Below are 71,383 nucleotides of genomic sequence, written 5' to 3' on the forward strand. Positions count from 1 at the left end.
ACAGAAGTAAAGGTACATGCTTGAAAATAACTTTTAGCCTGGTCTAAAATCGCTTTTGAGCGTGCCCACCATATGCATATGCCCAAACAAATTTGTAACGGGTTGCCAGATAAATCTTAATTCCATCTTTACATTAGTAGTGCATTTCCAAAATGAGATGTTAGCCAGTCCTAACCGAAGGTCACCCTATGAGAGGAAATCAAATTTTCTAAGGTGAAAGAGTAACTGTCATTGCATCCGCCACTTTATTCAGGGGGTATGAGTGCATGCGTAGCTGTGTCTCCAGGCATAGCATACGGTAGTCGCACAAGCGATTATTACACGAGGCGAGCTTGAGCTGAGTAAGTTAGTTCATTGGCCTACAGGGCCACAACTGAGTCAGCACTAAACAAAAATATGGAAAGGTAACTACTCATACTGTGCTGCTGTTGCCATTTTTTGCAACTATGATGACGGTTTTGGTCAATTCCTGCCTTTTTATGCCTTTTTCAATTCCAGTCTTCGTAAAGTCGTAAAATAGGTGATAAATTTGTAGGGTGACTAGCCGGCAGCTAGACTAAGCTTTAACAAAGTCAAGATGCGCAGGGTCTTGAATGCACTGTTTTGAGAACCACATACATTATTAAAATTACTGAGTGGATGCTGATGGGCAAAGATGATCCATCAAAACGTTTGCACAATTTGAACGTTGCAACGAATTTGAATGACTAATGAGATTTAGCGGAGTATGGAGGGGAATATTTTAATCTTTCTGGTTTCGTCTAAGACAGGTAGAGATGCCATATATTCTAATATTTTTTATTCTCTCTCTAGTAAATATTGTAACATTTTGATGCATGTATAGTGTGGCTTGCTGCATTTACCTGGGCATTCACATTCTCTTACTTGAGACATGTTCATACCATTGTATCTGCATATAAATAACTTTATTGACATATTGAGAACACATTTTGTCTTTCTAGGAGGAGCAGCTCGTGTCTCTAGGAGACAGCAAGAACCTGCAGAAGGTGGTACGAGGGATGGTGGGACGCCTGTTCTCAAAGAAAGTCCAGGAGCAGTTCTCCGGCCCTTCTGGGCTACCAAGGAAAGTCAAGGTTCAAGGACGCCATGATGTGTAAGGTGGTCATCGGTAATGCATATTCTTTACTAGCTATTAAATTGATGGTATCTCTATTGGAGCTCAATAGACAAGCACAATCTTTGAAATATGTTGACAATTAAAGGGAAACTGAAACACTTTTTGACAAAAAAAACGAGTTATAGGTGACTTCTGGCGTATCTTTGTCCTGTGAATCTGAATATCGCTTTCGTTTTCCCCGAAGGTGTAACTAGACGCGAGAAAACACGAAAAGCCTCAGAGCAGTCGTGACGTCGTACTAGGATCTTTGGGGTGCCAAGCACGTGTCGCTCGTGTGGGCGGCGCGTGCAATTGCAAGCTTGCCAGTTGTATTTTTACACACTGATGCCAGTTGTGGTGTCAATTTCTGACCTTTTTACAAATACAAGAGTTCACGTGCATAGGTTTGACAGGAGCTGAAGATGAGCGAGAGCAGAAATTCCGAAAACTCCCAGCATGACGTCACGCCCCGGGAAGGAGGGGCTTCAGCTGTACTTTAGAAATTAATTTCTGCAGCCTCCGTGCACAAGATTGAAAAAATGAACTCGATATTCGTGATCCTGGATGCCATATCAAGACGATTTTGGTGTTCTTCCTCAAATGCAGAACAGCTTCAGTTTCTTGTTAAGTCTTGCAATATGCAAAATTTAAGTCGTCAATTCCTGTCGTTATTTTTTTTTTAATTTGACTTGCATTTTTTATTATGAATATCTCCTGTGTTACCATTCTCGGAACCTTCATACTGAAAAGCAGCGTCTTGAAGGAACTGTAAAAAAAGGTTTTTGTTGCTCTTGTCTTGTTATCCTGTTAGTTTCCAGGTTGAAAATCTAATGACGACCATTTAGAGGCCTTGGTCTGTAGAGTGTCAGTTGGGGAAGTTTTGCTCTTTTTTTAACCACTCATCTCTGCACCCCACCCCTTCTCGCCCCCCGCCCCGTCTCGCCCCCCATTTCAGATTAATAGGATGTGGCGTGAAATAGCCATATGCCTCCATAGAATCTGCACCGTAGCGTGGTAGCCAAACCCACAATCTCCACCTCTGTGGTGCTCTCTTTCTGTCACCTTTGAATTGCAGGCTAAGTGAGGGACCTATATTTACACAAAGTAAACGCTCACAAACTGCAGTGTGTGAACAGCACCTTGTGTGTAGCTAATATGCAAGATATTGGCTTCCCCCTATCCCTCAACTAATCTGTGTGATCTGACAATTCTCTTTACAGGTGCCATACAAAGTTGCACTCGTGCAGCGTGGACGCGGTGCAGAAGTGGCTGACGGGCAGGGAGGCGGGCAAGGGCAATAGAGTTAAAAAGACGGACACTCCACTGGTGGTTCCAACCGCCCTTGACGATGAGGGACACTCTGGCTGAGGAGCTAGCTGCTATGGATGCACGAGTCACAATAAAGAATATCACGGTAAAAAAAAATTTGTATGTTCCCTTCTTGTACTACCCACAATATGCATCTGGGCGACAGATGAATGGGACATGTCGTCTCAAAGAGGATACAATAATTGCCATGAGTATACTGTATACATGGAGAAAGTCAATTGTTCACACAGAATTGTTTCTTAAAATTGCACAAATACTAAACCGGCTTTTTTCAGAAGTCCGAAAAACATGTTAAAAACGGTCAGCACCTATAAAAGATATGAAAACCAATAAAATAGTTTAGACTGAGAAATTTAGCATTTCCACATTTAAGTCAATTTGATGTGCTGAGAAGTTAGCTGTTTAAAAATGCAGTAAAATGTCATTCCTGGGCTTTAAAGCCCAGGAATGACATTTTACAGCTAGATTCTGCTGGTTCTATGGTGGGTACACTGAATGACGCATACGCTGGTGCTGATCCGCAATTTCGCAGGCAATGACCTGCAATTACGCTGGCACTGATCTGTTTTTACGCTGGGACTAATCCGCAATTGGACTGGCTCTGACCCGGAAACACGCTGGCACACTGATGGTTTCCTACCGTACCACCGGTTCCATGCCGGGGATCTGTGTCGGGAGCTCGCTGGGAACATCCCGTATTCCCGGCATCCCGGTTTCCCAATAAGTTCCCGGTACCGGCCGGATTCCGGCATTGGGCCCGGCCAATGTCGCCCCTTGGGGCGTTTCCGGTACTGGCCGGTATCGGTATCCCGGCAGGCCAATACCGCCCCATCCCCAACCCGGCGTGTTGTGCTACTTGGGAATGCCTTTTTTTATTTTGTTTAAAGTACTGCACATAGTTTTAAAGCATCTTTGTAATAGAGGATTGCAAAACTTGACTTATTGAAGATTTGACAAGGGTGGAAAGTTGGGCCAATGTGCGATCCATAGTATTTAAAAAGCGCAACGAGACGCGGACAAGGAAGATGACAGAGACATAGCGCTATCTCACAGATCACACAGATCTGAAGAAGTTGTTTGTTTGTGTATGTGCAGACACTTCAATCATCATTTATTGTATTATTTTCTCGGAACTGAAAGAAAGCAAAACTACTTTGATTTTGCAGTAATATGACTACCACACAGATGCAGCTACATTCTACTATACATTCCTCCAAAATCTTAACTGCAACGCGCAAGTGCATTGCAATTAATCCTCTACGTCGGCCTTTAGGACGATCGCCTTCTGCCGGGAGGAAATCCCGTTCCCAGTTTCCTTCTCTCTGTTCCCACTCACACCCTTGTCTGGTCCTCTTCCCGCTGGAGTGGGTCTCTGAGCTACTCCCTGCAGAAAGGAGGGAGTCTCCCTCTTTTTCAAAAGGAAAGGAGGAACTGGGGGAGAGTTTCCTCCTTTCTGGCTGCTCGTCGGCCAGTCACCTCTGGAGTGGCCGTCTCGTTTCTACCGACCTGCAGGGGGCAAAAGTAGTGTTGGGTGAGGTAGAGGGATCAATTGAGAGAACGGAACTTGGTTTCTCGGCTCGCATACGTGAACTGTGTATCGCAGAAAGCTTGAACTTTGTGAGAATATGATGCTAGCAGTGATGATATAATGTGAAAGTTTTTGAGCACATGACTTTACTTGAACCATAAGGTACAAAAGAAAAACAATTTCTCGATGAGCCGACGTCCACATAAGCCTAATATTCATCAAACCTATATATGAGATCGACGGGGGGTTCTATTATTTTGTTAAAATGTGTTTTGTGGACAATTCTTTGGGTACACGATTCATTGACAGATTTCGTCGACACTCTGTATGTGAATTGCATGGTTTGGGGACATTTTGTAGCTATTGTATCACTGGGGCGTGTGTTAACCTACCTGGCGCAGCTGTACACAGGTGGGCCGGGTAGGTTAACACACGCCCCAGTTATACACGCACTGCAAAATATTTCACGTACCGATTGTCTACGAAAACTGTCCATGAAATGCGCCCACGGGAAAGCAATATCAATGTACATTTCCAAAAACGAATGTCATGCAGTCGGCTGCTGTTTTTATAACCTTTTAAGTGATGTGGAATGCAAACTTTCTCAAAGTACATCAGCTATCAGGCTGCGCGTAACATTTGCATGGTTGTGCCCAACATTACAGAATGCGGCACCGCTGCTTTTCATGATATATTCCACGTGTTTTATATAAAGAAAGGAGCTGAATGGGCGTGTCACAAAAAATTGCAGTTGCTTGAAAAATCCGTCTATTTCGTAAAACCGCGCCATAGTGTTTGTTCGTTCGCACTGTTCAAGAAACATTAAGGAGGCATTGTTTGCATTCACAACCTTTTATTCAACATTCTGATTGTTTTGTGGTTAACCCGCATGTTATACAAAGGCCAAACAAAATCGAAACTAAACAACAAACTCGCAAAACCCGGTAAAAAATGGGGCACAACAAATGCAAAGCGAGACTCCAACCACTGCAACCAAACATTAATTCGATCAAATGACCGCTGTTCACTAAAACGTCTTTTGCTCATGTGATATGGACTTGTATGCGCTTACATTTTTTACATGCAGACAAGACGAAGGAATATCGAGCTCGCCTTTGTTGTAGATTCAAAATTTTAAGTGAGACATGTGTCGAAATGTCACGCAAGCTCGGAACGCTGGGAACATCGCCGCTGGGCATGTCAAATCCAAAAGATTCAACTGTCGAGTCAGTCCCCCACACAGATTGAATAAGACATTTCCACTGCCGACCAGGACAGAAACCTCTTAGGCATGCAACACATGAATCCGTGAAAACGTCGGCACTACACCGATAACACCTTCAGAAACTAAACAGGATGAAACGACAAAATGGCTACCACTGCGATGGCTGCATTGTGGGGGGACGTTTAAATAATAAAGCGACTATTTTGACGTACAGAAGTGACGTTGCAGATGTTGAAATAATTTTCGAGATATTTTGACAGTGGATGTCGAAATAGTCACTGCCAAAAAAATGCAGGTTTTTTTTTTTACTGAAAAACTAAACTAAGCATCGCCGAACGCTCATTCTCCGCCCAAATGTAGCGTTTGCAATTCAGACCAGATGCCCAAGTTACGTCACTTTTCTGAAAATTTGAATGGAAAAATGGTAGCCGACCAAGTTCTCAAGTACTTGGAGTTTTATAGTTGCGTTCACATGAATGCGACTTAGTCTCATTGAATCCAGTTGTTGCATTTGATGTGGTCATGTAAAGGGCATAATGCACTAGGAAAGTGCATTGCATTCAAGTTGCTAGATGGAAGTGGATCGAGATGGCAAACGTCACATTGCATTTTGGAACGGGGAGGATCATGGGAAGGCGCTCGCTGCAGGAGCGAATGAACAGCTGAGAGCATGGCAGCAGCCAACCTCTTCAGCGATGGCAGGGAGCGGTCCCATGTGGTCTACTGCAGTTTTCTTGCAAGAAGAAGCCCAAGCTTTTATTGCCACCATAAGGCATTGGAACATAGCCGAGCCACTCGATGAGGGCGGCCCCCATTCAAGCCTTGCGAATTATGACTTGCGTATCCGAGGAAGTCCCTACAGGCTTCGGCTTAAGCGCAAACCAGGCTGAGAGCTCTGAGCACTGCGTGGTACCACAGAGCGAGTAGCTCGTACCCAATTGGTGCCGTTCCTGCCTGTGCCAGAGCCTTTTGGACTTGGGGTACGGTAGTGGTTGGTGATGTTTAGCGAGGCGAAGTGCAGCGACGTCCTCGGAGCGGTTGGAAACAATCTCGCTTGCCAGGAAGTGCGCATGCATGTTGCCTCTAACCCAGAGTGGCCTGGCAATCCAGCTCGGAGCCCGAAGCGCTTGGGTTTTGATGTTTCTCGAGTCTCGTAACTTGGTGCACAGCATCGAAGATAGCGGGCCCAATCTTAAAAGGTTATTCGCACGGGGGAGAAATTGTTCACTTTGTTCCCCGGGATGCACGTCGTGTGGTAACAATTTGAGCGTTTGCAAGGAGCCGCACTTACGTAGACATTTAGAGAAATGGAGGAGCTCTTGCTCTGGGGGCTGCACAGACACTTCCCGCCTTGGCGTGGGATCTCTTTGCGATTGGCAGTATTTTGTTTGCGTGTCTGGCAACTTTACAGGTTTTGCTCAGCGAGATGCCGGCGGTGGCATTGGGATCGCCTAACTTGTGGCTTTCGCTGTTGTGCATGTCGTCCAAGGCACCCGAAGAAGTCTTCAATATTCATCAATGGCGTCCTCAAACTGCTGCTCATACAACTGGTTTTGGATTCCACATCCTTTTTTGTTGCACCCCCCCATTCAAAAAGCACCTTTCTTTTAGCAGGAAGCAGTTCGTCATCCTCTGCGTCTAATAGCGCTGCTGCCATAATAGCATATTGCCGTTTCATGTATGCCTCCATTTTTCTACTCGGCACGCAGCGAGCCCTGTTGTCGAGAGTGTGACCGCTAAGTACGTCTGATAACTCTCGACCTTCTTGGCTCCCCGCTGTTCGTGTGAATGCTTGAGTTGGGGAGGGAGTCCTGCTGGTTCAGCCCATCACTGACGTCATGCACGTCCCTCCCCGATAATCATTTCTCGTGTGGATACCCCCTTACGCTCGTCGAAAGCGTTGAAAGGGCCTCCGAGTGCGAAGCACCTGAAAACATCTTCACGTGATGTGGCTTTGTGCCGGAAATGCAGCTTTGAGATTTTACGCAGTGTGGTGCCACCTTCGCGTAGGATTTGATGCGCGTCCATGTAAACGTTGAGGCGTTGGCTTCATTCAAAGGACGATTGGAGTCTTTCTGCTGAAGTCGCATTAATTTAAAGGGATGCTGAACCGAAATTTGGATTTCACTAAAGAAGCTTGCAGAAGTGTTCAACGCGGCGCCATAAACCACGAAACATCACCCATGTAGCCATATCTTGAGCGGATGGCTGTATTTCTGGAAAATACAGTGAAACCTGTTTAGAACGAACCCACATACAGCGAATTATTGTCGATATTGAACTCATAAAAAATTTAAATAAAAATGCACGCAAAAGGGTACTTTCTATAACAAACAATCTATTGGCTATATCGAGCTCCCCCCCCCCCCCTCCGGGAAGGCTTCCAAAAACGCGCAAACATTCGTCTTCTAGCCTGTTCCTTTCACCAAAAACAGGTAGGAAAGAAAGAAAATTCCAAAGGTTCAAGTAGCGGACAAAATTGAGCGAAGAGAAGCGAATCAGAAGGGGGAGAAAGCTAAACAATACTCTGCACGCACGCACAGCAAAAAAAAAACCAAAAAACTTTTCATCCCAAAATCGTTGCCCACGAAAAGAAGCGTTTCAGAAGGGGAGATAAGCTAAAGACAAACTGCACGTACGCAAAAAAAAACAAAAAAAGAAATCTTTCCAGTACGTTGTTACAAGGCGGAAGCGAAGAGATGAGAAAGAAAAAGAAGTTCTCGCCTTACAATGAATTAACGCATCGTGGAAGTTCATTATAAATAGTTTTTGCTCTGTCTAATTGCTATGTCAAACTGATCGCGGCGTTTCCTGCTGTTCGTTATAAACGGGTTTGACTGTAAAGGAGCGGATGAGGGAGAATGTTGATGTCATGTTATCGCAGAAGGGTAGAGGAGGAGGAGAAATGGCCTCGCTCCCTTTCCTCTCCGCGCCCTCTCCGAGTCAAAGCGAAAAGAGGAGGAAATGGGGATCGTGAGGTCACGCGTCTTTTCGGCCTTGTGCGAGCGCGCTCTTCTTTTACAAAAATACGAGGATCCGTTGGAGATACCACTTTATGAGTGATGTTCTGGAATTTGTAGTGATAGGCTGGCTCCAGAATCGATACGCTGCCTCCAGTCTATCGATTCTGCTTTGCCTTCTGAAATTCGATTTTCGGTTCAGCATCTCTTGAAATTTCGGCTTATGGTGCCAGTTACCGAAAACAAGCGAAAGTGAACCCCATTTTTCGATCGAAATTTTCAGGCAATCGGATAACTTGAATGAGATAATGGTGAGTGCTGAAACTTTGGCATCCGGTTCCAGTGGTGTAGGGAGGGGTGTACGCTAGCAGCCATGCTCTTTAAATGGACCGCAAAAATCCCACCACGATTTTGTGCAGTGTTGCCCTCAGGTGGAACATTTTTTATATAAAATTTGCAAAGATCGAACTTGCCTGAGGAAAAAGTAAAAAAAGAAAAAGGCTTAACTCCACTGAAGACGCAGCGAAGTCACTGGTCGTTTTCATAGAAGCTAAGCTTTTTTCGTTTTTTCCTTTTTCCCCAGGTGAGTTCGATCTTCGCAAATTTTATGGAAAAAATGCACCACCTGGTGCGCAACGCCGCACAAAATCGTAGCGCGATAGGTTAAGAAACAAATTTTTGCGGTCGATTTAAATAGCCTGGCCGCGATTTGAGACACCGGGTAAATAAAAAGTTACTTGAGAAAACGAAATTTCTCTATCTATTGTGCACCGAAGTTTAATGTTATCTAAACAAGAAATGACATATTGGGCGCTTGCTGGTTTCATATCAGTGAAAAACACTTGTCAGCAATAATGAGAATATTGTCTTTCTGGCCGACAAGCTACCTATGCAAGCTAACAAAACCAAAACTTAATTTAGAAATCGTCTTGTGCTGCCTCCAGCGGTCACTTGTAACAAACCAAAGTAACCTAAACTTGCCAGGCCTAGTTGACCGGAAAAATTGCGGGAAAAGTTGCGCGGGTATCGGCCTTGTGAAACTTTCGGGTAAGATGCTGTTTTCGGGGTTTCGAAGAAAACGGCACCTCAAAGTCGGCGACTCTGAGGACGAATTAAGTCGAAGAAAGTCATTGTTGCAGTTTTATCACAAGGCTCCGACGGATGACATTTCGCTCGAGGAGTTCGAACAACTGGCCGTCGAAAGACTCAAAGGTAACCAGTCAATCCTGCTGCTCAATCCACCAGCTCGGCTACTAGGGGGGCGATCGTGATACTACAGTGCGTGATACTTCGCGAGCTTTTCTGCTTCCCCCGGGATCTAAAGAAACAAACAAATAATATACGTGGGAGCCGGTTGGTCGAGATAGTTTGCTCTTGGAGAGAAATTTTGGGTCCCTGTGGTAAATCTATCATCGCCCGTTATCGAACATTGCCGCTTAAAGGGGCCCTGCAATCATATGTAAGCGTCTACCTTTTTTTGCGGTTTCCACGTCTCTTGGGGTTCGGGCAAGCCAGCGGGCACGCAGAGAGTAACTAAATATCAGTGCGTCATATTTTAACCGGACGACGCGAAAACCTCCTCCACCTACGGGGGCTACCCGCGGTGCCGAAAGCGCGCAATATGTGACGACATCGTGACGTTTTAGATCCTGGCCTTTTTACTGGTCATAGCCGCTAAAAAGCTTCTTTTTAGTCGAAATACAAAATATAAGTGGCGCGAGCCGTTTCAATTATTTATGAAAGTAGTTTTTGTTCAGTATTTTAGATGAGAAAAGAAACAAATGCAGTTTATAAAGTATGGAAACATGAAATGACTTGTCGACATGTCCGCCACCAAGCGGTGGGAAAGGTGGCGCATACTAGAAAGGGGTAGTGGTATCAGGCACCGATGAGCGACAAGCGTAGAAAGGTCCTGGATGTACGCGGGGCGCTGCAGTTGAGGATCCGACCGGTTCCGAGTGTTTCGAAGGCCTTCGGCGAGCGGCTTTGGCGGTATGGCAGTGCGAAGTGGCTCCCGTTCTGAACCGATCTTTACCCCGTGTTTGTTGTCGTTTGTGGCCAATGAAGTGTCATGCCGAATTAGTGTTCAATCGCGCAGCAAATGCAATGCGAGTCGCCCTGGCTGCCGGCTTCATACACCCTATCCAGAACATGCTTTATTGGCGCCCTCTCGAGCTGTCGACACGGAGTGTGGCAGCCATGAGCGCTCGCTGAGTTCACTACCCTTCCACTAGTTCACGGCCGCTCAAGCAACCAAGGATGTCATGAAGGAGGTTATTTTTTGCTTGTTTTTGTAATTTTAGTTTGCCTATAACTTTTAAGATAAAGTGAAATTCGAGAAAAGTTTCATTAGGTTACTACAATCAGTGCGCTCAGGTTTGGTGCAAATTAAAAACCAGTAAAAAGGTCCTTGCAGGGCCTCTTTAATCAAAGCTAGCGGAAACCTACGGTAACTATACATTTTGACTCTAACGAGATAAATTTAAGAACAATTATTTAGACTAAATTTAAACGCTTAGAGTAAATATCGTGCATGTTTTCTTGCCTATTTACGAGTACTCTGCAAGCAAATTTAATTACTCCACTTCCCCCCCCCCCCCCCCCCCCCCCCCACCACCGTGATCGGGGGGGGGGGGGGGGGGGGGGGGGGAGACAATGTTTTACCCCCTGAAGCCTTGCGAATACCTCGATTATTGTTTAACTTCACTCAACTCTAATCAGGCTGTGCGGTGGAAGCTACTAAAAGTATACCTTTGGCTAGACATTTACCTGGTTATAAATTATTAAAATAGAACAGAAAACAAAAAAAACAGTAACCTTCTAAAATTTGAAATCCTTTCAATTTGAATTTAAAGTTCAATAAAAAAAAAATTGAATGTCAAAATTCAAATTAAATTTGAATTAAAAAAATTAAAACATTAAAAACACCAAGACAATTTCAACCGGTGTGCTGAAACGCTACCAAGCAGCTCTCTCTCTGGATTAAGATGCATCAGTAATATTGATATTGATATTTATTTGAGCTCTCCTGAGCTCAAGTAAACATCAATATCACTGAAAGAATCTGTTTGATAGAATGTCCAGCGCAGCGCGAGGCGCGTGCTCTTTAATTCCTTTTCCTTTACAAGCTGTACATATATACAACGAGACTACAGCGCTATATAAGAGTCTGTGTCTCACATCTTCCCTTTTCTAACAAGGAAGTCGGGTGGCGTAACGTTTTGGTCGAATAACACATCTTCCACTTGTCGTGTGTGTGTGGCTCGTGTCGGTACATGCAGGAACGAACAGAGGTACATTCGGTGTACTTTTTCGACGATGGGTGGTTTCGGCGGTCGCTTCAGGCATCGGGACTAAGTGTGTCCTGTTGCGGCGAACGGGCGTATCGCCAGTGTCCACCCAGTATGATCTCGGCTCCTCAGCTGACCTGTGGACAGTGCCGAACTTCTCGAGGTCCACTACCCAGACGTCCGTGTCGATGTTCAAGTCGGGAAGATTTCGCACCCCATGGCGGGAATCAAACCATAGTTTCTGCTTCTTCCTGCTTTCTTCTTCGTATGCCCTTAGTTTTTCTTTGTCTGGGGACGAGGAAGCAGGCTGTTTGAAGACGTTGAAAGAGTTGTTCTGATTCTTCTACCCATTAGTAACTCCGCAGGTGAGTAACCGTTCTTGAGGGGGCTGGCCCTGTAGGTAAGCAAAGTCTGGTTTGGGTTTCCCGACTTTTTCAGAGATCCCTTGATTATTTTTACAGCAGCTTCTGCTGGACCGTTACTTTGTGAATAGTAGGGACTTGAAGTGATGTGTGTAAACCCATATTCTTTCGCAAAGACTGCGAACGATGAATCGGGTCTTTGGAAAACGGTGGTCCGTTGTCACTGATGACTACATCCGGTATACCGTGTCTTGCAAAAGAGGGACTTGCAGTGTGTGACGACAGCGTTGTCAGTCAAGCTAGTGAGCTTCACTAACTCGGGAAACCTCGAGTAGTAATCTGTGACAATCAGCCACCACGACCCTCCAACAAAGAAAAGGTCCATGCCGACCTTTTGCCATGGTCTTTCCGGAAACTCCGTGGGCTTCAGTGGCATTTTCCTGTTTCCTTTGTGTTGAAGGCAAGTCCGACATGTCTTCACCAAATTATCAATGTCAGCGTCGATCGTTGGCCACCAGACTGCGTTTCTTGCCCTCGCGTGGCATTTATCTATGCCAAACTGGCCTTCGTGCAGAATGCGAAGAGTTGTCCTGGAACTTTTTCGGGATGAAGATTCTGATGCCATGCATAAGGACGTCTTCGACTTCGGTGACATGGTCTTTATGCGGCCAGAACTCCTTTAGGCAAGGCTGCAGATCACGATGACTTGGCCAGCCTTTTTGTGTGAAAGAGCGGAGTTGACGGCAGGACTCATCTTCTTCTTGTTCCCTTTTTAGCCCTTGCAACGAAGGGGGAGCAACTGGCAGCGTTGAAAACAGCTGGTTTATGTAGTCTTCGATCTCTTTTTCCAGCTCGTTGTCTTCGATCTTCCCTTGCAGCGGAGACCTTGACAAAGCGTCAGCGGCAGTGATGTCTTTGCCTGGAATGTACATGATTTCAAAAGCGTACCGCATTAAGCGCATGCGCATCCTCTGCAGTCGAGGTGTCAGGTCGTCAATCGCTTTCGACCCAAACAGCGAGACAAGAGGTTTATGGTCCGTTTCCAGGCAAAACTTAATTCCGCAGACGTAGTCGTGAAACTTCTCGCAGGCCCAGACGAGAGCAAGGCCTTCCTTTTCGATCTGAGCGTAACGGCGTTCAGTTTCGGTTAGTACTTGGGAAGCATAGGCAATGACAGCGTAGCGACCGTCGTCTTGCTGCTGACGTAGGACAGCGCCCAGGCCATACGAGGAGGCATCCGCCGTGACTTTAGTTGGTATCTTCGGGGAGTACATCGCGAGGACTGGATCTGATGAGAGTAGTCTTTTCCAGTTTGAGAATGCTTTTTCCTGCGCGGTCTCCCAGACGAACTCTTGCTTTGATGACAACATGCTTGACAGTGGTTGTAGCAACTCTGCCATGTTAGGTACAAAACGACCTAAGTAGGTGGCCATGCCCATCAACCGTCGGAGTTCAGTCTTGGAGGTTGGCCTCGGCATCTCAGTGACTGCTTTTATCTTGTTCTCGTCAGGTCGAACGTGGTTGTTCTCGATGATGTGCCCCAAGTACTGTATCTTCGTGACGCCAAACTGGCATTTGTCTCTGTTCAGGGTCACGCCTGCGTCTCGAACTCGCTCGAGAGTAGCGCGGAGTCGTTGTTCGTGCTGTTCCTTTGATGATATCCAGAAAAGGATATCGTCCATGTGGCAAGCAACACCTTCAAGACCCTGGAGAATGTCGCTCATGCGCCGTTGGAAGTGTTCCGGGGCAGAGCAGATACCAAATGGTAGGCGATTGAAGCAAAAGCGACCGAAGGGAGTGATGAAAGTGGTCAGCGCTTTACTCTTCTCGCTTAAAGGAATCTGCCAAAATCCTGACGTGGCATCCATTTTTGAGAACCAGGTGGCTCCTTGCAGCGTCCCAAGGGTGTGTTCCACCGCCGGAATGGGATGCCATTCACGTAGGACGAACTTATTGAGCTCTGTGTAGTCTACACAGATCCTCAGTGCTCCTGACGGTTTGGGTACCACCACCATTGGAGCACACCAAGAGGTGGGTTCTGTTACGGGGTTGATGACGCCGATTTCTTGCATCCGTAGAAGCTCCTCTTTTGTCTTCTCATACAGAGGTAGAGGCACCCGACGAGGAGACGTGAGAGCATGTGGAGTGGCGTCAGGTTGAAGCAGTATGTCACACTCCTGTTGTAACTTGCCAAGACCTTGGAAGACCTCAGGGAAGTCTTTGTCGACGTTCAACACCGAAACAGAGTTGAGGGAGCTGAACAGTCCCAAGCGATTGATGGCTGGCTTGCCAAGAAGAGCGGTGCGGAGTAGCGGAAGGATGTAAACGTCTTCGACGCTTTCTCGGCCGTTCAACTTGAAATGGAGTTTGGCCACACCCGAGATGCAAAGAGCTTTTCCATCAGGTCCCTGAAGACGACGCGTTGTGGGGTTTAGAGGGATATGCTTGAAATGCTGATGGTACTGTCGTTCAGGAATGACAGTCTCGTCTGCCCCCGTGTCGATCTTGAAGATCAGTATTTTCGCTTCTACTTGCGGAGCGACTTCCCAGGTTGACGAGGCAGTTTCACCCACCAAACCAAGGAATCCTGGCTCTTTTTCGATTGTCTGCAGCATTTGCACCGACCGGCAAACAGTCGCATAGTGGCCTTTCTTTCTGCACTTTTGGCACGTGCCACTCTTTGCTGGACAGAGAGCTCGCGCGTGCCGCTCTTTACTGCACCAGCCACATGAGCGGGCTTGATTTTTCTTGCCGCTGCCTTTTGTCGGTTGATGCTGAGTCTTAGACGGTGGCTTGGCGTCGGAGTCGTGTTTAGCAGACTTGTTCTTTCTCACGTGTAGTGCATCCACGGCTGCAGTTTCTTTGGGATGGCCTTGACGGAGTTCTGCCTGTTGCAGCTGAACAGACTCGTTCTGACGCGCAACGGTGAGTGCCTTCAACAGATTGAGGTCGGGGTCTAACTGAAGAGTTTGCGACACCTTGTGATTCTTGAGGCCTACGACTAGCCTGTCTCGGATCAGTTCCTCGCGGAGTTCTCCGAAGTTGCAGGTGTCCGCTAGGGCATGGAGAGCTGTAGCAAAATCTTCGACGGACTCACCGTCCAGCTGGACTCTGGTGTTGAATTTCGCCCGTTCGAAGATGACGTTTCTTCGAGGAATGAAGTAGTTGTCATAGCTCTTGAGCACCACGTCGAAGTTTTTCTGCTCATCGGACGTCAACTTGAATGTGTTGAAAATGTCCTCTGCCTGGGGGCCCATGAGGTACACCAGCGTGTCGACTTGACTCTCCCTTGGATGGTCGCAGAGTCCCGAAGCAGCGCGGTAGCGCAGGAACCGCTTCTTCCATTGAGGCCAGTCTGACGGCGATGAAATCGTGAATGGGTCAGGCGGCGTAATCTGGAACGAAGTCACGTTCGCTGGCATTTGGCTTGGACGTTCCATCCGGTTACGGGGAGTCAGGTCTGTCGGCAGATGAAGAGCATAGGTCCGTAGTGAAGGCCGTAGAGGTTAAAGCCAGGTTAAGGCTTCAGGGCAAGGGCCCTTAGGGTGTGCTGACGTGTCGTTCGGGAGGAGAGCAGTGGTCAGCACATCCCACTTCTGACACCATGTTTGATAAAATGTCCAGCGCGATGCGCGAGGCGCATGCTCTTTAATTCCTTTTCCTTTACAAGCTGTACATATATACAACGAGACTACAGCGCTATATAAGAGTCTGTGTCTCACAGAATTCTTGAGCTTTGAAATGCAACAATTGCACTGGGCGATTGAAGACACCAGGCACTTCAAAAAATATGACACTGGGCACTTGGAACACGATGACAAGGACATCAACAGTCGCTTGTGGTCAAGGGGCAAAGCTGGCCTTGACATGTTGTATTTTTCAATTTTAGGTGGTTCGAGTTTTTTCTGTTCATTTAAGCTACATACTTTTTAAACCAGTCGTGCGTCTACCGTAGTCTTACGACTATGCATGTTTAAAGGGGCCCTGCAATGCATTTTTTACTAATTTTTAATTTGCACCGAACCTGAGCGCACTGAACATAGTAACTTAGTGAAACTTTTCTTTTCTCGAAATTCCCTTTATTTTAAAAGTTATAGGCAAATTAAAATGACAAAAACAAGCAAAAAAATTACCTCCCTTATGACGCCCTTGGTTGCTTGAGAGTGGCCGTGAACTAGAAGAGGGGTAGTGAGCTTATCGAGCGCTCACGGCTGCCGCACTCCGAGTCGACGGCGCGAGAGGGCGCCATTGAAGCATGTTCTGGATAGGCTGTATGCAGCGGGCAGCCAGAGCGGCTCTCATTGCATTTGCCGCGCGATTAAATACCAATTCGGTATGACACTTCATTGGCCACAAACGACAGCAAACACGGGGTAAAGATCAGTTTGGAATGGGAGCTACTTTGCGCTGCCATACCGCGAAACGGCTAAACCGCAAGACAAAGCTTCTCGCCGAATGCCTTCGGAATGCTCGGAGCCGCTCGGATCCTCCTGCCCAAATGACCGCAGCGCCGCCGCGTACATCCGTGACCTTTCCGTGTCGGCGCCTGATCCCACTACTCCTTTCTAGTATGCGCCGCCTTTTCCACCGCTTGGCGGCGGGTATGCCGACGGGTCATTTCTTGTTTTCGTACTTTATGAACTGCATTCGTTTCTTTTTTGATCTAAAATACTGAACAAAAACAACTTTTATATAAAATATGAAACGGTTCGCGCCACTTATATTTTGTATTTCGACTAAAAAGAAGCTTTTAGCGGCTCTGACCAGTAGTAAGCCTAGGACCAAAGACGTCACATTTTGCGCGCTTTCGGTACCGCGGGTCGCCCTCGTCGGTGGAGGAGGTTTCCGCGTCGTCCGGTTAAAATATGACGCACTGATATTTAGTTACTCTCTCCTTGCCCGCTGGATTGCCTGAACCCCAAGAGACGTGGAAACCGCAAAAAAGGTGGACGCTTAAATATGATTGCAGGGCCCCTTTAAAAGCTGGTACTTTACCTGGTGCGCAGTATACGAGGAGAAGTTTTTTTCAAGATTGTGCCCATACAACGAGGCGGGACAAATTTTTGTGAATGACAGATTATGTTAAAGGTGCCCCAAAGAGGTTTTTGAGATCGCCTAGAAATGGCGATAACTCATCCTGCTGGCTCTAAGTATCCTAGAAATCTCTAAATCATGACATTACGCAGCTGATTTCTCTCTTAAAAGGGCAATCAAAGATCGCAACACACCGAGGTCATCTTTGCCAATGGAAGGAGCATGTTCTGAAACCAGGACCACTGTATCCAGTAGCAAGCCAAGGATCCTCGCGCCTCCGTCCGCTGGAACTGCAGAGTGATATCTCAAATGCGCGTGGCTCGTTGCCTATACAGCCCGGACTACGATTCAACCCAGCGAGCACACGCTTGAGAGCTGACGACCAAACACATCACGGCCGCAAAAGACAAAAAAAAAAAGAAAAGAACATTGTGTGTTGTTTTTGAGTCGATTATTGCAGTATTATGTTCCCGCCCCATAACCAATTAACATTTTTCGACTACTCTTATTTGCTTTTATCATCTACAAAAGCATACACATTTTCTAATAACAGCGTTTGCGCAGTCTCAACGCAGTGTTGCATTTTCATTGGTCACATGTCGTCATGGCTGCTGGAACACTGCCCCTCTTATTGCCGGGGATGATCTCGGTGTGTTCAATCTTTGATTGCCTTTTTAGTAGGGAAATCAGCCGTACATCTTATGATTTACGGATTTCTAGAATGATTAGAGCCCGCAGAGTGATTTATCGCCATATTTAGGCGATCTCAGAAACCTAATCAGGGCACCTTTCAGAATGATTCCTGTATGATACAAGCCTATTTTTGTGCACTAATAGAGAGATAGCATTTTTCAAGGTCTGCTGCACAAGAGGATGTGGACTGCTTACGGGGTGCAGTCTGTCTAAGGCAATGGTTCTCGACCAACTGTTGTTTCAGGGACCCTTTCTGAATCGGCAAAAGCGATGGCAGGGGACCGCACCCATCGGGGAAAAGGGCGTACACTAACGATTATGACGACAAAAGGGTGAATAAACGAAACGAAATGCGTGCAAACCAACTTTGAAGCTCTGAAACATAGAGTAATCAGCCCTGCTTGCTTGACACGCACGTAAAACAACCAGTACTGAGTAAAAAAAGAAACTGATTGCTCGACTTGCTCGATGGTTGAGCCAATATTGGCCTCTGTGACTATGCACCGGGTGTATACGATTGCCCGGAAAATGCAGTGTCTTCTTGCCACATGATTGTGCTCCCACCCATACCCCTATGCAGAGAGAGGAGGGTCAGGTGACGCAAGGGAGGTGGTTGATTGGTCAGACGATGCTTGTAGCTTCCACCGCACTGCCAGCGTAGGGTTGAATGGAGTATAATATAGAATATTGATATTATTATTATTATTCTTACTAAAATAATAATATTAATGAAGACTCCAACCTACTATGTCCCCAATACTTCCAATCAGCTATCAGAACCTGCATTTTTTTTCTCGATTCTTGGACGAAAGTGAAAAAATGGCCCCTTTCTCATATGTTGGATTCAGTGTAGCTGATTTCTCTTTCAAATTTTATTTTGTGTTGAATCTGCCTTGGATTTAGTTTTAAGTGCAGGCGTGTTTATCCCGTGTGAATTTTTTTTCTACTTTGTTTTTTGGTGATTTTGCGGGTCCCTGTACCACAAGCCAATATAGGCTTTGATGGGCTTGTCGACACCGCCGTGCACCACGACATTGGCAGTAAAATATTAATATTCGCAGTATTAATATTACTATATTCCACTAACCTGCCTAAGTTCCTGTGCAGCCCCATGTTGCATGTTAAAGGCAAGCTGCCCGTGGCACCGACGCTGGCACTAGTGGTGGCACCCTGTGTGTAGCCTAGTTCTGTGCTCTTTTCCAGCATGACTAGGCAAAGAACAAAAGCTGGGGTCCGCGTGAGCCAACCGGAGCAAAACGTGTGGCAGCTTTCCTCAGCGGGAGTCCACTCTAGCAGTATGTTGCCATGTGCCTTATTCCGGTGCCTCTGATTGGCTCGTGCAGGTCGGAGCGCTTGTCCTTTACCTCACTGGGCACGTCCAGCATTCAAAGTACTAGTTTGACGATAGAACACTGCGACCAACAGCCAGTGGTCAAGGCAAATATGAAGATGTCTGGGAAGATGTCTGGGCCGTTTGATACTCTAACCCAGTGGTTTGTCCGCGGGCCCTTTGGGGTCCGCGAAGCCCTGCCTCATCAGTCAAGCCCGGCAGTAAAAGTTGTCTTTTCTCAGGTCGAGAAGAAATATGTTTCAGTTTTCGGGCGAGTTTTCTCGTGTGTATGCCAATAAGACAGGTCTATTTTAAGCTATACCTTAGTTATATCCATGTGTTCACTAATTATTATAATTAACATATACATTTCCCCTCACCACGAACGGGGTCCTCCATCATCTCCGCCAATCCACAAGGGGTCCGCGAAACATCGATGGTTGAGAACCACTGTTCTAACCCCTTAACCACAAATGCAGTCTGAATCTAGCAACAGCTGATGCCACTATCCGAATACTGCCTGCTCAAGCCAACGAATCATAAAAGCCAGCTTAGTTTTGTTTTAACTTTTTAGTGTGTGAAAAATTGCTTTCTTGTCTGTCGGTAGATGTACCGACGTGTGTTGATTCTGAAGCTTTCAACAACTGTCAGTCGGGTGTCCATCAGGGTTTGCAACACCTTCCTTTTTTACAGTTCTGCGTGCGTTTGAGATCGCTGCAGCCAAGTTCAACAAGTTTTCACAGGAGTACCGCGATTCCGTGGTTGCTGACCTGCGCAGGCAGAAACTACACGCCTACGTTGGCCATGTGAGTTTATACTTTACTCTTTTTTCTTTCCGTTCAATATTTTCTGTTCACCCTTTAGGGTGAACAGGAAGATATTAGACATTTTTTTCTTACAACAGCTTATATTTTTTGCTGACTTTTTGCAGTGCGATTGTTAATAGCCAGAATAAAATGTAATATGATATTAATGGGCCTCTATCGAGCACCACCCATACTAATAGCATTAAAGGGGTCTCAACCTTTTTCGAAATTCTAAGTTATATCTATTTGGAATCCTTGTCATTGTTTATACAGCCCACATCCGTTTGTTCAATCGTCCCGATTCATTTATTAGGGTAAAAAAATATAATTTCGGTTTCCCATGAAGCTTCCATCTCAGTTCCACAAATACGTCACGATAGGTAACCAATGGGGAATTTTTGTTCTCGGCAGAAGATGGCAACACAGACTGGACTTGATGGGCGAAGCCAGAGCGTCGGACATCGCCCTAATGGCGGCGCCAAAATGACGTCACACACGCGCGTCGAAGGATGACGTCTGAAATTATGCTCAGATATTTGTAAGATAATCAACATCATTGAGATCTAGCGTCGTCTGTTACACCGCAGACGGCTTTTTGGTTTCAAGCTACACGCCGACACCGCATGTTTGTGCTACCGTACGTTGTGCTACAGGGGTTAGTTTGAGGGAATTGTTTGCAACTTCAATCGATTGAACCACGTCCCGATACGATCGTCAAATGACAAGCCACGAATATGTTTTTGCTTCGACCAGAAAATTGCTGATCCGCTCGCAGAAAAAGGACGAGAAGGCTGGAAATATAAATGGAATGAATCGCCTTTGCATACTCAAGTTTCTGCTGAGAAACTTGCCACCGTAAAGTTTGTTTTAGGGAAAATACATCATCCTCTAAATATTACACCCGCGAAAATATACGGCCCCAAATGTGCGGAAAAACGGGAGGCTGCGCACGCACGTCGCTCCTTGCTAGTGACTTCGGCGAAGTTCTGGTTTTGAATCCTCTGGGAATATAATTTTTTATTGCTTCACTTCATGTTGAATTATAATTATAATCCACAACGAGGTTCCAGAACTGTGATCCACAAGGAATGCGAGCCGCGGTGGGATGAGCAGCATGGGTATAATGGCTACCAAACGACGGAAGACCCGGCCATGTTTGAAATCGAAACTGTATCCCAGTCACATGATGTAGTGGCGTCCAACTAATACAAGAATGCAAATAAATCGCTAATAAATAAAAATGAATAAATAATTAGTGACCTTTTGTTAATTAAGTATCTAATGAGCACTTTACACTTCTGTCCTTACGTCTGCCGCCATAGACAACGTAATCGCGACCGAATCGTGTCTTTATTTCAAGTTCTGTTTTTTTTTTTCTTTTTTAAATACTGTCACTTTTATATGAAGCACCCGGTATATAGGCGGGGACACTGTGCATGTTGCAGCTGCCAGATAAAGTCCTATCTTCGCCTTAGTTACAAGCAGCTGCATCGGATGGCTCCTCGATGTGCAGCTAAATGGCAGTCTACTGTTGGCCCGGTTTTCATGCTTCGCTACGGGAGACATGCTTGCTTTTAAAGTCGTCTTAGTGCACAATATCCTGTGGAACTTGGCATTTGTACTATGTGTGTTGCTTACGGTGAATTCCACTGGTTGATCCAGAGCAGTACACGTAGCAGAGCGCGTTGAAAACTACAGAATACACAGAAAGAATAAAACACATGAAGGACGAACACAGACGCACACAGTTCTTTGAAAGAACTGTGTGCGTCTGTGTTCGTCCTTCATGTGTCTTATTCTTTCTGTGTATTCTGATCCAGAACACTTTCAAAATCTGCGAGGGAGGCAAAAATTCATTCTGTGGAGACGCACTCGAAATCAAAACAGCGGAAGATGGGCTCGCATTTTCGGAGCGACTTGCCGGAGACAGTCTGTTGTTCAAAATGGCCGCTGCTCGAGCATGACGAGCCGACTGAGTTTTCTGACGACCAGTCGCTACTGTCATTGTTTAGCTCTGAAACAACACACGACAGAGGTCGGGCGCATTTTCAGTACAACGGAGTCCATGTCACAAATAGCAAGAAAGACGTTCGCCGCCGTCTTGTACCTTTCGGCTGCCTGGAGCGGCGGGGCGCACACAGCGATAGCCACTGGTGGAGCTTAGGTTGCTGGTGAGACTTAATGAACACAAAAAGCTAGCAAGCCATCACTTGCACGGTCATTGCCTAGTCTGTTTTTGCTTAATTGCGCGAGACAACGCCGGCAGCTTGCAGTGTAAAAGGTAAACAATCGGTTGTGGCAAAATGAACATGCCTAACGTTGAATCTGTTTCCTTTGGATATTCTGTCATTCCTTTACTTATTCTTCCTCTGAGGATCACAGACGTCAGCGCTTACGATTTGCCACACTCCAGTCCCGCTTTGATCTACGCGAGGTAGAAGCATTTGAGCTGGTCACAATCTCACGTAAACAGTCCGAACAGATCCAACTCGACGATCCAATCAGTTCAGTGACCTCGCTGCGCGTGTGAGTGAATGGAAATGATGTAGCACGGTTTGTAATGACACTTAAAACTTTTTTTAGTTTTGAAACCAATTGTTGCAGGAAATGTTGGAGGCATATAAAATATACTTAAGCCATATTTAACAGATTTATACCCTTTATTGGATGCCTCAGTGATACTTCTACCAGGAAAAGGAGAAAAGACAGAGATTGGGTGCATTACACGCTAATGAATGAATAAGCAGAATGGCACATTTTTGTACTTTCAACACAGACAAACTTTGTGTTGAAGGTCGAAAGATGTTTTGCTGCGTTCGTCCCCGTGTTTATTCTTTCAGTAACACGCAATTCCACCAACGTGCTCACCTTCTAAACTTGACTGCGTGCATGTGGAGACATGGCTTCCACAACATAGCAAGTTGTTTAAAAAGTACATGTGAAATAAACCTCACAGACCCATTTTACACAACTTCCAGGGCAATATTTAAATTAAAGAAAACTTGTTTGACTAAAATACTACACGGGGTAGCAGGGAAAATGCCTCATATCTTCAGAAACACAATTTCAGAAATGAAATATTTTAACAATTTTTTTTGCCTCAGGGCTGCCCAGATAATGTACAATAACCCGCCCTAGTCAATTTTGGCTATATGTTTTTTTTTTGTCCTCCGAAATTCAGGTACCCGAAGACAGTGCCGGTGCCGCCATTTTGCGCAAGGATAACATTTCTCATTTCATCCTGTTGCTGGCCTTCTGCCAAACGTGAGTGGATTCTCATTTCTTGTTTTGCTCGTTGAAGCGAAAAATCTCCCACAAGTCCTTTTAAATAACAAAGGCTGCTGGCCCTTGTGAAAAAGAAAAAAAGAGAACAGTAAACCAGACGACACATTTTTTTAGTTGTCTAATTGCTAATTGTCTAATTCTAGAGGCTAGCTTTTCACTTTAGCCAGGTTAATAAGTGCACCCAAGTGTACCTTCACTTTTAATTGTACCTTCACAAAAAATTCCCATGTGCACTGTCAGGAAACTAGTATGCACAGTCTGCTCAATCGAGGAAAGTGTAAAGCGAGTCAACCTGTAGTTTGATGAAATCTAACTCGTTCCACAGAATCTGCCATTTTTTTCGTAAATCAGGTGTTCGAGGAGACAGATGTGAAAGTTTAGTTTGATCTTTGCAAAAAAGGGATTTGAGTTTTGTGAGTGTCTTTTGAGGCTTCAGGCAACTTTAGCTGCCTTCAGAATGGGAGCGTTAACGTTTCACTTTGTTGTGTTTGCACGTTTCATCAGCCAGGATCTTCGTCGCTGGTTCATCAGCATGGAGATCGATCTGTTTCGCTTTCGACTTCAAAACGAAAGCCAGGCGGGACTCCAGGATTTCTTCAGAGACTCCAAAATGGACTTCAAAGCCGTAAGGGTTTTGGCTTTTCAATGTAGAGTGAATTTTTCTTAACGAAAGCGAAGTTAAGACTTGTGTTGCCGCTGAACTGTGCTTTCACCTGCTAAATTCGGCGGGCCCATGTTCAGCTAAGGTTGGGGGCTGGCGTCCTGCCAACTGTAGTGGGACACCGCAATGAGTTACCTAGCTGGTTCCGCTAGGGGTCACGCGGTCATGTGACCGCATGATGTGTGTCATGCCACACCAGGCCGTGACGTCATGGACCGAAGTTGTGGTGTCGCGCAACGTTACGATGGTCTATGGCAGGGGTGGCCAGGCTGACCCGGCCTAAGAGCCGCAAACGAAACCACGAAACTTCTAAGAGCCGCGCGGGGGGGGGGGGTAGGGCAAATTTAAATTTTGTTCGGAGTCTGACTGTACGTATGAGTGCACAAGGCTGTACGACAGTACGTATGGGGGTACAAGGCTGCCAAACCGCGAGCCGTACTTTATTCTGCCTGAAATCCCTTCTTTTTTTCCTGGGGAAACGCGGAAAGGAGCCGGGGGGGGGGGGGGGGGGGGGGGGGGGGGGGGGTCCACTTATGGGGGATCCGCGAGCCGCACTTGGACCACCAAAGAGCCGCATGCCTCGCGAGCCGCGGTTTGGCCACCCCTGGTCTATGGCATTTTTAGGTTAGTAACGTTGGGCGTCAAGTTGTGGTCTAACACGAGGGCACGTGACACTTTGGCTTCACACCAAGACGCCGCACTGTCACGATGCCCTGTTTTGTAAGTATGATGCTACTGCGTTCGGCATATGGGACGTTCGGAAGGGTGCATCAAAGGAGCAGCTTAATGTTTTTACGAACGTTCTGCACTAAACGACTTCCAACGACTCGGCGTGTTTGCTAAGCTGCGCCTCTTCCTTTGAATGTATGCCACATGCCAAGCGGCTTCTTGAATCAACCTCTTTAGGAAGAGGTGGTGCCCCCTGTCAGGGACTTGTTTCGAGGATTTTCTGGTAGGAAACTCTAGGAAAGAGAAGGTGCCGTTAGAAAGGGGAGGGGAGGAGCGTCTTTATAATATACAAACTTGGGGCCAGGACATAAGCCACAGTGGGCACAAAGGCATTGCTACGAGAGCTCACTCTAGGTCCCCGTAGCCTCCCGAAGCCAACAAGATCTAGCCGATCTATAGTCCATTTCACTTTAAGTCTGCCTGCAGCTGACTTTACGATCCGATGAAGCCAATCAAGCAACGCTAAAAGTGCATTATCACGTTACTCTCTTTTTTTTTTTTTGTGGCCATATTGCTGTTGGTTAAACCATTCACTGTGCGTTTAGAGCCCTGCACGGATAACAGTTTGGTCATTTGAATCCGCAGACTTTATCCGCACCCGAACCACATCCACATGTGCATTCGAGATGCACCTGCAAAAATTGAATCGCATCAAACACGCAATTTGTGTATTCATTTTACATCATAAAACCAAACATAAATGGAGAAAAAAAAGCCTCTGGATGGTACATTGTGTAAGCCATTGGCTTATCTTTGTAGTCTAATCTCATTAATTCAAACTCGAGGGGGCCGAAAATTTGTTTGAATAAAGCAAAGTTTGAATTATCAGGTCTTTCCTCCCATGGAGATGCATAGGATGGAACCTGCATGTTAGTTTGAATTAAAGGGGCACTGACACCCCAAAGGTCGTATTTATTTTTATTGTCTAAAACGATGCAAGTTGTAGTCATAGACACGCAAAAAAAAACGCATCGCAAAAAAAAATTTTCCCGCGCGCGCGCGCGCCTTTTTATTTTTGGCGTTTGATTTTCCCGCCTCTCGCCTCCTCGCTTCTTTTGATCGGTGACGTCAAAAATCAGGAAATTTAGAAGCTTTGTAGGCGACATCTCTATAACATTTAATTACGGCAATCTTAAAACATGTTTTTTAACGCAATTGCGAACGCACTACGGCCCTTCTTTTTGAAATACCAAAAATCGGGAGTTCGTTGTGGTGCCGTCTCCTGGATTTGTATCCTCCAACGGAAAACAGGCGACACCGCTCAAAACCGGTCCGCCGCAACGCCGGCGCGAGCCGGCGCTCGCTCCTATCCTCCTCGCTTTGGGTCGCCATGGCAACAACAGGGAGTGGTGACAGGAAAGTGGACTCTCAGGTCTCCTCAATTTTTGACGTCAAGGCACCGGCGCCGATCGCGCGGGAACTTCGAATTCGGCATTTGGAAATTGTTTTTTTACTTCGCGAATACTGAATTCCCAAATCTCAAATTTTAGGGTAATGTCCCGGCATCGTTTTCAATCGTTTCGGATAATAAAAAAAAATATGATTTTGATGTGTCAGTGCCCCTTTAAGAGAGTTTGAATTACTGAGAGTCGACTCTACAAACAACTGTTAGTAGAGTCAGAACGCGGTGAAAGTCATTTTTATTGTACTCTTGTATCATATTTATATTATAAGCTATCATGCTTCCAGGGGCACTTTGTATCGCTGGAAATATGATTGCAGTTATGAGATTGTCCTGGGAGTATGCAACACTCTGCCCAGAGGATGCACTAAAAAGAAAGGAAATTTTTATTATATATTTTTTTTGCTTTGTAACACTCACTTCAAGTAGATGCATATTTTTTATGCATAAAAATTAACAAAGAACAGGCTAATAGCATTGCATCATTTTATTTAGGTTAAACAATAAAAAAATCAAAGAGGAAAGGCGATCACTCACCGCAGCCGAAGTACTCGTATATGCGTGGTAAGGTGCGAGTAGAAAAGGATCCCAATATTCAATAACGATAACACCCCCTATCAGTTACAATTTTCAACACTAACCTGCAAGTGTGTGCTCCGAACCACATACTTAGCAGCAACTTGCCAACTGTTGAGAAATACAACGCAAGAACACGCGCCATGTTTCACTTGTCGAGGTTGCTGTGTGGGAGCAGAATGTTGTCAACGATGGACGTATTGAGACTGGCTCACCTCTTTTGAATTACAAACCTGCTAATGAGAAGTCTGTGCTGGTGCTCTTGATGCTGGGATGGCATGCACGAATTGCGTTACTTAAGTGAGGTACAGAAACTCGTGTTGGTGCAAGTTCCACCACACCAGAAGATTGAATTCACTCTTCTGGATCCACTTGTATGCGATGTATTCCTTGACTCAATCACTTCCTGTGTCTGCTACCTTGTCATCGGTGTCCTCCAAATCAGATAGGGTGCCCCCGTCCTTCGGATGTTTTCCCTCTTTGAAAGGAATTCTGAAACGGTGATAACCTCGTTACGAGACCTCCATCTTTCACTTTAGGGGCACTGACAGGGCATTTATGCTCACTGAGGTTTTCATTTAGGCACAACCTATAAGAAGCCGACTGCCCAAAACATAATTTGCGGCTCGAAATGTTTTTTCTTTCTGCCCAAAAACGGCTGGTCGAGAACTGGCCAGTTTCAGTCGCACTCACTCTCTTTTCTATGGTCACGTGGCGTTCAAAGTATGTGTAGAAAATGAATTCACAAAGTCGTGGGTCATCTAAAACACACATTCATTATTAAAAATAGAAACAAATATAAACCCCAGTTTTGTCACCTCCAAAAATTTCAAATAGGTTGACTGAAAAAAAAAAGTGTTGCACAGATTACAGGAAGTACATGTATGTACCCTTAGAATACCGTTCATCCGCTCATTCCACACTAAGCGCCCACCCCAATATTTTTAAATATGTGAAAAAATATGCACAGTACATATATATGTAAAATTTATAACCTTGCAATTATCTTCAAAATTTGAGTGCGCGCCTGCTCGGTATTTTATGGTACATGTCATTCTGAATATGGCGGCATACCACAAGCTAGACGACGCGATTTCGGTGTACGACGGACCAACATTGCAACGGACAGGGGGCTCCTACTTCAGAGCTGTTGTTCGTGGTACCGGCCAATCTATCTCCAAGCGCGGAACATCGAGCGAAAGGGATACAAGTGCGAGACAATCGCGCAACAAATGGTGCATGCAACTTCGTCATCTCCTTAACACGCTAAAGAAGCGCAGGAAAAAAGATAATGCGGTCGGGTGTAGCTACTTGATTTCCGTCCACGAGTTTCCGTGCTTGTGTTTCATTTTTGAGCAGTTAAGAATATTAATTGGGTAGTCTAACACCACATTAAATCGCCTAAAAAAAAATTGGAGGGTGTTGATGTTTTTTTAGCATTCTTTGGCGGCCGCGATCATCTTCTGGGTGTCATTGTGTACGGAATGCCTGTCTGACTTGTCAAGCAGACGTATGCTTTTTAGTTTCGAGTGTAGAAGCACAGCAACCTTGTGCACACTGCGCAGTTCCCGTCTTTCTTGGAGGAAACGTGAGCACATATCTTCAAGCACCTACCACACGACTCACCAAATAGAGGGTTGGACGGCACAACGACCTCACGGCATCACTCGCCATCATGAGGGAATGTAGAAAGTTTACGAGACACTGCAAGTTACCTTTCTCTATCTCGTCGACGTGGCTTGTTTTGCCTTTCTCTGTCAGACAGAGCTGGTCCACTACCGAAGAATAAACGAGAACACGACTAACTTGCTGTTCCACCTAGTCTTGACGTCTCCTTTGAGCGGGAACACAAAACTGCACTGCAAACCAGATCGAAGGGAAGGAGGGCGGATGGAGGCTTCTTACCCTTTTTTTCTTGTGGCTTGTAAGGCTTGAGTGTTTTTTTTTTTTTTGCCGAAGAACGTTTTCCACTCTTTCTTAGTCAAACAAGAACACTCTTTCCCGGGACAATTGATACCGATGTCCTGCATTCACGACAGTGATGCGATACCACACAGGCGCATAACGACCAACGTTTTCTCCTTTCTTCAATGCCATCTCTCTCTAGTTTTTCAAGGGACCGCATCTTTGGCAAGATAGAACGCTCTAAAGCTGTCTTTGGTGAGAATCTGGTCTCTCTTGGCATAAAGAAACCATTTCCTTTCCTATTGGCACCTTTTTCCCCAAAGAGAATAATTTGCTCCCGCAGAACATTCGACGATGCACTTCATAGTATTACTCACTCATTCGTTCTGCACTCCAAGATCACACACGTTTATGGACCGCCTTTGCAAAAATGTAGGTCCGATCCGATCTTCATCCGATCCGCAATCTGCCAAATCTGATTACTTTTCATCCGCATCCGTCAGTTGACTGCGGATATCCACAGATGATCCGCGAGCAATCCACGGATATGCATGGCTCTCCTGTGCGTGACTGGTTTAGTCGGTGATAGCAAACGCACAGACGAGCACCATGACGATGCACTTTTGGCACCGCATCAGTGACTTTATTGGATTGTGTCGTTGTCACTCGAAGTATAGCGTTGTCATTCAAAGGAACGTTTGCGTTTGCTCGTGGTGCCACACCCATGCTGTTTCTTACCTAAAAAAACTCAAACTGAGAATTCGAAACAGATTGTGCATGGTACTATGCGTGGATGTTCCAGTGGCTCGCAGTTGTATCTCGGCGCAAGTCCCCGCAACGAAGTTAAGCATAGTCAGACACAACTGCTTGAATGGCTTTTTACCGGTGATGGGCACCCTGCGAGACGTTTAGCGAAGGGATTTGTGCGGCTAAAGGGGCAAACTGGTGATGTCTTTATTTCAGATTTCTGCCGAGGAGAAGGCTGCACATGCGGAAGACATCATTGACTCATCTCGAGACCTCACGGCCACGAAGCTAGAGACAATGGACGTGTACAAGGTTGTCGTCTTTTTTTTTTTAAGTGCAATGGCGTTTTATTTATTTACTTTTTGGCAGACCTTTGGGGTAATTTTGCTGCGTAACGCAAAACAAACGCTCACGTGCGGTAGGGCGATGGCGATAAGTGGATAAAGGTAGAAGAAAATTAAAACTCTGAATCTTCCTTAACATGAAATGAGCCCAGAACCCCAAGATTGGGAGCCCAGCGATCAACCGCTGCACTCAGGGGTGGACCTGGTCAGCAATGGCTATTCGATGCGATAACATTTTCGCCAACCGACCTCGTGAATTTGTAAATGATAATCTACATACCTAAGATTGTTTGGTTCGTAGTTATGGTTCAATAAGTGGCTCAGATCTGCTCGCACTTAAACTAGACGAACACTTTGCTCGGATGCGGTGACGGCCGTGGAAATTTGGGGCCGAAAAAAGCCGAGCCCGAAGAAGCCGAGGTAAAGCCAAACTGACCTTCTTTGGCAAGAGTCTGATTGTCTTGGCCCTAGTTTGCCAAACGGGTGCCAAAGTTGGGCTTCACTACTGATAGTTCGCCTGTCGTCTGGCATCTTTGGGCCTTAACTGCCAAACAAGTCTGGTTGTTCGGCTATCGTGTGGCATCTTTGGGCCTAGATTGCCAAAGAAGTGCCAGACCTAGGCTTCACTGCTGGTTCTCCATTTCATTTGTGGCATCTCTGGCTCAATTCTGGCACTTTGGCAGTTACGTGGTGAGCCCCCCCCCCCCCAACAAAAAACATACAAACAGCAAAAAAAAAAAAAGTGAAAGCCGTTTACAAATTCCTGTAACGCCGAATTGGAGCGCAGCTCTTGAGGAGGAGGAGTGAAGGGTACTGAGGGGAGGGTAGACCCCTCCCCCTTCTCCTCCTCCTCCCCTCATTCTTTAATATGCTCCGGGGGGGGTGTCACGTGACTTCGGGGAGGGGGTCACGGGACCTCGGGGAGGCGTGACCTGGGGGTGACCTCAAGGCCACGTGACCCCAAAGGTGACCCCCACGTGACCTTGGGGGTCACGTGACCTGGGGGGGGTCACGTGACCTTGATATGACCTTGGAAGGGGTCACGTGACCTTGGGGGTCACGTGACCTCGGGGGTCACGTGACCTTGGGGAGGCGATCACGTGACCTCATAGGGGTCACGTGACCTTGAGATGACCTTGGAAGGGGTCACGTGACCTTCAGGGGGTCACGTGACCTTGAGATGACCTTGGGAGGGGTCACGTGACCTTGGGGGTCACGTGACCTTGGGATGACCTTGGTTACGCCAACGGCGACGCCGCTCAAGCCGGGAACGGGCCCCTAAGAGCTGCGCTCTAAAATTTAACAGTCCTGCGTTGATCTACAGTATGGTTGCAGCGATAGCTGTCACACATCAGGGCGAAGTTGTTGGGCACCGGCATTGCGTTCACGCACTGCAAGCTGTGTGAACAAAAGCGTTTGGAACAAAATAGACGTCTAACCAATTTGTTCTGAACGCTTTTATTTTTTTATTCTATAGTCTCCGGCACAAGCTCTTGGCATTGACAGTGCTACGACGGCAGTTTGGTATCTGCTATTTCTTTGTACCTTTCCAAAGAGCGGATGTAGTGGGCAACGGGTATTATAGATACCCTAGGTATGAAGCGGTTAATGCTGTGGCGTAGCTCTGTGGAAGCGCCTCCGCTTCGATCACGGCAGACCCAGGATCAATACCCGCAAGCAGCGGGCACTCTTTTTCAAGGATTTGGCATCGTTAACGATGGACGTCCTACTACGCCAACTACATCAACAACGGAAGTCATTTACAGTGGTAGAAAGAGCCCATAACAACTATCGCCGTAAAAAAGTACTCTAGCACTAACGCTTTGAAGCAAAACCATATTCAGAGCGCACGTTCGTCTGCTTCTTTTGCAGGGGTTGTGGTTAAGTCAGAATGCCGAGCTCTGATTGAAAAATAGTGGGTAGACCTAGAGGCAGCTTGCTTTGAGGTCTGCCTACTATCTTTCAGTCATAGGCAAGCGGCGCTCGGCGTTCTGACTTAACCACAACCCCTGCAAAGGAAGCAGGCAAGCTTACGCTCCTTCCAAGTTAGGTCCCCAGGATTGTCAAGCTTGTGCCAGGGTGAAGAACTCCTCCTAGGAACCCAGTTAGGGAATCCACACGTCAGACCTCTGGCATCCTTAAACTGACGTCCTAGGAACTCGGGGGATTCCTCGGAGCACTCTCGAGGCTGCCTCGAGCTCCCTCGAGAGCACTCCGGGGGAGCAAAAAGGATGTTCGGCGGAAAGGATCTTTAGGGCGTCGCCCGACGCGGGTTTAACGCCCCCCGACTTTGCGTTCTCGTCGCAGGTGCCCTTCACAGAGGTGCTGAAGCTGGTGTCGGAGCGGGCCGTATTCCTGCGGGGGGGCGAGGCATACGTGCCGGCCGAGAGCATCGGGGCAGTGGTAGAGTCGCGCTATCGCGTGCACCTGTCACAGATGCTGGCCCAGACCGCCCGGGCCCTGCCCCGACTGGACGAGGAGGACCGCTTGCTCCCGATCCTCCGTGCCCTCACCAAGATGGAGGTGGGGTGCGGCTTCGACGCGGGGCAGGCCACGGACGCCGTCACGCCCGAGATGATCGACCAGGTCTGGACTGTGGTCTCGTTTGAAACCTTTGACGGCGGCGCCTGGAACGCGCCTCCGACCGGCGTTTTTGACGTCCCGTTCTGCCTGCGCCGCATCAAAAGTTGTCGTAAAGTTGCGACGAACGATGTCGGATAAAGGCCGGAGTGTCATGCCGTTGGGTGTCGCGATCCCTGTAATTGGTGATAGAAGTTAAGACGTAAAGCACGTGCTGACGCGACACCGCCAGGATTGCAGCCATCGACAGTGTGACACTTCCGTGGTGTCGTCGGGAGCAAAAATCAAGCGACCACTTGTTTTGGACGCAGTATAAACACGCCCGTCAGATACGCTTTTCAGGCACCATACTTTCACTGCCGGGTGTTCTTCTCCCTCTTTTGCGAGGGTCGGTTTCTTCCTGCACGCCGAATGCAAACGTTGGTCCAAATAACTCGGCAGCATACTTCGCGAAATATATTTGCTTATCAAATGCACTTTTATTTACGAGCACAATATTAATTGATGTCTGCGTGCCTCCAACTTTACCGCAAAAATAAATGGCGCATCACCGAACGCCGACTTTCCGCCCGAATGTAGCGCTAGCGATCCAAACCAGGTGCCAAAGTTCCAGAGCTGGAACCGTCGTCTCGTTCGGAAGTTACGAGCGACTTTCTGAAATATTCGACGGAAAAACGGGGCCCGCCTTTGGTAACCGGCTCCGTGAATCCGAGGGCTCTGTCGGCTGCCATTTTCCCATCGAAAATCGAAAAAAAAATTATTAATACCTTTTGAAAAAAAGGTAACGCTTAGTTCTGAAACTTCGGTATCTTTGTACCGACGGTGCTACATTTGGATGGAGAACAGGCTTTCGGCGATGCATAGTTTATTTCTTGCGGTAAAAAAAAAACCTGTAAGTTTTTGGGGGACAGCCTGCATAGTCACTGACGAGGTGGGAACTGCGGGGAGGAGCTTCAGATATTCCGCCTCCAGCACGAGCTTGCTACCTTTGACAAGCTTCAACGTCTCAAGCGCGCGTGCAGCGAATATGCGGTAGGAAGCAGGGAGCATATGCTGGAGGTCGGCCATTTGACAGACGTGCCTCGCTGTTCTCACTCTATCCGCGACTGTAATGCCGCCGACGTATTGCTGCGCGCGTGACAGGGTCAGCAGCACACGCGGCTGCCTCACGATGGTGCGGGGTTTCAGACCTTCCGTCGGTCCGGTTCTTTCGTTTACGGACTTCTGCTCTTCTGGAAAGTTCCCGTTTTTTCTCGGCTGTAGTCGTGCATTCTGGCATAGAACACCACCATAACGAAATGTTCTGTGAGGAACGCTGACGCCGTCCTTCCCCCCCCACCATCCGGCGCGCAGCTGTCGAAGGAGTCCTTCCCGCTCTGCATGAAGTCGACGCACACTGCCCTGCGGTCCAACCACCACCTGCGACACGGGGCGCGGATGCAGTATGGGCTCTTCCTCAAGGGGGTCGGGCTGGGACTCCAGGACGCCCTCCGCTTCTGGAGGGAGGAGTTCTCCAAGCACGTTGGAGCCGAGAACGTAAGGACTGGCAGGATCCTGAGTACTGCGGTTCTTGGGCCAAAATTTGTTTTTCATGCAGGAAATCAGGGGAGTTGCTGTTTGCACAGCATCAACTGGGGGGTCACATGATGCTCCAGTGACGTCGTTCCTCTGCGTCGCACATTTCTGTTGGTGGGGGACGCGTCACTTTTTTTTTTTCTTCGCGTTTTGTTGGCTATAACGGGGGGCGCTTGTTAATCCACTCCCATGTGTTCGCAGCGGCAGTCTGTGGTAGTTCATTACAAAAATGTTAACCCACTTGGCCCACCCGTAAACACTGCTTCGCGGTGGCCAAGCCTACCCGCTCGCGGAGCGATCAGCTGGACGATCGACAAACCCAAATAACGCCCATTGTCAAAACGCGAAGAAAGGGAAGGTTGCGTGGCGTGGCTCTCGCCAACAGAGATAAGCGACGTAGGGAGGTGGCGTCACTGGAGTGTCACGTGACCCCTTGGTTGATGCCGTGCAGATAGCAGGTCCCGGAATTCAGGGCTTCGGAGAGCCGCGAAGAAGCCGAGGCAGTCTTCTTTGGCCAGAGTTTGGGAATCTTGGCCCCAATTTTTGCCAAGGAAAAGCCAAAGTTAAAGTTGACTGCTGGTAGTTTGGCCATCACCTGGCATCTTTGGGCCTAAATCGCCAAGCAAGTGCCAAAGTTGGGCTTCACTTCTGGTTCTTTGGTTCCTACGTGTCATCTCTGGCATTAACTAACGCCTCGGAGCAAAACCGCATTAGGCCCAAGTTAGGATTGCCAAGCTTGTGCCAAGTTAGGCATTTCTCTGGTGTGCTACCTGGGATGGCGGCATCCCTCAAGGAAGCGGTCCCAACGTCAAGAGTGCCTCGTGATACTGTTCCTTCAGATCAATTTGACTATTATTTCTACGAATCGAGGAGCCCTGAAATCTTTCTATCTCGAGAAACCCCGGTCTGCCTCGGATGGCAACCGAAGAGCCCCTCCCGGTCTTGGCGTTGATGCAGTAAATCAGTAAAGGAGCCTACAGGCCCTGTCGACAAGAATGCGTCTACCAGGAACTGTTTGGTGCGTAGTTATGCTTTAGTGAGTGGCTCTGTTCTGCTAAAGTTGTGCTCAATTTGGTAAACCGCTTTACCTTGAGGCAGAGACAGTCGAGGACATTTCGGGAACCCCGGGTTCATAGGAACGCAGTTTTAGAACTTGTGGTATAAATGATAAAAAGGTGTTACAGTTCATTGGGCTAACTTTCTTGATCAATACCCAGCCATATTTAGTTTCTATTGTTTGTAACTAAATATACATTTTTTAAGGTACAATCTAGTAAAAAAAATAAAGAAGTATTAGGAGTTCAAGTGCTGTTCGAAGTGCGATTTATTTAATTTCAATCATTTATTGTTTCTTAATCACTTCTCGTTTATGATAAGATTTCAGGTAGCATATGTTTTCTATTATGTCCTACAACAATTTTTGTATCCCCTAAGTAAGCTAGAAGTTCAGTATGTCAACGGCTCTATCCTCCTTTTTATTATTTTCCTCGAAACAAATCAAATATTGTTACCTAGCTCTTCAATGGTTCTCGGTTTCTTTACTGTAACTGTTCTGGGTGTTGTGGGGTGCACTTCAACTAACCTTAAGAGTCTAGTGCCTTTTATGTTAAACTGTTTGCGTAGCACCACCTTATATTTTTTTTAGTTTATCGGATGTAATTCGGGAGACATTTTTACTGGAGGCTGGCGTTTCCAGTTTGACAAGAGGTACAGCTATAACATACGGCACAACTACGGCACGGAGGGCAAGCGGACAAACTACACGCCGTACAGCTGCGGCAAGATCATCACCACCAACCCGCCCGGTCCCGGTGACGCCCATGGTAACCGGTGCTCCTCACTTTTCACCAATTTAGCGCCGATTCGGCCGAAGCGCCCTTTCGTTCTAGCCTCCGGGTCAATCCGATAAACTCGAGGGAGTCGGCTTTTTGAGGGGGCACAAAAGAAAAATTTGTCTGTCCCCTGTGGTGTCTTTAAGCCACCCTTAGATCGCCTAGCAGTCGATCGTGCTCAAGTGCAAGTGTGAGAACCAGTCTTTTGGGTGCAAAAAAAATAACCGAATTAATACCAAATCAGCAGAAAAAATAAATTAAAGACAATGTATAGGCTTAGGAGGGAAAAAAGGAAAAGAAAACATACGTGGGGAAATCTCAGATCATCGGCTTTGTTCAGTGGGTTGCCTCGGAATGACTTATCCGACTTGTGGGCCATCCGGCGTAAATTGCGCCTAAATCCACGTGCAAACGGTGAAACTACCGGTCCTAACTTTTGTTACGACTTGGGCAAAGTTTGGTGGAGACTAAGCATCGAGTCTTGCTAGATTTGCGCGTGTGCAACGCTCGTTAATGCGTTTAAAAGTGATCCCGGTGTAGCTGCGACGCAGCAAATTCCTTGGCAGATGTGACACTTGTGCGGCACGCTTTGTCCTTGACAGGGTGTCCGTTCAGGCACTTTGACCACAAAAAGCTCGAAGAGAGACTCAAAGAAGAAGGCATCAGGGACGCCAATCTCAGAGAGGTAAGATCGACGTTGCAAGCTTTAACACAAAACGTGTTTCGTGGGTAATTTTTTATTAGAAAATTGTCACGAACGAGCGTCGTTGACGAGCCCTTGCACGACGTTAAGGCATACATATCAATTTAATGAAACGGTAAAAAAAGATGGGTGTGTGTGGTTTGTGCGGGACAGATTCTGTGCTCCCCGGTCTTTGTCCTCAGAACTTCGAGCTTGTGTTTTTGCGTACTTGTGGCGTACATCGCTGGGGGCGCTGCAACTTCGGTCCAAGTGCACCACGTAAAGTGATGCAGTCGAGCGCAGTGGAGACTGTGGGCGCCCGCCAAGAAGGAAGGACGAGGTAGAAAGCCACAGTGCGAAATTTTCTGCGTCACCTACCGAGCGCTGGTCGGCCACAAGCACTGCGTCTGCATTTGGCCGATTGAACGAGAGTTGCAGCCAGATGCCGACATTGCGCTCGTGTTCAATGCGTGCCCTACGCTGACTCCCGGTAGGTGACATAGAAGATTCGGCACTACGGCTCTTTGTTTATACTTAGTTCACCCTCAAGCCAAGACTGCAGCTGATACCACGGGCACGAGAGCACAAGGTTGCTACTCCAAAACATTATTTTTGCAAACTGACCGCTGGCACTAGAAAGGCTCGTTTCGAAGCCAGGAGCGGGGGCTAGCTCGCGCTTGTAGCTTTGGCTGCAGTATCGGCTTAAGGGAGAAAATGGAGCATGCAGTCTCGTTAAGGGGGGACACTGGCTGGAGATTTAACTTCTGAACTACTCGAGCGATTGGACTGAAATTTGCAGGGGAGATCTAACATCAGATGTATGTGTATCGTGCAAACGTTCAGCTCTCTAGGACAGTTTTACATACCTGCATAAGATGTGTCACTCTTCATTAAGAAATCTATGATATACAAATGAAGCTATTAAGCACCATTCTGACTGCTTAAATATAAAGGGGTGGGGAGGATGCGGGACTTTGGGCTATCTAGCTTTTGTAACTCAAATGTAAATATATCAGGAAGAGTTATTACCTCAAAATATGAGATGCATATCTGGCCAATGTCAGTTTTTGAAAACATAGTTTTTCTCAATCAGGACTTCAACTGAAAAGAAAATAAAGTAGATAGCCCAATTCCCCAGTAAATTTCAGTTGAGAAGCATCTTGATTGTAGCGTCAGAATACTTTTACCTTTGAACAAAAGATTCCTTCATATGAAATTTACAGAAAAACGTGGAACTGAGAAAAATGCATTCAAACATTGAACTCCTTTACTTTGTTACTGCCTCACAATGTGTTGAAAATATTTTATATCAACGTAACTATTAGGTCTATGGTTGTCAAATTTAGTGTAAGGGTGTATAATTAATTTCTAAAACCAAAAACCCCGGATTAAATTTTTTTTTTTTTATATTTAATTTGGGTTTATGTTTCTCTTTAATTCAAACTCCAGAAAGCAACAAGTTATGTTTAATTATCGGAAATATATCTAGAATTATGATTTGTTATATGGATGGCTATGCATATTAAACAGAGATTTGATGATTTCCTTCACACAGGCCTACTGATATTGGGCAGGTGTGCCATGAATGAAATGCCTGTGAAATGTATGAGACAAGTGTATTTATCCCTCAAAACAAAATTAAGTGTGTTCGTCCAGCAGAAACTTGTCTACTCTGGACTGTTAGCCCAGTTGAGCACGCTTCTTTACCAAGCACCGGTGCACTGCAGAAAAACAACACCCGCGAAAGCAAGCTTCGCAATTGTTGCTTCTCCGCAGGTGCTCGGAAAGTTGCGAGAACAAAGAGTATGAATTACACGAGGATGCCGTTCGAACTAAAGAGATGCTGAACCAAAATCTGGATTCCACAAAACACACAGCAAAAGCGTGCAATGGGATGCTACAAACACCAAACCGTCACTCGTATAGCGATATCTCGAACGGATGACTTTATTTTTCAAAAAAAGGAGGTGCATTTGACAGAAATGTTTACGTCATGTTTCTTTGAGAAGGAGAGGGAACGGCCTTGTGTCCTCTTCGCCTCGCCGCCTTGAGGGAGAGAAGCGAAGAGAGGAGGAAACGGGAGATATCTTCACGTCATGCGCCTCGTTGGCCTGGTTCAATCTCTACCTTTTTTTCCAAAAATACGGCCGTCCGTTCGAGATATCGCCTTACGAGTAGTGTTGTAGGGATTGTAGCGTCCCGTCTATAGACCAACACGCGGCCCTAACGTCATGCAACTGCGGTGGCGCTGTTGGCGGCACAGCGCATGCGCAGACGCTTCGCTCCTCCCAAATTCGGTTTCTGCGCACGCGCAGTGCCCACACCTGGTGTGGGCAAAGGCGGGCTTGTTTGTAAACAGTGTGTCGGTCTATATCTCCTGCATTGTTTTTTTTTTAAATCCAAAGTTCGGTTCACCATCCCTTCAGGCGGCTTATAAATACATTAAAAACGTAGTGGAACAACTAAAATTTTGAAATACATTTGAATTAAGAATTAAGCAGAAGTTTGAAATATCCGAGTGTAAATTATCATGAGTCTACTGTAGGTGGTGTCGGATACTGTCTTTTCCCGTGACATTTCAAGACTGACCGAATTTCCCAACAGTTCCACATTCTTTCCTTTCGGTAGACGTCGGCGTCGAGGAGATTTCCGCAAAAAAGTCCCTGACGTGTTTAAACGATCCAGGAATCACTTTTTTGCTGAAAGTAAGTCCGTCTTCATGCAGGAATTACCCACAAAAACTCAACGTAAACCTCATTGCCCTTTTTCTCGCATGGAAGATTGCGACTTACAGCGGCTCGACTGTTGTTATTGTTGAGGCTTTTGGCGCATTTCCTTTTAATTTACGACGAACCGCAACGGGTGCTGCGAACCACCGGAGTAAACCTATAGCTCACAAACTTTAGGGTCAGTAGAGTGCGAAGTCACGTGGCATAGTATGTGGACTGCCAAATTGGTTAATCGGGCTCATAGCCTTTGTTTTTGCAATGTTAGGCAAGTCACGAACCTATTTTTTGCGATGTTAGGCAAGTCACAAAATTCTCGAAAATTGGGTTATCGCAAGAATCAGGTCGTTTACAGTAGTCGAAAAGCGTCCTGCTACCGACATAAGGAGGCTATAATATAAGGTGCGGGGCTCTCGAACTTCTCTATGGTTCACTGGGGATTATGTTCCAAGTTGACACAAAATAAAGCTGGAGATCAAATTTTTATCCCATCAAAATATATATATTTTTTTTAAATTTTATTTGAGGGAAAGCTTTATTTTTGGGGTTTTCACGAAAAGTTGCTGCGTACGTGGTGGTTTTGATGACCCACACTAGAAGAGCAGGCCATCAAAATAGTGCCCTGCCGTTCCTCCTCCGTCACAAATGTCAATATGGCCCGCATCTTGCGCATTCTAGGTCCGCACTTGCATTAAAAAAAAAAAAAATACATATAAGATGCACCGACAGGAATTTGGGGAATGGTACAATCACGGCAACACATTGGGTTCTAATGTATCCTTTGCGTAGTGCCCGTGAGAACAGTCTCTCTGCTTTATTCTCACGAACCTTATCGTTCTCCCGGCGACAACGGTGAGCTGTTGCCTACGATGCCTCGCATCCTTTGGCCCGACGAGCCCTCGCTGCAGCGGCGCGGTACCTCACGTCAAGGAGCCACCACAGATGTCTGCTTGAAGATTTGCACACTCGATAATTTTACGCAGACTGACAGACACAGTGCAAGACCCTGGTGACGTGGCGCGATGTGACCCCAATGGTGGTGGGCTCGACGCGGCGTATCACTGTGGCGGGCTTAGCTTAGTTGTAGCATGCTCACTTCGAGCTCAACGGACCCGGGATCGAACTTTGGCGGCAGCGGCAGATTTTGCGGACATTGTTTTCTCAAGAGTTTGGCGCCATCGAGGACGGACGCGCTACGCCTCACATCGTTTTGAGTCGGAAGAGGGGGGGGGGCGGGGAGTGTACGTAACAGTTATCACCGTGAAGAAACCGCGATATGAACACCGGGAAAGACGGTAATTTACGTCTTTTCAACTTGCAGGTGATGGACTACGTGGATAAGGGCCACTACCAGCTGGCTTGCACCACCACCTTCCGCATCACACAGAAATCGCCCGAACTGGCACAGGTCATCGGGCACCCCAACGAGTACTACCAACTCAGCCGGCAATTCAGGGACAGCTCCGCGAGCAAGGACGGCAAGACTGGTATGGTTTGTCGATTGCGTCGGCGCAAATGTCGGTTTATTGCGCACGGACCGGATGCCACGTACATGGGCCGGTATCAACACTTCCACGACGTAGTGCGGCAAAAATCGAGGGACCATCTTTGAGCGTGCAACAGACGGATCGGTCGGGGGCGTGTTCTGGGCAAATGGCGCCACCACCGATTTCTGGCATACGATCCGGGTGCCGCGCATGCTGGACTGCGTCGCAGCCGTTGTTCGCCTTGTGCGGACCTCTGGCTCGGACAAACGTGCTTCGTCATCTCTGCCGCGGTTTCTATCGCAACTGTGACTAAGTGTTTCGTGTTTGCAATTTACTACGATAAACACGAACGAATTACCCCCAAGGCAGTTTGATCGAAATCGGGGAAGCCGAAAAAGCCGTTAGTCGGAGCTGTCCTCGAAGAATCGTCCGAGATTCGTGGAAAGAAATCATTATCTACGGCTCGATTTTGTGTTTACCCTTTTGTTCTCGGTACCGGGACTGCTTTTCAAGCTTTTGGGTCGCTCGGAATTAAGAAAAACCGCTAAATTTTAGGTGTGCACAATTTATTGCTATAATTAGTGCAATAAATTGAAGAACCCTTAGAAAGGGGCTACGTTGTTCGATGAAGATTGATTTTGTGCACAAAGCAATGTCCATTACACAATCTCACTTTTGCCAGGCGTGCAACATCTTGTGGCAGTTCGTAGCTCCAGTGAACAAATTCACAGTAAAATAGCGAGCATCTGCCCATTCCACAATAAGCGCCCACCCCTCGATTTTGTGACATTCGGAAAATACGCAAAGGACATATTTTTACGCCTTGACCTAAGGAGTACCCATCCCCCAGGCTTACGCGATTACCTCAAAATGTTGAGTGGATGCTTGCTCGGGATTTTATAATACATGCTTTGCAAAAAGTTGCATTCTCCAGTAGAGGTATCTGATTCGTCTAACGTTGCTTGGAGCTTCCAGTAGTCTTTCTCCTCAAAGCTCAAAATCCTGTTGCCCCTGCGTTTTCTCAGTTTTCATGCAAAGTTCACCGAGCCCATGTCATCTGCAAGATTTTTTTTGTCCGACACTGAATTTGCGGGAAGAAATACAGTAAACTCTGAATTGAGCGAACTTCAAGCGATCCAAGGAAATAGGTCACTTAATTGGAAGTTCACTAAACTGCATATATTCTCTAGAATATGGAACAGCATAGGACACAGCATACATTGAGTCAAAAGTGTGAAACTAAATTTATGGAGTCATGTACAGTGCGCCTCAAACTTAACGCCGCCACGAGATGGTTCGGTTTCTTCACTTTTTGAGCTATTCCTGAACGTAGCAGTCAAAATGGTTGGTGAAGATTTGCGTCCCCAATGAAAACTTAACCAGGGGAAGGTATTCCAGCAGCTGCAGCGATCAATTAATGTTTGGGCAGCATGCAATAAAATTTAATGGATCAATATTTGCGAAACAGAGTGGCGGCGTTAAGTTTGAGGGGCACTGTACATCGATATGTACAAGGTGCATAACAGTTGCATGGCTGCCTTTCTCATTTTAAAGAAAGATCTGTAATTTTCATTTGTTCCGGCGCCCTTAAAGTGCATGAAGTAACAAAGCTGTCCAGAAAGTATGTTTTTTTGCCCTTCCTCTGGCACAGCTAGTTGCTGTGACGAAGCCATACCGCAACGACATTGTCCACTGGCTTGAAATATCCCGTGCAGAGTCGTTTCCTGTTGGGATTGAACGCAGTTTCTCCTTTATGCTTCGACTTTTGCTTGACTATCGTTGACAACGTCGACGGTGGAATCCCATGGTCCTTTGCAACGTCCACTTGCCTTTGACCGTTGTCTAGACACTGGAGGATTTTCAGCTTGAGGCTTTTCAGCCGTTTCGTCGTACTCATTACGAAAGTGGGCGCACAAACTATCGTCCTGCCGTTGTTACTCAAAAGTAAGCTGGCTGAACGGAACTGATGACAAAGAAAAAACAGACACACCACGTGGTTCGTTTTAGTCTACGCACCGCTGCTTTGCCTCGATGGCGCTGTAGACGCCAGCAATGATACGCCACTGCTGCAGAGGCGGCGGCGGTGGGCATCGGCTACGCCAGCACTGCAAAGCACAAACTTTGCTTGCAAAAATACTCCCGGGTCCACCAATCAAGTTCATTGAACTGAAATATTCGCTATTCCGAAATTAGTTTAACTAAAAGATTTTTTGCATAGAATGCATAGGAAAGCTGCCGGGGATTTCTTAAAAGTTTGTAGTTATGAAATATTCGTTAAACAGACGTTCGCTCAAGTGAGAGTGTACTGTAAACCAAAAGCAAATGCCCCCAAATCTAGAGAAAAAAAAAAAAAAAAAAAACTATCCCTGAAAAAATTTAACTTTAACCAGGACTCGTGCTCGATTTGAGGACCCTGTTTGCAGATTTTTGGGTGGCCACCAAGCACTTTCTCGTTGCTCCAATTATTCCTTCATTTGATGATGTTTGTGGACGTCATTGATCGTCCACGAGACCTCTTTAACCAAAATCCAATTATTTTTCTCTGTCGTTGCAGGTTCTATGAGGTCAATCAAGACGACCAAATCGCTGATGTACTCGCAGCCCGTCGGAAAACAGAAGGACGAATTCGACGACGACGACGCAGACCTTGACAAGATCCTTGCCGAGGCCGAGATGAAAGAAGGTGGGTGCGTTTGTCCCCCCTAGACACGACAATGTTGCTCGCAAACAATTTGTCCACTAAAGCTACCACTTGTGCAGCAAGCTCGAGGCTGGTGGAGCGAAAACGCAGACGATGAGTGTGCGATGGCGCGGCAGCTGCGTTCTCCGCTTTCCGACCATGGAATGTGGACGAACACTTCAAACAACCTACCGCAACTGTCTGATGACAAAACTCTAGGACGCCTGTGCTCGCTGGCAACAACCTGCAGTGTGCAAGTTTCCAGAGCGAAGGCGTAGGACATGTTCCGCTGCTTCGACGAGGTTGTCTCGAGTGTGCACAGGCCGCGGAGAGTTTTGTCGGACAGTTGCAATAGGTCGTTTAAACTGTTTGTCCACATTCCATGGTCAGAAGGTGGAAAACATAGCTGCCGCACCTTGGCACGCTGCCTGTACGATTGTCTCCGATGCCTCCACCGTGCCTCGGTACCGACGACGCTTGCCAACATTAAAATGGCAATGATCTCTGTCAGACCACCAAGCAATTTTGCATAAGGTCTATTGGAACCAAATGTGGCTTTTCACTGATTAAAAAGTTATTTAACAGCCTTTAGTTAGCTATCAGAATTATCACAACAAGCAGCCCCCCCCCCCCTATATATTACATCCCCCTGGCCGTATAAGTCGCCTTCAGAGACCGGACTAAAGTAACTTTTACAGCGCTTCTTTAACAAGTCAGTAAAGCATAAAAAAACGCTTGTATACAGTCGCCGACAGATTTTTTGGAGGCCGATAAATATTTCGGGCCTAAAGAGAATCAGTGACCTATGGGAAAAGAAATAGTGCATATTCACGTCCGATGTTTCGGACAGCTTGAAGTCCGAAATTTACACGAAGTACCGAGTGTCCGACAGAAAAAAGGACTGTTTTTCTCACCACAAAAATAAATTGTGCATCGCCGAACGCTCCGTCTCCGCTTGTCAGTTCAGGACAAATGCCGAAGATAAAGATTTTTAAATATTAATTTTCATTGAGGATACAGAGCCCATTCCCGGTAACAGTAACGGATGCCATCCATCTCAATGCATTCACCAGGCTTCATCAAATGCCACTTCCCTTGAAAACTTACAAAATCGCTTATGACTTTTTAATCGGATGACGGCAAGCTCCGAAACTTGGGCATCCGGTTCCGACCGGAAGAGAGATTTCTGACTTCGAACGCAACTAAAGTTGGAGACTCGGGTTCTATACCCGTTTTCACCTCAAGAACCACAGTAAAAAAAAGTCCGGCTTCTCGCGGAGCATTACTGATTTCCCCTTTTATGTAGAGAATTAAGATAGACGTAGGTTAATTGTAGATTAGATATATGTTGTCTTAGCAAGACGTTCACGTTCCAAACACCAAAAGCCTCGCATTTTCCTCAGATAACCGAGTCTCGTAAGAACTACTTCGCGCCGCGCATGAACAGTGCGCAAAACTTACTTTTTTCTTGACGTGAAAACGGGTATAGACATCTGTATGTACGAAAACAAAGGTAGGGGAGAATATTTCACAGATGTTGCTGGTGTGTCGTGCTTGCCCCGTTTGCGACGGTCATTTCGGTTCTGCTAATTTTGCAGCCGAAGCCGAGCCCGAGGAGACGGCCATGGAACACTGAGGTCGTCCGGCGGTCCCCTTTTCGCCGATATTTATCATCCTCGCCCTGTGCTCCCGAAAGTATAGAGCCTCGACAGTCAATCTTGCACATCTTTTAATGATCTATGAAAGTGTTCGAGGTCGTAAGAAAAAATAAATAAAGTTGAACGTTGAACGACACTTCTAAAGAAGCTCGGAATGCCTTTCTGTCGCTTGTCACGTCACGTGGATTCAAGTTTTTATTTCTACGCTGTCCCAAGTACTGGGCCTTCTGGCAGGAGTGTGAAATGGGTGGAATGTCTATGCGCGCAAGAATGTTGCTCACTTAAATGGCGCGCATTCACAGTTTAGAAAATATGTCTGAACTGGAGTGTGGTGACCAATAAAGCCACAAGGGTATGTTCTAATTCATAAAAAAATACTTTTTTGGGGAAGATCAGTTAGAGGTTTAAATTTGGTCGATATCCAAACTTGGTTCATTAAAAATGCCCACTATATCATACATGGCTTGCAAGCATACGCTAATGGCTATAGCTTCATAGGCTTGTCTCTTAATTTTGATTGCACCGTGATTTAAAGTCTACATACTATAAAAGGCATCACAGTCGCAAGGGCTAGGAATGTGCGAATATAGTTGCGAGCATACAAAATAAAGATTAATGTCTTTTAAAAGCAAAAGTTGCAAGACTACGGAGCAAGATGCCACACAGCAGTGCAAGCTTGAAAGACTTGGTGTAAGGCACGCGCAATCCTTGTCTAAACATTCGGACTGGCCAATAATACACTTCCTTGGATGTGCGGCCTAGCTTTTGGGAAAGCGCCATGTAACAAAACCCGCATGGCATCGAATGTGATTGTGAGATTCTGTCACAGCCTCTGCTTAAACACCGAGTCACCCCGGGCCAGGTGACTTAGCATTGTAGAAGGTGCAACCCAACCTGAAAGACCATGTACTAGGTGACTGCTTCGACGCGTCCGATGCTGCAGAGGGAAGCGAAACCTCCTAGCGATGTGTCGGCCGTTGCTCCCACGCTGCAAGATTCGTATCGTTTCTTTTTTTACATTCGCGAGATTCTGTTAGGATATGGGAGCGGGCTTCGTCTTTCATGTTGGAATGTCGTAAACGGGGGCAACACCGTGCTTGTCAAAATGCATGTGGGCGAAGGTGACGAGGACGCGCCGGCACTTCTTGCTCTTCTGCACTTCTGCTCTGCAACGGAAAGGGGAGAGAGAGCACGACACCCAGTTAGCAACTTTCGACGGAAAAAAAATGCCTATTGAACGATTCAGAACATACTAGATTTGGATCCAAGCACGAAAACACTATGGGCTGCGACGCGCGACTGTCCCACCTCGCACGGGAACGTGCCCGACTCGTGAACACATTCTTTAGCTCTGGCGATTGCAGCCTGTCGCACAATATGATGCTTCACTTCCTAACACATGCCGTAAGCGTCATCCACGTGCTGTACACCGGGACTCGTTCGCAATGCAAAGTTCCAATCGACGTGGCATTGCCAAGCGCAGTCGTACGGTCGAGTCGCACGGTACGAAAGCAGACGGCAACCGTCGAGCGGGGATCTACGAAATAAGAGCCAAGGTAGTTTTTGTTTTATTTGATTTAAAAAAAATTCTCCAGTTGTAGCTCTAAAATATGTTTGCTTCCTTGATTTGTTTGGCGCTTTCCGTCGTGCTCCGACTTGCGAGACGCCGACGTGTAACGAGGGTAAATAGTGCGAGGGGCCGGTTGGAGACATGGCCACGAAGACGGGACTGGCGCTAACTTGCAACTTCTGTTGCAATTACAACAGAGAGAAATGTAAATTTTCTTTGTAACTTTCTGTTAAATTTTGTTTAAGTTATTTCTTTACTTTTATTTAATGACATTTCTCGCTGCACTTTATTTATGGTCTATTATGGCTGCTTTGGCTTTGATGTATCCTGTTCCTTCCATTTCTTTTTGTTTTCGTCATGATTATAACTACTCTCACTTGTTTCTTTTTGTTCTTGTAATTGCACTAAAGTTACAGTTGCGAGTTAATAGTGCTGTAGCAACCGGCTGTTGGGACGAAGGAAGAAGAGGTGGACAAGGGAGACCGAGCTGAGAGGCCGAGCTCAGAACACCGGCAGCTCCTGACCGGACTGTACGTGTATATAATTTTGTAAATAAAAATAGGCAGGGAACTTCTTTCCCTGCAGTACCGTAAAATACCAGGGGAGCACTCGCCCCAATTTCACTGAAAACGGGGCGAATCTAGACATGGGCACTTGTCTAATCAGATCGAGCAGTTAAGACATAATTTGCAGAATTCCCAAGTTTGGGAAATGTTACTAGTGGGCGCTCGGTTGTATTCTACAATAGTAAGTTTTATTTAAAGTGCCCAAAAACAACTACAACCAACAGCGCAGTCAAGGCTATGGCGTGGGCGTAGCCAGCATTGAGCTAAATGTCATCACCATTGCCCCTTTTTGCTTGCTTTTACTTCTCCAGGCAAGCGTAACGGGGGCAACGGTGGTGACGTTTAGCTCAATGTTGGCTACACCCACGCTGTTGGTTGCGCCTCAATTCGACTGCTGGAGACGGCCGATTTCGGCAACATGGCAAGTGGCAAAATTTGTTGGACTGTTTAAGAAACATTTAGACAGAACTATGTCGTAATATTTAATGTGTGGTCTTCCTAGGTGATACTGGTGAGGACTGCATTTTTTTTTTTTCCAAAAACAAAAATTGAAGGGCTTTTACAAATCCCTGTAATCCAAAATTAGAGCGCAGCACCCGAGGAGGGGAGGGTATGCCCCTCCTCCTCCCCTATACACTCCCATCCTCTGCTCCTCCCTTCCTTTCGTCCTCCTCCCCCATACCCTCCCCTCCTCCCAGTGTCCCCACTAAATTTAGCTGGAAAATTGATGCCACGTGACCTCAACACCACTTCAGTTTCCCCACCAAATTTAGCGGGGAAAATAATGTCGCATGACTGTCACGTCACCCATGGACAAATTCAGTTTCTCCGCTAGATTTAGAAGGAAAATACTCTTTTCAAAAGACTGCGCCAACACCTGTCCGCCATTGCTTGCTCACATACTATGAGCATTTATTGGACACGAGGTTCTCCGTCAGCGTTTGGCATGAACTTGGATCCAATCACACTCTTCGTGAGCAAACAGTGGTGACCGCCAATGTTGCTTGACGGACTTTTTAAAATGGTCTATTGACGTCACGCGACCTCAACACCAATTCAATTTCCCGCTAAATTTAGCAGGGTAATCACACCGACGGTGATGCCACTAGACGCCAAAACGGGCGCCTAAGAGCTATTCTCTGAAATGAAGTGGAGTTGCTCTTTAATATTTTTAGTACGCTAAGGTGTTACCGAGGTTTATCGCGCTTGCGCTGGAGGTGGGATGACCAAAAGGCTTCCCCGCTGTATTTATCAATAAATTTTCTCTCTCTGTCTGTCTGCAACTATAGACACATCTGCTAGATGATTCCGGTCCTTCTCGCTACACGAAACTACCCCCGTCCACGCCGGAACTTACGTCGGTCCTATGCATATCTGAGACGATCTGAGACGCCCCCTAGCGCTTGTACACGAGCCTGAGGTTGTCCACCATGATCTTGCACATCTGCTCCAGGTTGTAGCTGGGTTTCCAGCCCCAGTCCCTCCGGGCGTTGCTGTCGTCAAACACCTGTGGCCACGAGTCGGCTGCGAGCAATGACAGACGCACGGGCTTGTTTGTTGGTTTGTTCACCTAGCATAGCGCACGGTGAAACCTATGCTCTCGCCAGATCCAACGACAAGATACGATTCTCCAATCAGAAACGCGCTCTGTGCGACTAGAACACGGAATACGAGACCTTACTTCAGCTGCGGCCGTTTCCCTAGCTCATGGGTTGTCAAACTGCTCCGACTGGCGTTGCATCCAGCGAAATCACGTCTACCTCATCTTGTTCGCTGCCGTGCACTCACCGTGAGCTGTGCTCGGCGACGGTCATTTATGGCGCAGCAACAGCTTAAGATCATTACCGCCGCCGAAGAGATTGGAAACAGAGCGGCAGGGCGGCTGTAGATCGCTCTGCGATCCCAAGGCTGGTGCACGCTTCGAGCTCGAAGAAGCGCTCGGAATGCTCTTTGAGGAGAGGAAAGGTCACGAGTGGGCAGTGTCGACGGAGGTATGGCAAGATTGCAACCTTTCCAGGCGAGATAATGCGGGCAAGTTTCAAAGTGTCGCATCAACGATCGACTCAACGGCACGGGCGACGACGCCGTCCGGGACTTTGAAGGCACCTCAGATGATAGCTGCAGCGACTACGGCAACGAGTGAATTGTATTCGAAATAAAGATACAGTTTCTAACAAGTTCCGGAAAGTGTTTTGCCTGGTTAATTGTGTGGGTAATACGCAGGAGTGAGCGGGCAACTGCCCCGTTCCTAGACCTCCCAAGCTTAACTTTGTTTGAATAAAATCATTGATATACACCCACCAAAAGTTTAGTTTTTGGTGACATACCAAAAATTGGGTCAACAAAATAGATCTGGGCAACGTTTCGACCGTAACTTCGTATCCCAGCAGACTCCTCCCCCCCGCTTGCCGAATGCCTACCGCATTATCTGCGGAGGTGGATGGCGCAAAAAAATTCAGCGCATGTCCCATCCACGCATTGATTAACAAAGAAAGATTTTTGGGTGTTCAGCGTCTCTTTGAGAAAGGCATCGCTCACCGATCTTCTGCCTGCCGTCCGGCCGGTAGACCACCTCCAGCTCGGGCACGAGCTTGCGGACCTCGCGGAAGAGCTCCTCGGGCGTGAAGTCCATGGCGGTGACGTTGTATGTGCGCAGCTTCAGTGCCTCCGACGGAGCCTCCATCATCTCTACCAAGGCCCGCAGGCAGTCCGTGATGTAGATCATGGGCAGCCGCGTGTCCGGCTCCAGGTAGCAGCTGAACTTGCCCTCCCGCAGCGCGTCGTGGAACACTTGCACCGCATAGTCTGCATCGAGAAAAGAATGCGAAGGTTGACACCTTGCAAGCCGGGTTCCTTTTTCCGCATGCCGAACGCAAGTTTGGTCTCGCTAACACGAGCATGCTCTATGAAGAATATTCATTCATAAAAGACGCACTATTTTATGGGCAGAAAGTTAACTGATATCTGCATGTCTCCAACCAATGAAATATTGCTCGTATTGTACTTTTCGAGATGGGTACTATGCTGTGGTACCTCGACCTTGCACTCTGAGGTCACTCCTTTGAGCGGGCTTGTGCGGCTTTTGTTTATTCAGAACTGTAACTTACTTGTTTTTACCGCTGTCGAACACTGAGTACATTAATAATGTCTACATCTCGGCGTTCACTACGGAGCGAGAGGTTAAACGGCGTAGAATGGCCACTCTGTAAGAACGAAGAAGCGTGCCGAAACAGAAGTCGCCTTAGCAAAAAAAGTTTGCTCTCAAGAAGTGACAAAACGAGATAGAACATTGTTTTCATCGCTTGCTCATACGTGCAACTACACACACAAAAAAAAAAGGAAATGATGGCCCAGTTGGGAAGTAAACCAAAACAAACTGTGGGAACATGCCCAGCCATATTCGGGGGTGGCACTCGAAGGGTTAAGCCAGCATTTCCCAGAATGTGGGTAACAGCCCCAAGGGGAGTCGTGACATACGCTTCTGGAGCGGCTTGAAAACTTAGAAATTGCAAACTTGGCTTTTCTGCGGTAGCGTCGATGACGCTACCACTGGAAAGACTCGGGAGTTTGGTTCTGATGAGCTAGAAGGGGAGGTGTGGCTGTCAAGCAGGTAACAGCAGTCCCACAATTTTCGAGTCTACAGAGCAGACATAGCCTGAATGCGAAAAACAGTGTTGCCATGCGCTGCAGGGCTGGAAGAGAAGATGCTAACAAAAATGGGCGGATTCAACATTCTATTACAATTTGTAGGGTTACTCTTCAACCGTAAACAGAAGCACGACACCTAATTTTTTTTTTTTTTTAATATTTCTTGCCTGCTTTATTTTATTGAGAACCAAATTTTGAAAGAATTAACTGGCCTTGGTCATTGTGGTGCTGCTGCTAGCCTCCATACGGTGCGATGGTGATAGATACGCACGAGGCATGAAGTGTGGGACCAATGTCGGCCGTTGGGAGAAGCGAGCAATCATCACACGTCCCCTTCTAGCCTACTTACTATAGGTATGTAGAAATAAATGAACTGCGCAAAGGACGAGGACAGAGGTAGAAACGAGTACGACACACGGAGCGCAGACTTCCAACTGTTTATTTGGCGCAGACACAACAGTATATGTAACAACAGCAATCAGTTTCCAGCGAAATAAGGTTTAGACATGACCATCCAAAAAAGAAAATTCCTTGTCTGATAGTGAAACAGATTGCATGCTTATGCAGTCGTGACCTTTCTTTTTAATGAAGTAGGCTTCTACGAGTTTTCTTTTCGTTGCCTCATTTGCTCTTGCGAGAACACGTGTCCTTTGCAAATCAGGATGACAACCGCATTTCAAACAATGTACAGGCAGATGTCCGCCTGTGTTTTTTTATCGACAGAAAGTGTTCATGTGCCCTCAGGTTGAAACAACGTCCAGTCTCGCCGATGTATACTCGCCCTCCAAATAAACAGTTGGAAGTCTGCGCCCCATGTGTCGTACTCGTTTCTACCTCTGTCCTGGTCCTTTGCGCAGTTTATTTATTTCTACAAATCATGAACCAACTAGCCCACCAAAAGGTGTTACTATAGGTAGTTTGGCAGCAATGACTGCTCGCTCTGGAAAAAGACAGACGATGCATCCGAACCTGTGGTCCCGCCCCCGGGCTCTGTGTCGTAGGAGATGACGCCCGGAAACCGAAGACAACGGAAGTCCAGCCCAAACTTGTGGTAGTAGTACTGAAAAATGTTTGTCCTGGTTGTTGTACGGGTGCTTCTACGACGAAAAGTTGATTTCCCTTAAAACAAACTTAATTATGCCTCGACACCACAAAAGCAATTCGGGTAGTGCAGTACGACTGTTGATTGAGGTCTCAAAGCATCATGCACATTAACACAACATTGAACTCCCTACCAAAAAGACTGAGTGTGCAGGCAAGCTGGTGATGGATAGTTAATTGTATTGTATAAAACCCAAATTGGTGGTGAGGAAAACAATTTGAAAAAAAAAAGCAGCAACCCCAAACTGGCACGAAGGGGTCAATCATTGCTCCCTTTAGATCGGGCAAAAAACTAGCGACACCGGGCCTTTTCATGAATGGGTGTGGGTCATATGCCATGGAACATGGGACTTGTTTCTGACATTCTGAATAGCTGATTAGCTCTGCTCTTAGCCGCTATGCCAGAAAGCAGACATGTGGGCTTCGGGTAGGAAGGAATTGTGTTGCACGTATGTTCAGACAACAGAAGTTAGTCAGCCCCAATGGGCGTCTGATGTTTCCGCTGTAGGTGAGAAATTTAGCCAGTGCAGTACCACAGTTAGCCTGGGGTCTTTAACGTGCATCATGCAGTAGTGACTGAACAAACAGACGTTGGTACTGTGCTCATCCAGATCGAAAGGGCCAGGGTTGGGTACTGAACTCCAGATCCCTGGGTCCTGCAGTACGAGCTTTCGCTTCACGTGCTCCGAGCTAAAGTGCATGCCCAACCACCAATTGCCCCACCTTGAGTTTAAGCTATGACAGTCATATGTTGTTGATAATGTTGTGCGAATATTCAAATTTTCGAATAGTAGTTTCGAACACTACGCAGTTCGATATCCGCTTCGAGGTGAACTGCGATATTCATACTTTTCGAAGTGTTGGTCGCGGCGGGTTAGCCCCATTGAGTGCGCTTCTCACCCAGCACTTGTGCACTGCAGGGAAGCAATACCTGAGGAGCTCGCGGGCTTAGCGGGTATTGCTTCCCCGCAGTGCACAGGTGCTTGGTGAGAAGTGCGCTCAACGGGGCTAACCTGCTGCAATTATGCAAGATCATATGTTAGGAGCAATGTCTTAACAACCCGTTCTCATAATTTGTGCTTCGTCTCCGGAGATGTTTACCACACAGCACAACCAGACCATTCTCCGGGAGATGTTTATCTCAACTGTCAGACAGTGAACAAGAAATGTGATACTCCCAGCCAGGGGGCCAACAGCCCCAAGCAAAGGCTGCTGGCCCCTGCTGCCTGAAGCATGGACCAGGGGAATTCGAGAAAGTTGGCGTGGATGAACGAGAATGGAGAGTGCCAGAGGAAGCCGCTAGAATAATCTCTTTTCTTTGTGAAACCAGTTGTTGATTCATAAAATAAATAGTCATATATAAGTAGGGTTCCGTGTTTTCGGTTTCTATTTTTCCGAAATTCGGCGTACTTTTTTCGGTGTTTATTTGAAAAACGAATTTTCGGTTTTTTTCGGCGTATATTTATGCCCACAAAAGTTTATCGGCTTTTTTCGGTGAATATAAAATAAACACCAACCGACACTGGATCAGATGATCCTTCTAGCTCTGATATTTGTGATCACTCAAAGAATAACGGCACCGATACACTGAAAAATAAATGGACACTTTATTTGGCAAATGTGTGCAACTGTAAAAGAAACAAGAAAAAAAAAAACAAAAAAAACTCAGAAGTACAAACAAGTCAGATACAAAGCCTATGCTAAAAAAAAAACATGGGACTTCACCTTCTGTGCATCAGGATTATGTGATCTTATTATAGTGCACACACGTGTACCTTAGCTTTTCCAGGTTCTCCTCGTTGATCCGGACTCTTGTTTCCTGTTAATATGAACCTGAGCTTTGAGAATGCCCACTCAACGCTAATACTGGCCACTGGCAGGCTGATGAGATGAAGCACTGCCTGAGCCCAAATCGCCCAGTCAACCAATTGTGACTGCCAAAAGAGACATGCTGCGACGTTTTGAAGCGCAACACAATATGCAGAGCTTCCACGAAGTCAGTCTTCCTTACAACGAGTTCGAAAACACGCTCATGGCGAAGTCATTACGCATTTCAGGCTTCACGTTCCGATCGATGATGCGCACATTAAACCAAAACGTTGTGATGGCATAAGTGTATCCTATACATTCGGACACGTCTCGATAGACACTGTCGTTCCACTTTTTTTGCCACGGCTCTGCGGTACGACTGGAAGGTCAAAGTGACCTTTTCCGGTTAAAACTGAATTTTAGAAAATGAATTCAATGTACTTTTATTGGTTTAAACCGAAAATTACGAACCTAAAAACTGACCTTTTTCGGTTAAAACCGAATTTCCAAAAATGGATTCGGCGTACTTTTATCGGTTTAAACCGAAAACTCCGAACCCTATATATATAAGTGAACCTTGCTGTTTTCGTCTGTGACTGGTCTGCTCACCAAGTCTTCAAAAGTGGCCCCTCGATTTGCGCCCAATGACGTCATTAACGCGTCGTGCCGTTGCCTGCCGCAATCCTGTCGACAGGCGCAGCAGCGGGCAAAAACGCCCGTTCCACCGTTGGTCGCTTTCCAGCCCAACAGTGCACGGAAGCTTTGGCAGCCAGGAGTTGGGACGCCGCGACGACGTTGACACCAGCGTCCGCTCACACTTTTTGCCGAAACGTCTACGACAGACTGCTAGGATTGCGACATTCAACAACGTGACGCTAAACGGACCAGTTCGGGATGCGTTGCAGGCACTGTGGTACAACGCTCGTATGCAAATCGAGCAACTTTCGATTAAGACATGGAGACGATACGGAACCGGCGTTACCTCCCCCAAGAGCTCGGCGTGGACCTTGGACACTCCGTAGATGGTCCGGGGACGCTGTACGCACAGGTCGGGGGTCGGGTGGCGCGGCGAGTCCGGCCCGAAGGCCCCGATGGTGCTGGGCACGAAGAGGCGCAGCCGGTACTGCTTGCTCAGCTCCATGACGTTGTGGACCCCCTCCACGTTGACGCGCATGGCAAGCGGCACATTGCGCTCGCCGATGGCCGACAGGAGAGCGCTGAAGTGGATGAGCCAGTCCACCCGCTCGTTCACCACGATCTCCTGGAGGTTCTTGAAGTCCAGGATGTCCGCGTAGATGAAGGGACCTGCCAGGGATCGCGTCGACTTTGACGAGCAAACCCTTTGCAAGAGACTTGTGGCCTATGCTGGATAGGTTTGGATATGTCGATCCTGTGGAACCCCCGGCTACCGCAAAAACGAAGGACGAGGCCATCGACTTATATTGCTATGCCCCCTATCCACTTTGAGCAGACATCTTTTTCTCGCTTGTGCAAAATGTGTATGTGCATGTAGGGCTTGGGTTTCATGAAGAAATGTCCCAGGTATGTGTAATGGAAGCGTGTGACAGAATTTGGCGATAAAAGTCCTCGCTAAACTTAGCAAGGAAATCGAATTGGTGTGCACAATTTTACACCAATTCAGGTTTCCCCGTTGAATTTTGAGGGAAACGCACCCTCCCCAGATTTAGCGGAGGTTGGTCGCGTGGCAATGTGGTCGCGTGATGCCTATCGCATGACCGGGTGACCCCCAGTGAGACTGCCTTCGCAACTGTCGTACACATTGTATGTATGACAGCCACAATACGCGCGGTGCTCGCCATACACATTGCGGGTACAACATTCTCAGGAAAACCCTCGTAAATAAACGCCCCACAGAGTTTAGGATATCCTGCACATTTTTGTGTCTTTCGACTTAATCCCTAGAATTAAGACGCATGGATTCTTTTTCTAACAGAATTTTCGGACGAGTATTTTTTCAGATTGCAAACGTACAGCATACGAGAACTAGCAGGGACACGCGAAACTGAAACTTCTGCCGAGAGTTGGGCCTCCGTTGGCTCTGAAGTCGACGACTACAAGAGACAAACGTGCCACTCGCGTTTTCTGCTGCTGCATACCGGTCGGCTTAATTCCACAACGAGTTTGCTGACTGCTTCGATCAATTCGTAGGTCAAGGGATCATTTGTACGGATTACAACATGGCCAGTATTGCTAGTACATTCAGATTCATAAAATCAAATATCGACGTTCACCTCGCGATGTACGTACGTGGCGTCTGCGGGGGGTCAAGCGGACAAAGCCGCAACCAACTCACCCTCGTTGAACACCTCCTTGGGTGGCCGCACGATGTCAGACATGATGACGTTGTCCTTGCCATACTTTTGCCTGCGGACACGAGTTTGTTCGTTTGCTGCAGTCTCCAGGCAACAACGAAAGGCAAGGCGAGCTGCCAGCTGTCGCTGACCAGGAGTGCGACAGAGACTCCAACTCACCTAAGTAACCGAGCTAGGCCCTTTCCGAGTTGGCCCAGACTTCCTGCGAAAGGGAAACGATGCAATGGGCATAAACCTCTTGCTTCATAAAAGAAAGAAGATGGAACTGCACACGGCATGACAACGCTTTGCTTACAAACGTGAGCCATGCTTCACGATGATATAGACTCCGAGCTTCCGTGCACAGTGAACGTTAATGTACCAAGCTCGCTTGGATAAGAGTGCTCCACTTTTTACCCTCGCAATCAATACACTACTTCACTAGGGTTCCGTGTTACCGACTTCCTGCTGTACAAATAGCACGCACGCTAGTATTTGGTATAAAACACAACATACGCATCACACTGTTTTTGAGGATTATTTTGGTTAGTATTTGGGGGCGTTTTTTCGTAGTTTATTTTCCACAGATTTAGTGGTTTTTGGTTCAGTGTTAATTGTTTGCACCGGACAAAGAGACATACATTTACTGGGGCTTTTGTTGAAGCAAACAGGACACTGGTACAAAAACACGGAACCGTAGTCTTAAGTAATACCGACCTGTGATGAGTACCCGTGGTGTGTCTCCTTCCGTCGACCCCTGGGAAGTACTGCGGACGGCAGTGTAGCGGCTCGCGACGGCTACGGATGACCGTAACGTCCGCCGCAGCGTGGAGCTTGTGGCAGTTAGCATGACCTGCGTAAGAGGCACAAAAAATACTGTCATAAACCTGGCGCCAATCTGTAAGCCAGCTTGTTGGAGAACTTAACGCTTTAATTTCGCGAAACTCTTTACCTTAGATCTGTAAAGCAGTTATTTCTCCCTGGTAAGCAGTAGCTAGGCAGTAAATGTATCAATAGTAGTACCAGTTATGTATGATCTGTGCCCAAAGAATTAAAAATGCTGTCGCATGCATGGCACCACTTTGCAAACCCTCTTATTGAAGAAGTTATCCAGTCAACCTTTGCAAAACTTGTTGTCCCTTTGCGGTCATCAGTTGGGCCCGGGCCGACATCGCCGGACCGCCGTTCCGGTCAGGTGTCGGCAAGTGCCCGACAATTCTTTGGGCGTGGCTTAAAATACCGCTTTTCGTGCTTGTGGCGCCGTCTCTTGCACAGCTACGTTTCAGCGTTTGTACCATACTATGGTAGCACCACCACTGAGTCTCTGCCGCCCGTATCTGCCATTTACATGCCGCATCGTCCTCAATCTCCGGAAGAAGAGATCAAGCAAGCCTCAGGAGGAAGTGGTTACCACACGTACACCGACAGATTTTATACCTCACTGCGGAGGAGTTGCTCTCCCAAGATGTGGTATTGACCGGGACGGTTATGAGGAGAAGAAAGCGGATGCTGCAACTAAAAAAGAAAATGAAGAAAGGAGATATGGCAGCCTTCTGAGATGGAAACTCCTACATGGCACTGGCCTGGCAGAACAAATGCCAAGTGACTATTGCTGAGCTCAGCTCATAATCCCACAATGAAGACAGTGACAAGGACCCAGGCATGAGGCCAGACTGCCACGCTAGAGAAACCTCTTGTGATATGTGACTACGCCAAGGACATGGGCGCCATCGACAGGGCTGACCATTACGTTGCCAGCAACAGTTTCACAAGGAAGTCGCTAAAATGGTGGAGGAACTTTTTGTGGATTATGGAGGTGGCTATCAAAAACAGCCAAATGCTGATGAAGATGCAGCAGGCTGCACAAGGAGAAAAGATGCAGCGCTACTTCCGCTACCGTCGAAACCTAATTGAGCAGCTAGTGGGAGACCAGCGAGTCCAACCAAAGAATATAGGTCCAGCCACCCAGTGGGACATAGGAGAAAGACTAGATGGCAAGCAACACTTCCTGTACAGACTTGATGGACGTAACAGCAAGGATTGCACCGTCTGCAGTGACCATAAGACGGAAGGCGGCTAGAGGGAGACAGTGTTCATCTGCAAGACATGCAGTAAGAACCCCGGTCTTCACCCTGGAGAATGTTTCGAGAAATATCACACTTCTAAGAACTTTCAATAGAGAATGCGAGAAGGAAGATAACCTCCTAAAATAAATCCTTCATGTTATCTTTGTATGCTATAGCTGTTTCCTTTACCGTTTAGTGATATGCGGAAAATAGTCTCAGACTGGAAGAGCTGCCAAATCGATAAGTATTGCTGACTGCAAAGTGTTAAATCTGTAAAATACTGTAAAACCCTTTATTTTCGTGATCCCTATTTTTCGTGAATCAAATTCCAGATGCCCTGCATTGAAACTCTTAAAAACCTAAATTTTCTCGCGCCCTTATATTTTGCGTAATTTTCAATTCGCGAAAATTAAGGGCCCGTTTAGACACTTGCGACTTCTTAAAAGTGAGTGCCTTGGAACCTCTTAATATCTCTTACAACAAGAGGATACACTGGCACCATCTATTGGGTAGCAGTGGAAACTTGGTGGTCCCACATATTTTCTATTTCTCTCGCGCATTATCCTTTCTTTCTTGGCTCGAAAAACTTTTGTCGACGTTATAAACGAGCCTTTCTCATAGGTATTACACACATTTGACCTCGGAAATCCCGCAAAACCTTTGCTCTTGTGAAATGCAGTTCGAGGGTCACCGCATAGATGGCGCCAGCATGCCAGTGTGTTCTCTCGTCCCAAGAAATTTTAAGAGGTTTCAACAGGTCTTGTCTCTCTCGGTAGTACTCGGTTGCAAGGGTGTAAACGGGCCTTAAGGGTTTTACAGTAGCAATTTGTTTCTAGCAAGCATTAGCTAGGCAGTAAAAATGTCACAGTAGTAATAGTTATGTGGTGGCAGTTTAGGGTTGTCACAAACGACGGGGCATGCCGAGCCAGAAAAAGGTGTATTTTTGGTGTATTTGTTGCCTATGTGTACGCCAGCATCTAATGAGTAACAATCCCAAACCTTACGTTAATTAATGAGTGTACTGATTCAAAAATTACAATAATTCCTATGTTTATGCATTGAGATTGCTTCACTTCTCTGCCAAAGACTATGGCCATATGCTTTTAAAGATGTCTACGATGCTTAAAGAATGAGAAATGAACAACAACGCGCCGCAATATTACTCTAGTACCGCTCGCTTCACCGCAATGCACGAAGGGGAAAACAAAACCATTTCATTATACACGCGTGAACACCGCTACGTATTACCATTACCGCACCCCAATCACCGCCATATTGCAATATCAATCAGGTACCACTCATGTTCCGCATCAACACGGCTCAACTGCAATAACAAACCGTGAGAAAAAAAAGAAAAAAATTCAGCCTGCGTGGCATTTTTTACCGCAGTACGCCGGAGTCCTGCGACAAAGCCAACCTCCCGAAGCACCGACACGTGCACGCATCGCGCATTTCACTCAAAAAAGACTAATCAGGTGGAAAGGACGGAGTTTTCGGAAAACACGCGCCAAGAAAAACTATAAATCACCTTTTCTTTTTGTTCCTCTAAGCGGTTTTTCAAGGACGATCCGCAGCGCAGAGGTGTCGACAGATGGTACGACGACGACGGCGAACACAACACAGCTCGCGGCCGTCTCCAAGAGCAAGTGCATTCGGCGTAGGCAGACAGCCGCCGTAGACAAAAGCTGCGTAACTGACGTCACATGTGCCGTCAGCGACCCCCAACGCGTAGCTAGCGCAGCTGTGCCAACGGGCCAACGGTAGACGCGTAGCACCAGCACGTGTTCTCCGTAGTAGCAGACGACGCCATGGCTCCGACGTCGTCTGCGTCGAATAACGTTTCGGGGGAAAAAATAATATAAAAGTAGAAATCTAACTTTTGGATGAGCAGATTTCCTGCCGCTGCAACAGGTTGCTGTGTGTTTGCCCGTCCACGCAAAGCGCGCAGCGGAAATGCGCTGTTCGGCCAGGCTCGAAGATCAATTTTGTTTTTTGAGTGTTCCTTTTTAGGACGCGAGCAATCGATCGATCTTTGTTTCGTTTTGTTTTTAGTGTCTGCGGCCGCGCTCGGTATTTGAAGTTGGATAGGCGCGACGCTGGATTATGTAATCAAAGCTGCGATCTTATAGTGGGATGGCTCCTTTAGTATTTGACGTCCGGCGAACTAGAATCTGAAATACACATTTGAAAGAAAAAAAAAGAGAAAAAACTTTTTGCGGGAAATATGTACGCAAAATTTATCAATAGAAGTGGACCTCAGAAAGGAGGCTACACTGCATCTACCAAAAATACAAAAAAAAAGGAAACAAAACGAGAAAAATGCGAAATCGACTTGATCAAACCTCTAAAAAACCGTCCCTCCCAACGAATATCCCACCGCCATACCGACATTCAAAGCCACGACCGGCTGTGATTCAGCGCACATTGTCGGAACCACGTCCGTTCAACATCCGACAGTGAAACAAACAAACAAAAATCATACCGAAGATCAATTCTCGTCTAAAGAAACGACCCTGCTTTTCTGCCAGCGGCGCACCGTTTCTGCGTTTACCGTACACCACCGCCGATAGATTTAGCTCGAAAACTCTCTCAGCAAACGGTCTCACATACCTGAGCCTTGCGGTGAAGCCAACACCACCACTCTAACGTTGCAGCAGAAGGGAGCAAACTTGCGACGACTGTGGCCTTGAAGTGCATGTACGGACCGTCGGAAGGGAGGGGAGTAGCCGGTTATGACGAGTTGGTTGTCTTTTTTTTTACTTCCTTAGTCGTACCCCCGCAGAGGCTACTACAAAGGTACGTACTACAAAGGGAACATAATGACAGGTAAATTGCAGGATTCGGCACGCTTCCAAGGCCGTCAAACCCGCTCGGAAAAGAGAGCGTCGCGTGTAGTTCGTGCAAAGACCTCCCCAACCACAGCTGGTCGTTGGTCGAGTTAGATCTTGTGACCTGTTTTTCTTCCGAAACGTGTAGTTGGTCGCCAGACGAATATTTGCGTTAACGCCTTTTTTCTTCTTTTTTTTTTTTTTTTTTGCCATTTTGGTTTATTTTTTCCCTTCTTTCTTTCTTTCTTTTTTTTTTTTTTTTTTTTCAGTAAAGAAAATATGCTGGTTTGGGCAAGGACTGGGTTTGGGTGTTGGTGGAATTCGAAACGAAGTCAGACTATCCGGTTGCAGACGACGCGTCCACAAGTTACAAACAAAAAACTCTAAAAAAAAAAAGAAGTCGAGGAAAAGCAGAACGACAGTGCTGGAACACTGCTGCATAAACGTGTTTTCTGACTTTTTTTTGTTTTTGTTTTTCTTTGTAATTTGCACGCAGGCGGAAATAGTCGCATTTTTACGCTTGGTCTGCGTTGAGCGCGTGGCCAGGAAAACGTTGCATTGCTTGTTTCCTGCCAGGTGTTCATTACAAAAGCAAGCTTGAGAGCACTAAGCCGTGTCGTACGTCACAAAGGACTAATTTAATTAGAGCCCAACTGTGAACGTCGTCGCTCGCGGTCATTAGTCACGCCGTTGTGTAGGTCTCGCAGCAGACAAGCAAACAAAACAACAAAGGAGCTGTGCAACGATTTTAACGTTGAAGGAATTGGCACCTTCTACTTTTGACATTGTTCATCTTGTCACAAAGGACAGAAAACACACATCCTTCCTTCGAAATGTTGCGATTCCGCCGCGTAATCGCGAAATTAGAATATTCCCCGACCTGCAGCCGCGAGCGGCGGCCATGAGAACCACGCGGCGTGACGTCAATGGGGGACTTGTAGAAAGATAGCAAGTTGTGCGAATACCTGCTCGATCAAAGGTAACTTTTCTATAAATCTTGTCGTTCCAACATAAATATGAACGCGTCAAAAACATGGTGTCATCGACAAAACTTTGATTAAACGGAGTTTTAGTGGCGCCATCACCTATCCGAGGTCCACAAAAGCGTCAGCTCTATCTGCTACCGCGAACGCCAGAAGCCAGAGGGGGACAGAGCCGGACGGATATGGCCGGACCCGGGTGAGTCTTTCGCGAGTTTCCTCTTTTCACCATATTGTTCCTGCGCCCGCCAGCACGTGGTCACGCGGTCGCGAGCAGATGAGTTCTCGCTGCTCACTGATGGCTCTAGAGCGAGCTTTACCGGAACCCCGCGCGACCCCCATTGACGCCACAGCGCACGTGACTCGGAAGATGGTGAAGGAGCTGAGGGGTGCCGAAAACATGAAGCTTTGTCCATTTTTAAAATAAAAACTAAGACATTCAGGCAAAAGAGGTTTTTTGTTCTTTACTTCAGAAAGATCGAGATGTATAGTACTCCCGAACATAACTGGCATCTCCTAACTTGGCGAATGTTCCTATTCTCTCAACCATCTCGGGGTTAATTTTTTTTTTTTTTTTTGCAGTAAAAAAGATACGCTGGGGAGTGTGTTAGTGGAATTTGAAACGAAGTCAGGCTATCCGGTTGAATTTATGGAAATTCAGGTAAGCTGAATGCCAAGCCCCTTTTCTAACAACATTCACGTAGGGGTTGAAACCTTCAAGTCTGAAGTCCCGTGCGTGGAAGACGCCAAAGAACCGTCCCTAAAACGTTTAGAAAATGGCCGACCGGAACTCGGCGGCCATCCCCACGCGGTCCCTACCCTGAGCGCCAGTCCCGGGGCTCCAACCCCGCGAAATCAAAATGGCGGACCGCGGTCGCCCGATCTCCTGAAGTCGGGAGTGGGGGGCTTCCACGGACTTGGGATTTTCGGCGGCTCATGGCTCCACTCGCAAACCTGGTTCAACTCTGGCTCCTATTCGTCCTCAACGTCCACTCTGGTGAGCACCGAAACTGAACCGGTACACCGGAATTCTCGCCAAACTGGCCCCCTGTTCTAATGGTCCAATTGATAACGGGCTTTCTGTCCCTCTAAATTACCGTCTCCAAGCGCGAAGCTCGAAGATTAATCGAACTCGGGGAGACAGCAGTCCTGGCAAAACGCTTGGGGGAGGAAAGCGGCGCGCCGTTAATCATCCTCCCGAAGGTTGTTTCCCCAGTAATTATCCTCTGTTTACGGATATTCTGGCTGTGTCTTTCGGTATGTAGGATATGCCGTTTGTTCAAGCAAACGTAGTTTTTAGGCTTTTTTTTTTTTTTTTTTTACCTTTGTTGTACAAGGTGATTTTTTTTAGGGTGTCATGTATCTAGTAGGCTTCGAAAATCAGTTTCTTGCCTCCTGCGAGCTGTGATTTTTAACGAAAAAAACTTACTGGAGGTAGGGATGCAAAATTTCCGGGAATTCTGAAAACCGGAAAAAATGACAAACTATATATATATATATATATATTTAGAAATTTTAGAAACATTTGAAAATGTGTCAGCAGCAATCTTCTGAAAGATGCAGACCTAGGTCAACAACGGAAAAGTTTTCCGCCAGTTTTCGCGGTATACTATTACCTTATATTATTTAGCAGCTTTTTGACTACGCGTATAGCAATACACGATCCATACTAAATGCTCTATTGGGTTTACTGTAATTGTTAACATGCAGCCATCGTTTGTCAATTATGATGTTATATTACACAAAATTATGTGCATATGGTGGTGCAGAAAGCGGGAAATATGCGATATATGACAAAAAATTGGATTCTTCACATGCACGCACACACTACAGAACAAACCTCAGGCAGCACTAAGTTATCACTCCTTTGTTTTAAAGTTTTCGCAACTTTATTTTGATATATCGTTAACATTTATTGCTATAGTACAATTCACGCTGAACAGCAGAACGATGTTTATTTGGTGAATGCTTTTGGGGCATTGCAAACGGTTTGATGACGACCACAAGCGCGTGTTTCCTCCCACTTCCTCAGTTGCACCGTCCCCGCACATCTTCGTTTTATGGACTAACGAATCTTATATGGTATAGTGCGTTTAATTCTCCACCTGCACAAAGTCGATGAAATGACGTGCGATATGATCATTTTTCGTCTTGACCTAACTAATGCAAATTCCACTGCGTGTTGTAGAAATTTGCTCGATAGGCTTGTTATTAATTAAAACAAATTGTCTTGTTTTTTGCGTTTTTTTTTTCTATTTATGTAAAACAAAGAAGAAATAGAAAACGTTCGTTCTCCATTTTTTTAGCTCTTTTATTACTAACTGGAGTATAGGCGCTTTTCTTCAAAGTATCGGCGTTTAATGTTTTTACAAGAGGCTTCTTGCCCTACTAAGGATATTCTACGCGAAGTTACGAAAACGAGTATACCTTGCACACTGTGGTGTTTGTTTTCACAGAGTCATATTACGGAAAGAATACTAATCGTTTTTCTCGTTTTTTTAGTAACGTAACAATCACGAACGTCGTTCTTTTTTTATTTGTTTGTTAAAAAGTGACGCCTTCTTCAGGAAAATCATAAGTTTCATTTCTATAGCTCCTCACCCGGTTAATATAACGCACGCCAAATTTGTAATGAAAGAAATAAAATAAAAATGTCCGGCAGCAACTATTTTGTAGGTTTAGAAAGAGTTATATACGTAAAGACAGGGGACGGGTAAACGCGGTAAAATTGACTGAATATGAGGAAGGGATAAACTGACATTCCTCACAATGTAAAAAAGAAAAAAAAACAAAACAAAAAAAAACACATTATTACCAACGCGCTCACTAACAAGAGCAACTATTTTGTGGCATGTTGTCCGGGCTTGCGCGTAGCGTCCAGACAGCTCGGACGCTGAAAAAGATACATGCAAGAGCGCGCCTTTCGTTTGCCCACAACAAAATAGTTGAAGCTGATTGTTATGTCTTATCAGAAGGCGCACACTGAAGTTATATTAATGCAGCCTTCTAAGGTTATAACAACGATCAGCACCCTAGGTTTTTGGTGATCCTGACAAATTACCAGTCGGCACTTCCTAGTAGTTTTAAAAACGCTCGTAAAAAAATACACACGGTAAAATTGACTGAATATGAGGAAGGGACAAGGGACGGACAACAACGACAAGAGATAAATTGACATTCCTCACAATGTCGAAAAGAAAAAAAGGAAAAAAAAAACATATTGCACGTCATTTCGTCGACAGTGCAGGTGGAGGAGAAAACAAGAAACGGCGCGGTGATGGAGCGGGGAAGGAAAGTGGAAGGAAACACTGGCGCTTGTGGTTGTCCGCTGCTTCTTCCGTCGTCAAACTGTTTGCACTACCCTAAAAGCAGGCAGGTAGCCAGGATTTTGTTTTGGGGTGGGGGCGCACATGACAAAATGTTGTATTAGGGGGAGGGGGGAGGGGGGAGAGGAGGTCCCAGCAAAATGGAAGATTTCGGGGGAGGGGGGGGGGAGCATGTCCCCCCCCCCCCCCCCCTGGCTACGTGCCTGCCTAAAAGCATACGCTGAATAAACATTGTTCTGCTGTTCAATATGAAGTGTGCGGTAGTATGGCTATAAATGTTTAAAAAATATATCAAAATGAAGTTTCAAAAACTTTAAAACGGAGGATTGATAACTTACTATTGCTGCCTGATATTCGTTCGTCTAGCGTGTGCATGCACGTGAAGAAGCCAATGTATATATCATTTATCGGATATTTCCCGGTTAATATACCCTGAGTCAACGAAAACCACGGGACTTGTACAACACGGAACCGAGCCTCCGTTACTGCGCCAACGTATTTATATATTTCGCGTAATATACGAACAATGGCTACAAGTTACCCGTTATAGTAAACCAAATACAGCGTTTAGTATGTCAGATGCGTAGTAAAAAATCTGCCAAGTTGACAAAGCTCTTAAAAAAAACATTTAAAAATAGTACTACCGCTAAAAAACTGGCCAAAAACTCCATCCGTTGTTGATCTGTGTCGGTATATTTCGAAAGATTGCCGAATTACTCTTTCTAAAACAAATTTCCATATTTTCCCAAAATTTCCGGGAATTTTGCGTCCCTACATTTCAGAACGTGTCAATATGTAAATCAAGTTTTTTTTTTTTTTCTTTTTCAGCAAATAATACTTATGAAAGTTAAGCGTTTGTTTTTGTTTTTTCGAAAATTTAAGTCGAAGAGAACCAAAGCTTCGCGTATTTCCTTTCATAACACGAAAAAGACGGCCGATTTTACATTGGAGTAGAGCGATGCCTGCCTCCGAATGACGTCACTCCAATGCAGTCAGCGAAGTGCTATAAATGCTATGCCATTTGCGCCTAATTGCGCCATGAGCTCATGTCTGCTACGTGTCGCGCCATATTGCCATTTTAACGGAGAATGGTGCCACACCTGCGTACCAGACACAAAATACAGTAATAAAGAAAAAAAGAAGGCACCGAACTTCTGACTCCACTGCTGCTAGCATAACCAGCACTTCAGAACACATGTTCAGAGTGACGCACAATGTCGCTTCCAAAGCATAACTTTACCGAACTTAACGCATAAAAAAAAAAAAAAAAAAAAAAAAAAAAGACAGAACCACAGTTGTTATTACCACAGTCTGTCTAGCGGGGTCTTGAGGTTCACAACACGATTTCTTGTCTGGATCACAAGGGTCATCTTTCGCGATTTACACAAGTGGGTTCGATACGTAATGGGGGCCGCCGTACGAGAAGTTGCGCGCCGCCGCCGTTGCTTCAGGGTGGGGGCGCCACCTTCGTTGGGGCAGGAGCAAACGACGCGTCGCGCGCAAAGCCATCGAAAGCAACTAAACATCGCGTTTAAGTTTAAGAAAAAAAAAAAAAAAAACGAATTGACGAGCTTTTGCTGCTCCCTGTGTACAAGAACTTTCAGTACTTTTCTAGAGCAACGCCTTTATAAAAGTGCCGGACTCCTTTGTCAGATTAACCTTGTCGGAACGGAGTTGAATCTTGTGCTTTTATCCGCGCTTTCAAATAACTGATCACAGCCTTCGCATATACGGCACATCCGGGGCAGCATTTCAATAAGTGAGAGCGAAACCTATTCGCGACTCCAACAAAACGGACGGCACCTGGTGGGAAAACACTGAACTGGCCGAGCAAATTTGGCGCGAGGACCTGTTTCAGGTCCTCGCGCGATTTCTGCTCGTCTCTCGTGGCTTTCGTGATTACATGTTGACGATAAGCTTTTCTCGTGAGGGTGCAAGTATTGTATTTTCAATACCGGAATCAGCAAGAACTTTAAAATAGTCCCATACCACAGGAATTAGTTGTATCAATATTAATATCATCTATCATCCAGATCTATTTTCCGGAAAAAGTTGGAATCGTCTAAAAACGGGCTAACATTTTCGGTGTACAGAGACCACATAATCCGACTTACTAAGTTCGAATGCCATTGCTATTCTGCATTACCAAAAGATACCGGCACCGTTGTAATCATCCAGGTACTTTTTTATACATGCCCCAATCCCACCTCCTTTACCAAAAAAAGACAAAAACGGGTATGTATATACCCGTTTTTGTATATATAACGTTATAGTTACTTGTTTTAAAAGAACTCAAAGCCACGGCCGGAATATTCGCTTCTGTTAAAATAAACGCGTCAACATGAACACCCATGTCTTCAACGAAAACCAAAACTTGCTCGCAGTATTTTCTAATACTTCTAATGTTCACATGAATTGCTGTGAAAACACTAACCGTATAGTTATCTTTTACAAGTCAAATTCAGAACTTATTTTTATGGGAGTAGCATATCTTCGGGCCGTTTAGCGAAGATCTTTCCGTTACGGACCCAGACAAATTTAAAGTTCCTTTCCATGCCTTTGATTGGAGCTTTCCAAAAGAGGTTTCGGTCGCATTGCTTGAGGTTTCCATTGCTATTCTCTTGTCTTGAGAAAGCTTGCGAAGCCTGCCACGTGCGTTCATCCACGTTTCCCGTACAGGGGCAGAAATTAACCGTGTAGTTTGATCGGCAAGGATGTCAGATGGTTGCAAAGAGCTGACTGCCAGCTTGTTTGCAGGATTACTTACGATCTTTTTCAGGTCCTCACGTGGTGACACCTCGATTCCGAGGATTTCCTGATTAGACACCGCCTCGTTTGAGTCGACTTGCAACTGGGTGATGCGTGCGGTATTTTCAGAGACAGTGTTTCTAAAATGCGTCACCTGTGTCATCAGTTCTTTGGTTTCCTTCTTAATGGTTATTGGATCGTCTAGCAATTCGTCATATTGCGCCAAGGTAAAGTCCAAAGATCCCTTCAACTCGTTCACAAATGCCTCGAGCTCTTGAAAAGTTGCATTCACAGCGAACGGGTGATCCACCTTGGCATGCAGCTCTCGAAGGGAATCAAGTTTATCCTTCAAAAGACGCAACTGATCTAGTTGCGGGGACTCTTCGTCCGAAACCGATCGGCTGCCCTCCCATCCTTCGCTCTACAGCTCCGGCAGCGCCATTTGTCTCATTTTCTTCCCATTCCCAAAAAGCGTTCTCACCTGAACAGGAAGTACTTATATGGTAAGGGAAAAGAACATTCAGAACACGTCAAAAAACGCCCGTCATCTGGCAATGACTTGGAGCATATGCCAGGCACCCGTCTCTGGATGCTACACTGGGCATAAGACTAAGCGAACACCACGGGGTCAAACAGCTTTGCTGTCGGCGGCTGTTACAACACAGAACTTCGCTCACCTGCTGTACAGAATTGCCGATTGGGGCACCGCCGAAGGATGGCCGCCGACTGCAGCGTTGTCGGGTGATGGTGCTTCTTTTATGACACCAGTGCGATGCTGACGTAGGCGACGACAGACCAATCGTAATGTAGCTGATCAGTCCATTCACGACGAGGGGTGTCTGGGCGTCTACCGAGACGAAACCAGCCGCGGCCGTCACCGAGCAGGTTCTGGGACGGCGGCCAAAGGCGATCCGTCAGGGCTGTGACATTGCCGTATACGAAACTGTCGATTACAGCACCGCCAAAGAATAGCCGCCGACTGCGTTGTCTGCGGTGACTCCGTCGTAACAGTAGAATCAGCTTGTCACCCAGTTTGCTCCGAATGCAAGGATACGTAACCGCGTGATCCAGACATTCCGCGTTTATCAACGTTCATCAGCAACGTGAAAGGACAGTAAGCAGTCCTTTCATCGCTTCCTCGAAGGAAGTCGAGCCTCTGGAAGTTCTCTTGCGCCAACAAATTCGCCGCAGGTTCGAAACGTGGAGGATAAAAAATCGGGACAAAGCATTGAGCTGGCAGATGGCACGGCACGACCTGTTTTAGACCGCCACGTTTGCCCGATAGTGGTGTCCCTTATAGGTCGTTGGAGTTGCCAATACGGCCAGCAGGTGTTCCATTATGCGTCCTCGGCGCATCAGAACGCAAGGACGTGCAAGCCGCATGGGAGCATTCAGTGATGCTAAAGGGTGGCGCCTGTTATCGTATTTAGCTCGGTCTCGGTGGACGCCAGCGACCCAGGCTTCAAGGGTGAGTTTCCCAACTGAATGTTTTAGTAAAGTTGCCTCGTATACCCCAACACGCGGCGCTGGCGTCACGTCGCTGCGGTGGCGCTGCTATTGGCAGGGCGCATGCGCAGAAGAGTCTGGTTCCTGCGCACAGTGCCCACACCTCTTGCGGGAATTGCGTGTTCGCTCACACCTCGTGACGGCCTGCTTGGAAACAGCGCGTTGGCCTACAGGGAAAGCCTAGATTTCAAACTTACCACGGCAGAAGTTCGCCGAGGATGGGCCGTTTCTGAAATATTTGCGACGGCAACTTCCGGTACTCTCGTCTCGAAATGCCTACGGCAGACGACGAATGCTCAGGGAATGATTGAAGCATGTCGTCTGCAACGGTTCGAAGCGGTTGCAGAGAAGGGTGTGATTTTGATCTTGTATTTATTGGGAACGTGTGCGACCGGTCGGAACTGCTACGCTCAGACACTCCAATATGACAGGAAGCCCAGCACGATTCGTATCGAACTTGATGCCATACACCTATAGCGCTCTTTCGCATACAAGAACTTTGCTTCTGAGCAGACGTTCTTACTCATATAACAATCTTTGCGAACTGTAGGGAGGCCCTCACACGCTAGGAAAGACCCCTCGCGAAGGCACGCTCTGCCAGCGGATCAAGAGCCAGTGCTCCGATTTGTTTACGGCTAAATATATCGAAGTACGAGTGGAATGGGTCCCGGGACACGCAGGCGGCGTCGGTAACGAGGCCGCTTACACGTGGGCGAGCGAGCACTGGGAAGACCGCTCCAACCTGGGAATCTCAGTCCCGCTCGCATTGCCGGACCCAGACTCCCTCGAACGGAAAGCTGTGGCCCGCCAAGAAGATCGCCGTCGGCTGCGAGAACAGACAGCTTACAACCCCGCACCGTTACCCAAGGGACTGCCTAGGGGGGCGGAAGTGCTGGTACACAAAGCCCGTACCGGCGCTGCGCTCACAGAGGATGTGCTTGCCAGATGGCAAGACTATACAAGCTACGAGGGGCTGCCCACCAGATCAGACGGCGGAGAACGAGGAAGCGTCGGTATCAAAAGCGCCGGTAACTTGCACTACGTGCTCTGCCGGCGTTCTTCCCACCATTCAGCATTTCTTATTGGACTGCACCGGCTTACAGGAAAAAAGAGCCGAGTACCTAAACCCAAGCATCTAAAACCTGCAGGACTGGGTCACCCCCAAAAAACGACGCTCATACTAAAGAGACACTACTCTCGTTATGGAAGTTTGCGCGCTCGACCGGCGTCGACCGCAGAATGTGAAATTATGCTTCCCTAGCCCCCCTCCCCACTGAGGCCATAGCGCCATCCCTTCTACAATAAAGAATATCATCATCATCATCATCATTTATTGGGAACGTGGCAGGTCTAAGAAAACTCGTCAGGTTCATGAAAAAGAATTGTGTTTGCGTACGATACGGGATACTGTCTGACGAAAATCATTACTCGCATGGAGATCTGCTAAAAAGACAGAGAAAGAAGCGCATCTGTTTAGAACATGATGTCGAAGCAGCGACAGGCCCTCTTTTTGGTTTTGCAGTTGACGTGCCTTGTAATGTGTGATCGGTTCGAGACTCCAAACTTCGTTTTCCAGGCTCGCGATATGGGTTTGTTTCGTTCCTGCTTGTAACCATCACACCGAGAAGAAAATCCTGCTGCTTCTTCCGTTTTCAGTAAGATCCGAAATAGCAAAAGAGCTGTATAAAAACATCAGGGTAAGTTATATATCTGCTACGAACAGTTTGTTTCATCACATATATGTGCACTGAAGCAACTTCTGTGCCGTCAGAACTCCTTGAAATATGTGCTGGCGTACACTACAGGTCGTCGTCGTACGTAATTCGGCTTCAGTGTTTGCATCTCAAATATCGCGGAAGCCTCCACCGGCAGGCGTTCGTCCACCTCGAGCGTCGATCAAAGCTGTGCACGAGCACGTTGCGCTTCCGGAATCCCAAAGAAAGTTGACCCCGAGAATATACCTTTCCGGAAAATCCCAGGAAACATCGCGCGAAGAGGGGAATTGTGGGGCGGTTCAGATGTACACGCCCGTACACGATTCATTTTCTCTTTCACAATTCATCGGCACGATTCATTTTCTCGTATCGTTAGAAAACCAGAACGCAAATAAATAAATAAATAAAGCGAGCACAAAAGGACGTGATAACATGCTCTTTTTTTGCTTTCCTTCCCCTTTTTCTGCGTTCTGAAATCACAAAATGTTAGCAGACGGTGGCGTTTTGTCTCGATCGTTTTAAAACCACTGAACCGGCGAAGCCATCGTGTCGTCTGCTAGGAAGGCAAAACCGGTTGGGAAACTTTATTACGGGCTTTTATTGTAGCTTTATTACAGTGTACTAGAATACTTGGGTAGTGTTGCGACCGGAAGGGCTCGCCTGAA

The 71,383-nt window shown here is 46.7% G+C and overlaps 2 protein-coding genes across 2 annotated transcripts; one reads left to right on the forward strand and one right to left on the reverse strand.

Moving 5' to 3' along the window:
- Positions 1-9,160: 9,160 nt before the first annotated feature.
- On the forward strand, positions 9,161-44,698 carry LOC115329990 (DNA primase large subunit). The gene is made up of 12 exons (XM_029991703.4): positions 9,161-9,371; positions 19,562-19,674; positions 22,856-22,938; positions 23,464-23,584; positions 29,196-29,291; positions 31,631-31,909; positions 33,257-33,439; positions 35,175-35,301; positions 35,913-35,995; positions 40,040-40,205; positions 42,760-42,888; positions 44,484-44,698. Exons 1-12 carry the CDS (start codon positions 9,212-9,214, stop codon positions 44,519-44,521), a joined length of 1,578 nt encoding a protein of 525 aa, XP_029847563.2. The 5' UTR covers positions 9,161-9,211; the 3' UTR covers positions 44,522-44,698.
- An 80-nt stretch (positions 44,699-44,778) lies between these two features.
- On the reverse strand, positions 44,779-59,250 carry LOC115329989 (L-threonine 3-dehydrogenase, mitochondrial). The gene is made up of 9 exons (XM_040209602.3): positions 59,144-59,250; positions 56,267-56,402; positions 55,730-55,772; positions 55,552-55,622; positions 54,220-54,542; positions 51,297-51,387; positions 49,218-49,484; positions 48,037-48,203; positions 44,779-45,709 (listed from the first exon to the last, which is right to left on the reverse strand). Exons 2-8 carry the CDS (start codon positions 56,397-56,399, stop codon positions 48,076-48,078), a joined length of 1,056 nt encoding a protein of 351 aa, XP_040065536.1. The 5' UTR covers positions 56,400-56,402; positions 59,144-59,250; the 3' UTR covers positions 44,779-45,709; positions 48,037-48,075.
- Between the last annotated feature and the right edge of the window lie 12,133 nt (positions 59,251-71,383).

This window comes from Ixodes scapularis, unplaced genomic scaffold, assembly GCF_016920785.2.
Source record: "Ixodes scapularis isolate PalLabHiFi unplaced genomic scaffold, ASM1692078v2 PGA_scaffold8__174_contigs__length_109621045, whole genome shotgun sequence".
Lineage (NCBI taxonomy): Eukaryota > Metazoa > Arthropoda > Arachnida > Ixodida > Ixodidae > Ixodes > Ixodes scapularis.

Excerpts from the sequence above, each read along its gene's own strand:
- LOC115329990 (XM_029991703.4), top strand. The coding sequence starts at position 9,212 with ATGCTGTTTTCGGGGTTTCGAAGAAAACGGCACCTCAAAGTCGGCGAC. Across the intron at positions 33,440-35,174 it reads AGCACGTTGGAGCCGAGAAC|TTTGACAAGAGGTACAGCTA; the intron begins GTAAGGACTGGC and ends TGGCGTTTCCAG. Across the intron at positions 42,889-44,483 it reads CGAGGCCGAGATGAAAGAAG|CCGAAGCCGAGCCCGAGGAG; the intron begins GTGGGTGCGTTT and ends CTAATTTTGCAG.
- LOC115329989 (XM_040209602.3), bottom strand. The coding sequence starts at position 56,399 with ATGCTAACTGCCACAAGCTCCACGCTGCGGCGGACGTTACGGTCATCC. Across the intron at positions 55,773-56,266 it reads ACCACGGGTACTCATCACAG|GAAGTCTGGGCCAACTCGGA; the intron begins GTCGGTATTACT and ends TCCCTTTCGCAG. Across the intron at positions 51,388-54,219 it reads ACGCCGAGCTCTTGGGGGAG|TACTACTACCACAAGTTTGG; the intron begins GTAACGCCGGTT and ends AACATTTTTCAG.